Raw genomic sequence first — 72,089 nt, 5'->3', positions numbered from 1 at the left:
TCAGAAACCCTTCCAGTCTCTCAAACCCAGGAACACAACCATTTCCTCAAATATCTCCTTTACAGACAAACAGAAATGGCTCCCTCAAAGAAAATCATCATTGATCAGGAGGAAGAGTTAAACGAAAAGGCTGCTCGGACTTGGGGCATCAACATCGGTGCTCGCATTCATCTCGAATCCTCTATTCGTCGACCCCTTCTCCTTCGTTTTTCCGACCAGCAAACCGGATTAGGCCTAGCGCCACAAGGTGTTATCCCAGACGACGCTATCGCCCTATACGGCCTACCCATTCGTCGACCCATTCCAGTCCTCCGAAAGACTCCTGGAGATTTTAGTGGCTGGGGTGCCCAAAACCATCGAGCCAAAATAGGGAATTGGCCATCCTCTATTAGTGTATTAGAGACCTCCTGGTATCGCGAGACGCGGGCACGAGATCTAGGTTGTTGGAATGCGGCAGGTATCACCCACACTATCGACCTGTGTTTTCATCTTCCTCGTGGTGGCAACCGCTAGCCGCTCGCTGCTTTCCTCTGTTTCTGGAATACTGCAACCAACACATTTGACTTCAGATTTGGTCAAATGAGCATCACCCTGTTGGATATCCTCGCCATCACTGGCCTGCCTATCGATGGCGAACCTTACGTGCTTGGTCAATTTGATTCTGTCAACTTCACCTCGACCATGGCACAGCACGGCCGTAGCGCCCACAGTGGCTCCTACCCGCGATGGTTGGCGTACTACAGCCGGGAACACAATGCAACTGGCGGAATCGCTTTTCTTGAGTATTGGCTCTGTAAGTTCATATTCTGCACTTCTTCCTGTAAGCCCACGAGGACTTGGACCTCCTTAGCAACGGCCTTCTACAACGGCCGCAACGTCGGGCTCGGACAACAGGTACTAGGAGCCCTCTACCGCATGCTATACCAAGCAACGATGCATCCATTCGAGACCAGCATGTCCGGCCCCTTCTGGATTTTGGACTTCTGGATCCAGACTTACTTTCCATTCTTCGGCCGCGATGACATCCCGCTACTTCCGCCGGCTGATCAACTCTTAGGTCGATGGTTTAGCCGTGAGGCAAAGTATTCATCTCCTCCTTATTCTGAGTGTTTTTCTTATCTGTACCTACTGGATGAGATGCCATATTGCGACATAATTCTGGGCAGAAGATTCCCTTCTTTGCTTGAATATGGTTTTCTTCCTGGCGATCCTCGCTACCCCGACCGCGCTCGCTCGGCTTTTCGCCGAGCGATTTCCTGCTCAGACATCAGGATTGCCGCTGACGAACTCAGCTACGAGCTTTATGCACCCAACCACTTTGCCCGCCAGTTCGGTCTTGTCCAATTGGTACCATTCCCTCTATACGATGCCTGGAACTACAACACATCTTGGCTCCGATATGGGCCCCCTACCGGGCCCCCGTCGGCACAGAGCATGCTCGCGCTAGTTGATCTTCCTGATTGGGCTCAGATCATCGATGCTGTGGATGGAACCGAAGAAGGGTATGAGATTTGGTAGGCAGAAGTTTCCGTCAATTGCTGGACTCAACCAGACGACGAACTCTTTGCAACCCTCTTCGGAGAACTAAGGAACCCTTATCCTGCTGACATTGAGATGCTCGCTCGATTCTCTGAAGACACTACAAGACCCCAGCCTCTTCAGGTGGTACGACCGGCGCGAGCCCCTCGCCCAGCCCAGGCTGGTATCGTAATTCGCGAACCCCCGCCGGAGGTAAGCATCGTAACTTTACCCTCTGCAAGTTCCTTCATTGCTCTCCCTTCACTCATACTTCTTTGTATTAGGGGAGTGCGCCGCACCCTGACCGCCGCACAACCAGCGTTTCCCCGGCCGCCGGACAATCCGGAAAACAAAAAGCGGTGCTTGCTGAACCTGCAGCCGAAGATTCTTCTTCTTCTGATGACGACAATCCACAAACCGTAAGAATCCTCTATCCTCAGGATCATATTCTGTAGGTTAAGTTCTAACTTCTTGATTTTGACAGGTCGCAGCTGCTCTGGCTCGCAAGCGCAGCCGCTCGAACCCTCGCGCTGACCCCTGGGCAGGAGATGAACCACCGGCTGATCGATTGGTGAGAAGCAGGGAGTTCACACTAGAAATTATCTATGCTCTCGCCCAAACTCCAATAACCTTTTCCTTCACAAGTTCGTCGCCGGCCCTTTGGACATGCTGGGGAAGGCTCTTCAACTGCTAGTCAAGGAACATCTGCTTCATAAGCCCAAGCGCCCACGGGATTCGAAAACCTTCCACCTCCTGCCAGCACCGCCGGCGATGTACATTCGGCCTCGATTCCTGTACAGATCATAGAGGATAGTTCGCCCGAGCTGGAAAAAAGTACAGCCCTTCCGGATGCACCGCTTGAGGAACCAGTTGCTGTACAACCCTTAGCACAGGTATCGCCTGATCCCAATCCCAGCGAGGTAGTTCAAGAGCCTGCATCGATAGCAATTCCCGACGAGCTTCCGGTCGCTGAGGTACCCTCATTCCAAAACCCATGTCTCAGTCCTTGTGTATCTCTGCGCATCTGACAATCCTTCCTTAATTTCAGAGTACTGTTCCTGCTGAGGAAAACGTTGTCGCTGATCCCACTGAAGCCGTTGGTGAAGACATGGTGGCTCAAGAGCCTGCCCCCACGTTCTTGAAGTAGGGGCTTAGATAAATGTGGAACCGGCACCAGACGCGGCCCCCATCGTAGAACCTCAAGAATCCCCTGCTGCGGTCGCTGTTGAAATTAATGCTAACGCTAATGCTCCCCCGCCCGAGCCTCATAACAGGCTGGAAAGGCTGGTTCGCATTCTCGAAGTGGCTCCTCCAGGAGTTATAGATGAAGCGAGGGACGGGCTGCAGCGACTTCTGGGTCCTGACATTTTATTACCGGGCGCGCCTGCCAGAGCTCAAGAATATTTGATGGTGCTTCGCCGCGAACGAACTATCACCGAGGCTGAGTTTGTCGAGATATATGAGCTATTACAAAACCTCCCAGCGCGGATTAATGAAAGAACGAACTCGACCGCGCAAGTTAGGCAGGTTCAGGCTCACTATCGTGGCCTTGCACAACAGACAGAAGCATCCCGCGACTCCTTAGGCGACAGAGCTATTCTCGTCAGGGACCTGCGGATCTCGCAGAACCACCTTCGGACCCACATTCAAGAACTTCAAGCCCAATTGGTCGAAGCAAAGGCCCAGTTAGTTGCGGTGACGGCCCAACTTGAGCAAGAGGAGCCTCAGCTAGAGCAACCCTTAGCGGCCTTCGAAGCGATGTCTCAGAACTTAGCTTAAGCACGTGAAGCAGTCCGACAAGCAGAGCGAGCTGCTGCCGACGCTAGCTTTCTTCTAGATGAACATTTGCTTCCTTTAGGCCTCTTACTTCAGGCCCATTTTGCTTTGTATGAACAACATTAATATTTAATATTTAGCCCACCTTGCTTGGCCCAAATATCACTTAAACTCCCGTAGTTAATGACAGGCGAAACCGTTGAAAAGATAACCCCAATTTGGGCGGTTATCTCCTTGAAGACTACCCCGCTTCCCACGCGTTTTCAATATTTTCCATTTCCGAGATTATAGCATTTAACTGCATTGATTCTCTTATTGATGGCTTTGAAAATACTTCAACGGCCTATCGCGCGGCATAGGATTGGCCCTATAAATATCAGTACTCAGAGAACATAAGTAACCAAACCAACATGTCTTCCCCAGAGATAAACTCGCAAGACCTGCTGCTATTCCTTCAGTTTCTAAAATCTTCCTTTCATGATTTCGCCCTTAGCCACAAATTCATAGGCTTCATGGCTTAATCTCATGACCTGGGTAGGCCTCATGGCCTAATCTCAGGTCCGGCGGCATGTCTTTGGTTTCTGAAAATCTGGATGAACTTGCCAGTCTCAGTTAAACCGAAGAACATGCCGCGCTCCTAACGCGGCAGAACCAGATTCTGAGGAGCCTGTCTCTTTAGACTGCCCGCGAGGAGCATAGGGAAGAAGGGCGGAAGGCCACATTGAGGTCGACTGCTCTTCTTCCGCGGTCTACCTCCAGGGCCCGGTTACGAGACTTCTGTTTTTCCCCAGGAGGTAGATGTGGCTGTGAGTCGTGCTCACTCCGGACCCCAACTCCTGCCCGGAGGAAAGGCCCAAGGAGGGGATATGATGGGTTATTTCCTTCCATCTTCCTCCGGTGCCAATGACAGCAGCGGCGACTTAGATCGGAGGAGGATCTGAGTGAAGAGAGGAAGAATGCCAGTGGTAGCGCTCAGATCCTTCTCCCCGCAGCCAGATCCAGTCACTTAAGTTCCTTTCAGAACCACCTTTGGCCTTGTAATTGCATGTGTAATTGTATTGATCTGTTTTGTTGTATGCTCCTGGCCGCAAAGCCACTGAATGAAACTCTTGCTTTGAGCAGAAATCTGCAAAAATTTGTTAGTCTAAAACAAAGCCTCTTGTATAGGCTCTTACACTTATTCTTCACACACTTTGCCAAAATATGCAATTTGAAAAGTTGAAAAAGTAACTTGCCTAATGAATACAATAATAAAGCCTCATGTATAGGCTATTACATACATCTGGCCTCAAATAAGGCTCAAATAGATATTGAGTTGCCCCCCAATGTTCATCGGGGAAGCAAAGATATGAATCAGAGGCCACAAAGAAAAGGGCGGATGAGTAGAGATAAATGATGCGAGCCGATGAAGATTAGGTTTGCCCCCCAGCCTGGGCAAGGAATCAATCAGGGGGATCTTCAAACTCCCAAACACTAGGGTAGTATTTCTTCAAGAAACGGCCGTTAATAGGGTTGCGATGGATGTCGCCGTTGACGTCTCTGAGGTGAAAAGCCCCGCACTCTAAGATCCGGTGGACAACAAAAGGTCCCTCCCATCGCGGGGTCCATTTACCGCGACCTGTTAACTTTTCACCAAGGGGTAAAACAGCCTTCCAGACGAGGTCGCCTTCTTTGTAACTACGGCCACGAGTCCTCTTATCATAGGCGCGGGCGATACGCTGTTTTTCCATCACCAAATTGTCCAAAGCCGCCAAGCGCTGCTCGCTTAAATCTTCGTGGTCCTGCCACATCGCCTGAACATAATCCTCACCGATCAAATGATGTTGCTCTTGCACGCGTAGGGAGTGGACGTTAATTTCTAACGGTAAGACAACGTCATGACCAAACATGAGGGCGTATGGCGTTGTTGCGGTGGGATTCCGTTTAGAAGTGCGATAGGCCCAAAGTGTCTCATACAAAGTATCGTGCCATTGTCGAGGGTTCTCTACCAGCATCTTTTTCAGTAAGGTGATAATTGTCTTGTTGCTAGCCTCCGCTTGACCATTAGATTGAGTGTAATACGGAGTGCTGTGGATGAATTGGATGCCGAAATCATTGACAAGCTCCGTGACGGGGCCCCCTATGAACGCTGCCCCCCGGTCTGAAACCAACACCTCGGGGATTCCAAACCTGCAGAGAATGTTACGGAAAATAAACTGGCGAATGGTGGCACCGGAAGCCTCTTTTAAAGGCTCAGCTTCGACACATTTGGTGAAGTAGTCAGTGGCGACGATGATAAACTTATGTTGAAGGGAAGAATGGGGGTAGATCATCCCAATCAAGTCCAGTGCCCAGCCGTGCGCAGGCCAAGGCTTAATAATAGGCTGCATACGAATGTTTGGCACATGCTGGACTGGACCATGCGCTTGACAATCCTCACAGCCTTTGGCAAATGCGATACAATCCCTTAAAATGCTGGGCCAATAATAACCATGTCGTCGCAGAAGCCAGCGCATCTTAGGTCCCGCTTGATGGGCCCCACATATCCCCGTGTGTACTTCGCGCATTAATCGTTTAGCTTCACGGCTATAGACACATCGAAAGTCTATACCATCCTCCCCACGTCACCGCAACTCATCACCTCTAAGGAAGTAATTTAGCGCGAGAAAACGAATCTTCCTGTCAGCTCTTGGGTCTGGTTGTTTGAGGTACTCAATCAGCGGGATTCGCCAGTCCACATCAATGGGTTCAAGCGCCGCGACTACGGGATCATCTGGCGGATCAGGCCGTGCGAGCCATAAAGGTAATGTGCGACGCTCAACTTTCAAAATGCGCTTGCGCACTCCGTACTTCAATGTGATGTCGGTGGCAAGCTGAGCGAGCTCGTTAGCTGCAAAGTTGCGCTCGCGGGGAATATGCTCTAGATCGACGTCATTAAATTGGTCCAGAAGCTCGATGGCGCGATTCAAATATGGTACAAACGACCAACTTGCACATCGATACTTTTCCTGGAGCTGGTTTATAACGAGCTGAGAATCGCCGCGAATCTGAACGTCTCGTACGCCTATTTCCAATAAAACCTCGAGTCCAATAATAAGAGCTTCATATTCAGCCTGATTATTTGTGCATTTGAACTCTAGTTGGAAGGAATAAGAGAAGCGGTCACCGGCTGGGTTTTCCAAAACAATCCCTGCACCAGCCAGTGTGTCAGTTCTTGAGCCATCAAAGAACAATACCCAAGGCTGCAATGAGACTGTGGCTTGGTACCAAACCGCGTACTCGGGGATGCGCGCCAAATTTGGTCAAGTCGTAGTGGTGGACGCTATCTCTAATTCCTGCAGCACGGGTATCTCTAACGTAGGATGATGTGCGAGAAAGTCCGCGATGGCCTGCCCCTTAACCGCTTTCTGGGGTACATATTGGAGCGAAAATTCTGAGAGAGCCAATACCCATTTACCAATGCGGCGTCTCAAGATAGGTCGTGACAACATGTATTTGATCAAATCAGTTTGAGCGATGATGCAGGTGGTAAAGGATAACATGTAGTGCCGCAACTTGCACACTGAAAAATACAGAGTTAGGCAGAGCTTCTCCATAAGGGTGTATCTCGTCTCACAATCTGTCAGTGTCCGGCTGAGGTAGAATATAGCATGCTCGATACCGCCCTCATAATCCTGAGCGAGCAAGCTGCCAATGGAGGCCTCAGCTGCTGAAATGTATAGCTTTAATGGGATTCCAGCTCTGGGTGGAAACAGGACTGGCGGGCTAGCCAAGTAGGCCTTGATACTGTCGAAAGCCTCTTAATGTTTAGGCTCCCACACAAACTCATTCTGCCCTTGTAATCTCAGCAGCGGCGAGAAAGGTTGGATTTTACCTGCAGAGTTAGAGATGAAACGTCTTAGGAAATTGATCTTACCCAACAAACGCTGTAAGTCCTTCTTCGTTCGCGGGGGAGATGCGTTAATGACTGCGCTCGCCTTGTCTTCGGGGACCTCAATTCCTCGCTGTTGAACTATGAACCCCAGGAAGTCTCCTGCCTGGACCCCAAACACGCATTTGGCCAGGTTCATTTTGAGTCTATGGCGTCCCATGCGCTCAAACACTTGTCTGAGATCCGCAATGTGGTCCCCCTTCTTCTGAGACTTGACCACCACGTCATCGATGTACACTTCTAAAACCTTTCCCAGTATGTCGTGGAAGATCAAGTTCATGGCTCTCTGATACATCGCACTAGCGTTCTTTAGGCCAAATGGCATGACCACATATTCAAATACTCCCGCAAATCCAGGGCAGCGGAAAGCGGTCTTGCGTCTGTCCTCTTCAGCGACTGGAATCTGGTGATATCCTGTAGTGCCATCCATGAAGGATAACAACTCATGTCCCGCCACAGCATCCACCAACATATCCGCGACCAGCATGGGGTAAACATCCTTAGGTGTAGCAAGATTCAAGTCTCTATAATCTACGCAAACCCTCATCTTGCCGTTCTTTTTCCGGACAGGCACTATATTAGATAGCCACTGATTATACTTGGCAACCCTGATAATGCCTGACTTATGCATTTTCTCTACCTCCTCTTTTACGAGAATCTGGGTCTCCGAATTCATTCGTCAAGGTTCTTGCTTGACGGGCCTCTTGTCAAGAAGAGTTGGTAGTTGATGACAAACCAAATCTGGTGACAGGCCGGGCATGTCTTCATATTTTTCCGCAAAGCAATCCTTAAACTCTAATAACAATTCGGTGAGCCTCTGTTTCTCGCTAGGCTCTAAGTAAGCGCTGATAGATACCTCCATAGGCTCGCTCACTGTTCCCAGATTAACCTTCTCAGTAGGGTCTCTAACTTTAGGAGGTGTATCGTCCAGCGCTGCCGGGGCGAGTTGAATGCTGACTTCATCTTCGCCCTCCGGATCAGAAAGTTCTTCATTAACGACCTCTAAGGTCGCGAGGCGATCATAAGCCTCTTTTTCCACCATGTATGTCGATAACCGTTCGTGTATCGAGTGGAAGGCCTCTATCCCCTCTGCCGTGAGGTTGTAATCCATTAATCGGTTAAAGGTTTGGGCACAGCATGGCCAGGCCTTTCCAAGCCCTCTTTTACGAGCGTAAGCCCCCACTGTGCCAGTTCAGAGGCCGTCACCCCTATGGGGCGGCCCTTGTCATCAATGCCACTAACCTGTAATTGAGTGATAGGCTCCAAATAGTATCTGGCATCTACATAGTTTGCGGAGACCGGGAATGGACGAGGATCCGCCTTGATCACCTCCGCCTTATCTGTCTCCCTATTCCACATAACCAGCTCTTGATGAAGTGTTGAGGGTATGCAGTAACTTCTGTGGATCCAATCTCTGCCCAAAATGGCACTGTAGGCCGCATAGCAATCTGTCACGAAGAATGCATAAACCCCCTCTGCTGGTCCTACCTTAATGCGTAAGAACAATAATCCCAAGGTTTTTGTTACAGTGCCCGCGAAATTTTTGAGTGCGCGTGGACTGGATTTTCTCCCTATTAATCCCAAGCAAGTGCATGGTCCTGGTAGTGACGACATTAACAGCAGCTCCGGTGTCAATCATGATTTTACTAACTTTGATACCGCCGACATCTGCCGTGATATATAGCGGCCGCATGTGTTGGACCATAGCTGGCGTTGGCTTGGAGAAGTTCATGAGTGACCCCTTGCTCGGACCCTCTTCCGTTTCCTGAGGGATCATGTCTTCGACAGGCGTCGCGGCTGCTGACGTGACCTGCAATGGCTATACACTCTCTTCTTCTGCCCCCACACAGTCCTGAGCAGCGACTGGTAATGCATATCTCGCGGGGAGCACGTAGACCATATTGCAAGAAACGTCAGTTGTCTCTGTCTCCTCTATGTTATCGTCCAAGTCGAGCTTGGGCTCCTCGACCGGGATATCGGTTTGGAATTGCTTAGCCAAACAATCTACCAAAGATCCCTCTGTGAGGCCCTTTACATCGCAATGTTCAAGCTCTTGCGCCGCAGCAGCAGGCTTAGGGTTTTCCAGTTCCATGCGTTCCTCTGAGGCAGGGGTGACTACACTTTGGATTTTCTTGGGCCGCCACTATAAGGCGTCGCTAGCCCTGTCCTTGCCCCCCAGCCTGTCAAAGACCAAAGCTTTGACCACTGGCGCCTCACGGAAAAGCCTGCGCCTGACATGTGGCCGTCGAGTTGGCGAGTGCTCCATTCGTGTAAGATGAGGTGAGCGCTCTTCAGTAATCCTGCAAAACACACTGGGCTTTGAGGCCCCTATTAGTGAATCTGTTTGTTTGTTAGAACCACGGGGAGGTCTCAATGATTTAGCAGCCAGTGCCTCCATCTCTCTCTGGTATTGCTCGGGTGACTTGACCAGTTGTGAAGGCTTGATCAGGCCCTGATCTAGGGCCTCTAGTGTACGCTTGGCTTCACCAAACCTGCGCTGTAGCTTCCTTTTTCTGGACGAGCTAATCTCCACCGCCTTGCCCTTTTCCCTGGTGTACCATTTGTCCTCCTTGATAGGATTAGCTGAAGCAGGTGGTATGTAGGGCTTGGTCAGAATATCCTTGCAGTCGCTCCTGGTCTTCTCTTATTTCGGACCACCTGCGGCTGCTTTCAGTTTCATGAATAAGTTGGAGTCTATGGGGGACGGTGGTGATTCTGTCTTCTCCCTTTCTCTTGGACTGGAAGGTTGATAGTTCCGCGACGACGACGCCCACTTGATTGGTGGCAGGGATCCAAAGTGAAATGTCTGCTCGACCTCTTCGTGCGACACCTGGATACCGCATTCTTCTTTACATCGCGAACATAAGATCATGGGTGAGGCCTGATTGGTTGATTCAATTCTACCCTTGGCAGGTGCCTCATCCGCGATGGACTTCTCACTCCGCTCGCTTGAACCCAAATCCAGAGTTGGTTTCTGTCGCTGCTGTTTGGTCCAATCTACATTGACCATGTTGATCCCAGTATCTGGAAAGGGATCTACGTCAACTAGTGTCGCCGCTGTGACCGGAGTCTCTACCTGCAAACTACCGTTATTAAGCCATACCTGAATCTGGTCTTTGAGCTTCACACAGTCCGCGGTGTTGTGATTCCACAGATTATGGAATTTGCAATATTTGTTCCCTTTCAACTGCTCTGGCCGCGGAAAAGGTCCAAAATCAGTCTTCACCATCTTCGCAGCGATCATCTCGTCAAGGTTCTCGTGAGCCTTGTTGGCATCATAAGTATATGTTGCGAACTCCAGTTTGGTGAAGGCCATTGATTTGAGCTTAACAGGCTCCTTGGAAATTTTCAACTGCTTCAAGGATGGATTCTTCTTCCCGGTTAGCTCGTAGGCTGCTATATCATTATCCTCGTCCTCTTCATCTCCCTGGCCCACTTCTTCAGCGTTATGATGGTAATAAGGGTCATAAGTGGCCGGTTGGTAGCTCAGGGCCGCTACGGTACGATGTTTACCTGGCACGTATGTCCCTCTGGAAGCATTCTTCCTCGCATCTGTTTCTCTGAGGAGATGTTCGAAACTGCCCACCTCTGTGATGAGTTCTCCCATCGACTGAATCATGCTGCCAAGCTGCTTCTTTCGTTGACGGGGCTCTAAGCCCTTGACTGCCAACTTGACTAACTCCTTCTCGGGCAGGATGACATTAAGCTTGGCTTTCTGGATTTGAAAGCGCTGAAGATAGGCAACTGCTGATTCTATAGGCTGCTGTGCCATCTGAGTGAGCGAGGCTAGGTCTACTTCAGGCTCAATAGTTCCAAACGTCTCAATGAAAAGTAGTTCCATTGCCAGCCAATCCGCCACAGCTCCTGGTCTAAGTTTAGAAAACCATCTGAAGGCGGCGCCTGACAAAGAAGTGCCAAAGATCCTGCATTTGAGGACATCATCATTCTGGTATTGGCCACACTGTACCCTAAACCTGGCCAGATGTGTTGCCTCATCTTCAGTGTCTTCCCTTGAAAAAGTAGAAAAAAAATGATATTCTTATAACCTCGGGGAAAAGGTGCGAGCATGATGTGTGGCGGGAAAGGTCCTTCATAGACCCCATCCGGCTGGGCCCTAGGGTTGACCAATCTGATCATCTCCTATACTTCATCACGTCTTACGTAGTCTGCGCTCGGAGGAGGAGGAGGTGTCGCCGCAGCCTGGTGAGTAGCTTGCACAGGCACTGCCTGGTTCACCATTGCCGACCCTTCCCCGACATGCACGATGTGGGTAGTAGCCTGTTGCTGGAGCGTCACCGCTGGCGTAATCTCTTCCTTTGACAGAGCTGTTATCTTGATCGGGGTGCCGGTCTGGTCGAGCCCATAATAACTTCCCGGCAGTTCTTGATACACCATCTCTGCCCTGTCACTGTCGTACTGAACGAACGTAACGGGTTCGGACTAAGTCCCCGCACCCTTTGAGGCTTGGTGCCTTTGTCTGGTGGTGTGTCCGCTTTATGAAGCAGTCTTTTCCTTGCTGCCACTCATAACCAGTGCTTGTTCCTTATTCTTCGCCGGTGTAACAGTAACAATAGCTGAGGAAGAAACAGCATTGTTGTTAGTCTTCTCGCGCTGATTTGGCGGCACGTACTTGCCTGAACTAGATGGTTGGCCCAGAGAACCAAGGATAGCATTAGGATCTCCTAAGGCTTTGTTCAATACTTCTCTTGCTTGATTCAATTCTGCTCTCTGCATAGCCACCTCGGTTGCTAGCTTAGCCCCAACCTTGCGAAGACCCGCCATATCTGACGCGGTCTGCTTGGTGTGGCCTGCTATAGCCTCCAAAATTGCCTTTTGACGCTGATCTTGCTCGCTAGCGATACCTGCGGCGTGTGCCTTCACAGTATTTTCTGATCGTGCGATCTGCTGTCGGGTATCCTCTGTATGCCGAGTCATACGCTGATCCAATTCGCGTAAGAGCTTATCTGCCTTTGCGGTTTCCCTGGCAAAATCAGCGTCCATCTTCTTGCGATGGTTCTCGATATTTTCCATGATAATCGCACACCTTTCCTCGAAGGTCGCTCCTTCCGGAACAGGCTTCGCAACAAAAGCCTCTCCTTCTCCACCATCCACAGCAGTGTTGACAATGGTGGGGATAACATGCTCGCTGGCCTGGTTAACATTGACCCTCTGACCCTCAGTAGCGGTCGAGCGATTCTCATCTTGTCCAGTTGACATATCGGGTGATTGGGACTGATGAGAGAATCGACGCGTCACTTGTTCTTCAGAAAGACCACGACAGTCCGCGCGAGAATGCGGCCTGTAACTGGAGGTCTTATGTTTTGAGCAGTTAGCGTAGCCTTTTTTATAAGGGTTATCGCTAGACTTCCCAATGGTTGCGTTCACAAAGAAACACTATGAGGTCCCACTGGGCGTGCCAAAATGTTTGGCTACAAAACCAGTTGGCGTGCAAACTGTCTCTTTTGAGCGAGTGATTGGGCAGGCATGCTAGCACCGCGGGGTGCAGTCGTTGGGGTAGTCCCTTGACCTGACTTCTTCTTCAAGCGTTGTGGACGAGGAGAGCACCAACCTCGTCTCAGGGTTCTTCTCTTGCCTTTCGGAGAAGGACTTTTGCCTTACGGATAAGGACTTTGGGTGTGATCTCTTCGGTCACCAAAATCGATACTCAACGTTGTAGGTTGAGCAGAGCAATCACTGGGAAGTCTTGAGAAAGCACGGGGTTTGCTAAAGCGTATCTTTAGCTTCGCTGGGTTGCTAGGGCGTTACCCTTGCTTAGCTGGTTGTATCGGTGGTGGTAATACTGGCAGTCGGCTCGCGAGGAGACTAGGACTGGAAGCACGGTCGCCGGGTTGATCTGGTGATGCTGACAGTCGGCTCGAGAGGAGACTAGGACTGGCGGGCGGTCACCGGGTTTCAACGAGGTTGAAGGTTTGCTCCGGGGAGGCTTTGTAATCGCCGGGATCAATTTATTCGAGAGAGGTCCTTGATTTCGCCACTTAACCCTGTACTTATACCCTAGGGTTTCGATTGCTCCTTGCCTTAGAAGGATTCTTAATTGAAGTTTCCTGTTTAATCTCTACTACTCGACTTCAAGAAGGTTTCGTCTCCTTATGAGTCACGGAATGGGCGAAGCTACAATCCAGAGCCGAGTAGTTTTATTTTTGGGCCGCAGGTATCGGCCCACTAGCTGAAACCCACTAAAGGATCTTGCCAAAAATACTTTTGGGCTCAAACAGTAATGTTTTTTAGCATGTTGCTCTAACTCCGGTAACTCGAGATGTTAAAGTTCTTCCCTTATTGTTGGGGATCTTCTTGTTATTGATGGAAATGGTAATAGAAAAATTAATATTGTAAAGATTATTCGTTATGAGAAATTTTCCAATATATGCATCTATGACAAGCATACCTACGTTTATCTTTTAGGACTCATTTACTCAAACTAAAATCTATATACCTCCATTAAGAATCCTAGTAATCTTAAGTACACAGTATACTATCTTTTTCTGAACAACGTATATGAGAAACATGCCCGTGCCATGGCCATACTCTACTATTTTCTATATAACCCAAGTATCTCCCATGCTGAAATGACATGGAAACAAACATGGATACATGAACTAGAGAAAGAATGAGAGATTGATTACTAGCTTGTTGCGTGCTTAATTGGAGTCGATCGTCCGATCCAAGTGAAGCAAAGTCATGCCTTGTAATCGTCATGAAATCAAGTGTCGAGCCTTTGAAGACATTCCACTCAACAAGCAGGGTTGCTGCATGCAATGATGAAGATGATGCAGAACAAAACAAGTGCTAGCTAGCATTCTCAAATCTTTGCTCTAATTAAGCTATTGGCATGGGTGCTTTTAGCCTCGACATTTATAAACAGAGAGCTCGTGTGGGTGTAATTGCATGGGTAGGTGGAAAAGCTAGAAAGATAGTCTCTCAAATTAAGCTCCCCTAACGTGCCTGGATGGTGTTGACATTTGATTAGTCAGGTTGTACTGGATCATTCATCATCCCTCTTTGTTGTTTCTCTTAAGAAAAGTGCGTAGTTCTCTTTAAAAGTCATGAAGTCAATCTGTTATTGTTAGTTCTGTCTTTGCAAGTTTATTTTAGGATTTCCAAACCGACGTTAATTTGGGGTTTTGATTTAGGGGTGGAAGGTGCAAGATTATTAATTTAGAATCAACGCTTTCATTGGTGACTTGTACGGTTTAAGCTCCAGTAGGAGAAGGTCAGATGTTTTAGTTTTTTCTTTTCTTATAGCTAGAAGAAATAAATATACAAAACAAAGCCATGCTCACTGGCCAAGCTAGCAAAGTACATCAAAATGAGGAAGAAAATTCAGCAGGCAAAGAATATTAACTCCAAATTTTGCATGAGGTCGACTTGTCTATGGCTAGAGCAAGGAAATGTATCTCCAAATATTGTTTCTCTAATTAAGCACATGATGAAATGGATGGAGAGATGAAAGGTTGAACAAGAGGATAGTGAATCTCTCTGATGATTCAAAGCCTCCAATGAATCAATTAATAGCTTTGACTCAATCTCCATCAAGAGACTCCAAGATAACCAACTTACTTAGGATCACAGGAAGACCCTCACCTTAAGCTTGAAGCTTATTTTATTAAGACAAACCTAATATTTTAAGCACCAGCTCAACAAGTATTGGGGTTTAATCTTAATGACTAACAGGCATGCCTTTGTTAGGCTTCCTGCAATTAGTATGATCCTCCTTGTAGTAGTAATGCTTGCAAGAAGGTGGGTGTTATGACTTAAAGCTGCCTTAAGAGCTAGTCTTTGATCCCTTATTCTTATGAAAGGACACAGAAAACTGTATCTTCTTACTGTCTTCTGTTCTTCCCTGAGCAAGGGTTAGAGATCGATGCTGTGGCTGAAGAAACTTTAACACTGATCCTGTGCCATTTGTCATGACTTGTTTCGGACCGATGGGTACATCTTTCTATGGAGTTATTTTTAGCAAAGAGATTCAAGTAAATTACCGTATAGGGTGTTCCTTAACCTTATAAAAGCATCTCCGGTCCTCAAATCCTATATACCAAATTAGAATTTGGCAGTCAATGAGGTGACAAAAGTACTAGAGCAATCCTACTCTTGGCTTGAAAAATGAATGCTCTTATACTATTGACCTGGGGTACGATTTTTCTCTCAGTTTACCCAAGCCGCCCTAAGGTTCTGGGCATTTTTACACAGTTGGTCGACAATGTCGGCCTTCATTACCTGTTCACCTCATTTTCTCTCCTCTTCTCCGTTCTCCTTCTTCCGGTCTTGTTTTTGGAGGAGACATTTTTTTCTTTAATTTGATGGCTCAATTCCTTATTAGGTCTTGTTCCGGGTAACATATAAATGAATTTCAAGGCCCAGAACTAACCCGAATTTTATACATTGAAAAAAAAAAAATTAAAGTTTTTAGATAAAGACCAGACCGAACAGGCAAGGTTGAGCCAATCCTAGTTAATTTTCTAGATATTTCGTGTTCAAATGCCCAGACCTACTTGAAGGATCCTCAACTTTTCATCCTCATCCTCAACTTTTCATCCTCATCTTGTTTCGAGATCGATAAGCGAGACAACAAAGATAGGAGACATCACGTACATACCACATAGTCGTTCTCCTTTGTCACTCACAAAGAAATGAAAATTGCCAAGATATTGTTGGGAAACCCCTAGCAGGGAATATAATGGAAGCCTCTACAAAAGCAAGTAGTTCAATGAATAATGGATGCTCGTTTGTCTTAATTTGCCATCAAAGTTTCTTTGACATTTAATTCTATAATAAAAGGATCATTACATAGTCTAATCAAAGAAAAGAAAAATTAAAAAAATTTCTGCCTATTTATATTTCAGGAAAAATATAAAAATTTCGTAAAGTAATCATTCCCTACAATATTAACATTATGAGAATCTAACAAGCGCCTGCCTATACGCTAGTGCAGACGTCACAAAGTTCAATCATTTCAATGACCAGAATATTAAATTAAAGAACCATACTAGACAAACTAATAATTTGGATCCATTACAGATCTCCCATCTCCATCCTTTTTTTTTTTTTTTTTTTTTTTGGTCCTAAGATTGAAATGAATTAAATTTGATTTTGCAGGTACATGAACAGGTCCTGCTGGTCCATTTGATACTGAGGCTGAGCTTGAGCTTGATTGCCAAAAGGGTCACTAATATCTGCTAGTGAGAAGCCATCCATGTAATTGAACTCGTCATTGTTATCAAGGAAGTTCAAGTTCATCGACTTGTCCAATTCATTGAATTCAGGACTACTCCACTGGAACTCGCTCTGAACCTCCGGCGAGAATACATGATCCGAGCTGCTAGAACAGTCCGTTGTGTGCTGCAATCTCGGTGCTGAATAATCTCCGGACAACATATCTGTGTGCTGTGACACTGGTACTGCAGCTAATGGCGTTTGTTGACCTTGTGATGGTGCTACATTGAACTGTATGTTTTTCAATACTGGCTTCTGCTCATGGTCCATTATTTCCGAGTAAGTTGCCACTTTATTCCGGTCCATGGTAGCAGTATTATACTTCTCAATGCTACCCTTCTTGTTGTAAATTCGGCATAGCACCCAATCATCAAGCTGCAATATGAACATGAAATTCACAGTAAGGTAATGTGTCATAAATAAATATGCAAATGACTAATCTTGTGCGAGTTTGAAAAGTTTGCCGACCTATTATCTTAGCCCCTAAGGCAAATGCAATGACACATTGACATGGTCCACTATACAATTTTGGGTTTTTTTACACAAAGGTCAAACTTATATCGAGAGTCAAAACCTACCAAAACCATTGAAGTTGATTTTCTAAATCTCTAAGCTTGCGAAAGATAATGTTTTCTTGTCCGTCCATTACATCCACATTGATAGTCCGAAACCATGTACGCAACTAAATGCAAGTATACCAAAAATCGCAAACAGGGATTAAGGAAAGGTTAGGATTAAGTACCCTCAAGTTGTGGTTTTTCTTGGAAGCAGACCTATCAACATTTGCAAGTCGATACTCATGCATGATCCAATTGGTCTTGACTCCTTTAGGGGCTTTCCCGGCATAGAAAACAAGAGCCTTTTTGATCCCAAGTGCTTTCGGCTTTCCAATGTGCTTGTCTGCTCCGGTCGCCTTCCAGTACCCGGTTCCTGCCGCCCGGTTCGGCCTTGAACCGTTCGGATATTTTCTGTCCCTTGGGGAAAAGAAATACCATTCTTTCTCGCCATAAAGCGCCATTTCTGCATCAAAAAATCAAAATCAATCAGAAAAAAAAATGATAAAATAAAATTTTAACTGTGTAATATAATCGAAAGCTACAGTCATCCAAGAACAAATTTTGAGATTAAATCCAGGTGACCCAAATCCCCAATTATTGAAAACTCATCAATGGAATTAATTTTTTTTTTTTTAAATTAGAATTGATTTTAGAAATTGAAAATGAGTGGTTCAGAAAAAACTCATTCAAGAACAAAGTTTGAGATAAAATCTAAGTGACCCAAATCCCAAATATGAATCAGAAATCAACAAATCGAAAAAACCAATACATACCAGGTAACTGCCACGGATCGAACTTGTAAAGATCAATCTCTTTGATGATGGGAACCGAAATATTCTGGGAAGCACATTTCTTAATCAAGTAGTGGTTCACCAACTCCTCGTCGGTCGGGTGAAACCTGAACCCCGCCGGTAAATCCAACTCCGCCTTCATTTTCCGGTTAATCTTGAAATTTGCTTGCTCTGAAATCTTGTTCTTGTTCTTCTAGTTGTGGGTGTTTGCTCTCAAATATCTGAACGAATGAGCTAGAGAAGAGCAGAGGGGCTTTACATATATACCCGCGGACGCACAGAGAAAAGGGTTTTTTTTAGACACGTGGGTGTAGAGAGTGCCAGCGAGTCGTATATACGCGACGGAAAAATACGCAGGAAAAGTGGGAGAGGGAGTGAAAGGCGTGAAGCGCAGCCAGGTGGGTCATGGTAGGAGCTCGACGGTCTAGTATTTTAATGACACGTGTGGTTGGCCCCACCGTCCGGGCTTTAGTTCTGTCACTGCTTCCGTCACCTACTTTGGACGTTTATTAAATCTGTAAAGTTGGCCCAACTTGATCGTTGACGGTCGCGCCCCCAGTCAGCACCTTAATCACCTGCAAAGCAACTTGCGTTGCTTTGGGTGTCTGCCCAATCAACAAGAGCCACGTTGAGCTCCCACTAATCGACATTTTTGTCGACATTGCTCGACATAGGAGCGAGATAGGACGTGTTACAAAAGTATCTTTGGTCATTACTCATTACCCTATATTTAGTTATTTACTAAGTGTACAAATTTTATTCGAAACAATAGAAATAATTTATACGATATTTTAATAAATTTTCAAAACTAATTTTTATGTACCATTTTTGTTGACATCAATTGATATTTCATTCGCATAAATTGGAGTACTGATATTTATACTGAGATTGAATTTGCAAACGTGAGTATTAACTTATTTGTATGTCGTGAAATTTAATTTGCAATATCATCAAGTATGTTTTTGTAACTAAAATCAGAATTTTGTTAATTTAACACGTATTTAAACTTTTTACTTCAATTAAAATTATAAGCAGACTATAAATCTGCTTGTAGATCAAGTTCTTTTGGCCAGAAACTTGCTCAAATGACACCTCCCAACGAGTTTCAAGAAAGTCATTCTCATCTTTAAGCCCGATCATTCATTCATTCTTGATAACAATAATATTATGCTTTAAAGCGCAACATGTAACAACTTGAACGACTCAAAGATATTTGTACAATCTCCAAACCTTAACCGACACCTGCAAAGTCATTGCAGTAGGGCTCTTTCCTTCTATTCATTCATAGTCACCGTAGGAGGGGGGTTTTGGGGTCTGTTCATCCAAGTCGTCAAACTGAGGGCTAAGGGGTCTTTTTATCCCGGTCGTATTAAAACCAAGCGATCTGTACGAGGTGCTTGACCGCAGAGAATCGATCGGATAAGAAACAATTCAAAGGAAACTTGAATCCCACGTCAGTTTGGCTTGAAGACCACCGATGACGTACTGGAAATTTCGTCATGGCTGTGCTGGCGAACTCTGAAATCTGAATATTGAATTTTCTAGTACATAGAATCAAGGATATGGTCTTTTCAACCAACTGGTTCAACAGTACTAGTGTGAACCCTAAAACGTTGGACTTCCGATTCTCCGAGTCCATCCTCACGTTTGCATGCCCCACTGTTTAAGCTAAACTAAACAACATTTGTCCCTCTTTTGTCTCCCCCACAAACTATGTTAAGGTTCATGAATCGAAAAAAGACCATGTTAAGGTTCATCTTGTTGATTAGTTTAGAGGATGAGTTCCAATGGTAATGGGATTGTTGTAGACTTATGGACCATGAAATTTGAAGTAACCTAGCTAGTACGTGTGTGCCAATGCGCGCATTAGTTTTCAGCTTTCAATCATGTTGCAGCTAGTTGTCTACTATATGGATCTGTCTATTAATGATACACTGATTTACTTGAAATAGATAGAAGAACTTCATTAATATAACATTCAATTATTGACTTCTTATCCAAAAAAAAAAAATACAATTATTGACAAAAAATCAGAGTACACGGATGTCTATTTATTACTTTAAGGATTCAATTACGTAGTAAGAATTAACTTATCAAAGCCCTATATATCTTTAAAAATTTATTCAAATTCGTCCATGCATTCATCATATAATACAAGTAAGCAAGTTTCGAGTGACATTTGAATATCCATTCACCACTGCAATTTGGTGAACAATTAAATCCAACCGCATAAATCTTCCTTGTCCGTTGATCGATATTAAACATCCAACTCAAACATTGAGGTGGAAAGAAAAAATGGTCAAGTTAGCACAACTGCATAAGTTGAAGGCTAATATATATAAGAAATATAAAAGATAAATGCATGAGTAAAGCCAAAAAGTGGTCTTCATTTTTCTTGTTCTTTTTCTTGTTATAATTAAATTAAGGTGCATGCGAATATTCGACTGGAACGCAATTCACATACATAGATTAGCTAGCACCTCGATCGAGAACTATATAGTTTATAATTTTACATACGTATGAAGTATAGCGATCGATGTGATGCGGCACAAAGTTAGAAACGCTCCCTAGCTAGGACTATTATATAAAGTAATAATAGCATGTCAATACTTAATTATGAAAATAATCAAGAATCTTGGATGTTCACACTTCTCACAAATAATATATACCTAGAGAATTAATATGTAATGCAGGAAATTGTTTTTACAAATCCGATAGATCAAGTATGCATTTTTTGTTGAACTCAAACGTCAGCACGAACTGACTGAAACTATGGTTTATAATTCTTTTATGACAATGGAAGTATTAAATTGAAAATGGGAGCTTTCTATTCATACATCTAAAATTGATATTTAGACCTATCTCTTTTTCTAAGTTATAGTTGACTTTGTCAACTCATGTCAAATTACCAATAAGGACACAAAAAAGGGAAAAAAAATCTTTTTTTTTATAACCCTACGACTCCACCACTCCTTTTCCATGACGTCAGTGAGGTTTAAACCTGTGACTTCCACAATATCAGTTATATATCCTCAATAACCAACATGTCATAGCTCACTAAAAAAAAAAAATCTCTTCTTACCTCTACAAACAGTATGTTTTGATGAGGCAAATCGCAAAATTCTAAGCTGTGCATTACCTATTATATTGCTGCTTGCGCTTTTTACCCAACTCGAAACAATTAGTAAATATGTGTCTCTCTCCAAGCTAAAGAGTATTATGTTAGACCGACTTTGGAACACCATAACCACTTTAGTATAGGTACCTGTACGTAAACTATAATTAAGTGATGAAAACTTTGTATCAAAAAACTCAGTTTAATTAAAAAATTTGAGAATTGGGAGTAATATCTAAACATCTCAGATAGCAGCATACCAAATTGCTTCTATATTCAATTGATTTAATGAAAAAAAAAAACAACTATATTGACTACCAACTGGAGAATTTTTTTTTTTTTTTTTTGTGCAGGTTAATTGTATCAATGGTAAAATAGGATCGTGAAATCTTCAAAAATTGAATGAGGTTCAACTACCGATTTTGGAGGTATGAATAGAACGGTAAAAAAAAAAGTTTTTATTGATTTTATTGGACGATAGGTATTGTGGGAAAATTATGGAGGTTTAGATAGCAAATTGGTTATTTATAAAAGTAAGTTAGAAGTCTATTAAGTTAGGAGGTCCAAATGCCAATTTTGGAGGTATAAATAAAAACTCCCATTGAAAATATAAGTAAAACATTAATATCCGACCCTAATAGTGTGTGAACAAATATAATTTATAAGTGTATTGACGTGATTCTCCTTTGAATAAGAAGTTGAAAATGAGCATGTGGCTCCCGAAACCTAGCCACCTCTGTGTGGTGCTCCAATTGTGGAGATCAACACCGATCTCCTCTCTAAGTGGGGGTTCTCTCTCCACATCAGGTTGTTGGCCCGCAGCCCTCCAACATCGATGTCTCTCGATGACAACCCATAAAAGCCAATTACTGGTGGCTCACCGACTCGATCTGGGCGAGATCGAAAATAGGGGAGCTTGGAATTCTAGGATAAGGATCTGACTGAGGAGAGGGCGACTCAAACCTCCTGATGACTCGAAAACTCGATGGTCTGGGCTTGACGGTCTTCTGATAAACCCATGGCAGAGACTTGCTTCTAGTGACCAAAACAGAGCATCATGGCTCGCTGCACTTCCGATTGCAGATGTTGGGGTCGGGACCCGGATCCGATTGATGGTGGCGAGAATCTTTGCACTCCAATCTGTGGGAGTGGCGGAGATAGTCGTCGTGCGTCGTCTTGCAGATGCATTGATGGAAGAAAGTCAGGCCTTGGTGAATGCAGAGCATTCCGGCAAGGTGACTGGAGGTGAGAAGATGGCAGCGTCGGCTGCGTTTGGCAAGGGTGGAGCAAGTTGGGTGCCCAGATCATATTGGAAGCCCAGAAGGATTCGACGACCCAAATCAGTTTGGGGGCTAAATTCAAATGGGCTTGGGGCGCCCAAACTTGTTGTGTGTACCTGTTGGAATTGGGCTCTTTCGTATTTGAGATCCTGGAGGATCATTAATTCAACTAAGTGCAACTATGGTTATCTTAGATCTAAATGTAGCCTATTTACTATGTATTATTTTCATAGTGTATAGGTTCGCTTTTGAATATATGAATACTGATTGTCTAATGGGTGGTGCTAGCATGCCACGTCTTAGACTTGCCCATAGATAACATGGGAAGGTATGTATCCGTGCCATTTACGCTTTAGTTAAAAAAACAAAACAAAAAACTATCGATGGCACGAATGTCTCATAAATAAAATTCTTCATAATTTAATATCAATTAATAATGCTTCATTTTAATTATATTTGTCGTTTAAAAAGTCGTAATATAATAGATAAATAATTTATTGCGGAACTTGGTTTCGGGAAAACTTGGGGAGCAAGATGTCAGCTTTGTCATGCAATTAATTTATCACAAGATCCTACCAATTAATTAATCTCACACCATATTAATTATTAATTATTATGGTGCAGTGTGACGTGGTGCATGACCTTGCAACATGGATAGCGATGGAATCTAGGAAGCTGCTGGGAGATTGCCTCATGCCCTAGTTGATATTAGTTTTTCGAGAAAAGTCTGAACCCCAGCTAGCTTTCAGAAGGAGGATCAGAATCCCCATCAATATCATGGACTTACAATATTGATTAGTCAAAATGGATTGGATTACTTTTCCAACTGGTTGAGACTTCGTTGCACGTACATTAATAATCGAATCCATCTGGGTCAAAAGGAAAACCTAATTAATAAGTAATACGCATGTGTATTATGTCTCATGTACCAACTCCAACGAAAAGCTTTCAGATCAAGCAGAGAAATGTTCGAGACAACGGTAATTGTCAAGAATGGTCAAGAAAAGACTAATTTTATGTATATATTGTTAGAATTTTACTACGATTAGTAAATGAATCTTTAACTGTACGTGTGATATTCTATCACAAAAACGTGCGATATTTTTTAAATATGAGTTACTGAATTATTGATATGGTGAAATAATCATGTATTGTTTTCAATTACTTTTCTATTTTAGAACTTTTCTTATGTGCTATTATCTTTGTGGCATACGCATGTTTCTCACGTACACATGTTATTTTATGTATACAAGTCCAAATGAGTTTATCTCACTCATGACACATTTTTTTTTTCACTTATTGCATGGTATTAGTTTTGTATTTGGATAAGTTTAACGATAGAGTTGTATTTTTGAAATCATCCATTTTCTACGTAAATAACTCACTGAAAGAATATTTTCAAGCCAACGGTCAACTAAATCGGAGTTCATTAAATATTGAAAACTATTGAATAGATTGACAATGTTGTTCCTTAATAGTAATCAATCTCATGTTTGTCTAATACATTCGGTTAAATGAGTATAGAGTTTTTTATTTGATTGATTTTTCACACAGACGATTTTAGAAATTAAGCAGTTTCAATTATCTGACTACAGTTAAGATAAGAGTTCAAACAAGTGTGTCCTAAATTATATGGATAAAAATATTTTCAATATATTATATATGGTGATGTCAAGTCATACAATGCAAAGTTTGATTCAAATCATTTTAATAGGAAAAAGTCTAGCGACCTAGCGACCTAGCTCTGCTAGGGTTTGGGAAACGGCTTCCCCTCGTCGTCCTTGTACCTGCTCCATCTCATGGAGCCTCTCACGAGCCTCGGTCTGTTCCTTCTTCTTCTCGTTGCATCTCAAAGTGGCGGTGATGGTGTGCTTGGCGGTGGTGGCCGTCTACAAATTCAAGGAAGTTTGTCGAAGGAGATCTCATCTAGGGATTAGGCTTCGGCAGCTTCCTTCAATGGTTCTTTTCTTTGGTTTCCAACGAACATCTTGTGGATTTCGAAGGCGGGACAATGGAGCGCGTATGTTACTCCGGTTTTTGGACTTGATTGAACGGCGGCGCATTGGGGAGAGTGTTGGGGAATGAGGGATCCGGGCATCGTTTTTGTTTTGGATCCTCAAGGTGGTGGTTGTAGGGGTTCGCAATTTTGTGGGGTGTTTGTTGCTGGCCTAATGGTCCGTTTCCATGGCTTTGTGATCGGCGACCTCAACTGGTTTGCTCTAGGCTTCAGAAGGACCCGGAATTTGCCCAGATCATGGTGGAATTTGCAAAGGGATCCGGATCGGGGATCCAGGAGGGAGTTGGGCTCCAGATCCGGGTGGAATTTGCAAAGAGATCCGGATCTGGGATTTAGGAGGGACTTGGGCTTGGGCTGCGTCCCACTATTTTTGTTGGACTATTGCTCATTTGCCAACGGTTTAGGGCTCCTATGCGTTATTGGTATTGGATTCGGGACCCAAGTCTTTGGTATCTGTTCGTGAAAGATTGTCTGCCAACATGGCCATGTTCTGACACCCTTGGCCGGCTTCGATCTTTAGGTGGGAGAGTGCCTTCATTCCAAAGCCAAGTTGATTTTTGTCAATTTGTGCATTGGAGTTCGATGGGTAGTCAAACCACCGACTACTCAATTCACTACACGGCTGCAATCCGTAGTGTAAAATCAGCGCTGCGTCTCGACGTTGCTGCTCTTGCATTATTAAGTTTTTATATTTCATATGTATTTTTCTTTTCGTATCGTTTTATTCCCTTCTTGATGTCTTTTGACATCGTATCGTTGTAATCTTTCAATTTCAATAAATGGCTGACCTCCTTCGATTAAAAAAAAAGTCATACGTACAGTGCATTTATTATTATTATTATTATTATTATTATTATTATTATTATCATCAAATGAACAGCTCATATACAACAATTAGTCTATTATGAATCAAACTCACAACATTCCATTTATAAAGGAGAAACTTATGCCACTAAACCAAATGGTACTGGACAAAACAAATCTAAAAATTTGTAGCTCAAGATATATGAATTGTTTTTTTTTTTTTTCAAATGTCAATTAATGGTCAAGAACTAAACCTTGGATTCAAGCTCTAATAATATATATTTAATTCCAACGTTGAAACTTGCAGTCAATTAACAAAATTATTTAATTAAAAGTTTCAATAGCAAACAATCTGGTGTAGTAAGGTTGGTCTAGCGGCCTAGTATGAAAGTATTTAGCGCTTGAGTCTCAACTCCCACAAGTTTGTGACCAGTATGTCCCTCAGTTCATGCGTATGTGGTAGGGGATTAGTTTGGTTTTGTTGAAATAACTTCGTGGATCTCGGTTCGAATACTGACTAGGTAAGTGTGTTACTAACTCGCTAATCTAACCGAGGTGCCTTACTCTCTAACTCTCGATTAAAAAAAGTTTAAATTACAAGTTAATACTAGTGAGCATATAATCAAGGCATTGGAGTGCAGAATTTTTTTGTTTTTGTTTTTGTTTTATGACTTTGTTGGACTACAAAATAAATAGATCCTTAAAGATCCATTATGGTATTAGGATTATTAGTGCAAATATTAAGACATTAACGTACACCACATGTGGTGACAAAAACGACTATATTACTTCGAGTTGAAACTCACAAGATATATATGGCACCTATTAGAGAAGCAACCCTCCACCTAAAGAGATACTATTGATTAATGTTTAAAAACAATCACCATAGACTCGCGACTTAAATTAGTCGTGCCTAAGCCAGCCAAACTGAGTGTTTGGTCCAGGTTCAAAAATTGACTAATGTCTAGATACTCGGGTTCCAACCTTTTAAACAAATCCACCAGGTTCCAGATCCAAACCTCAGTAATTGCAGGACTAATAGCCCGATCAACCAAAAACAATAGTCACAAATAGTTTCAACCGCATATTCACCATTAAAGGTTGTTAAACTCATTTAGAGAAATTCTTGCATTCTCCAATCAGAAGGAAGAAATTTTTTTCATCTTTTTCAAAATTGCCCCTGATTTTAATATAAAATATCTAAAATACCTCCCTGCTTAAGCACTAATTAGGCCGCTGTATTGCCACGTGGTGCGGGTGCAGTGCAGTACAGAAGTATCTCTCACTCGTTCAACAGCCAATTATGATTGGCAGACCAGTGCACGAACACAAATGGGGATATTGATCCCTAGGATGCAATGTAGGATCGACTCGAGACCCGGGGACTGCCAAATAATATATTCTCGACTCATAAAAAACGTAGCCAACCTTATTCCACAAAAAAAAAAAAAAAAAAAACGTAGCCAACTAGTGATACCATCATTAGAAAATCATCGGCCACCAAAAGCACAGTAAACCCCCGTCATAGCCTATAAAGCTCAACGTGCAAAATCATAGGAATAGGATTTGCGAGGTCTGGTTGAGAAAAAACCGATCATGACATGCTCGAAGAACTAAAGTGGTGTTGAAGGATGCGTCACCACAAGCCTCAAGGTGTTCAGTCACCATCAAATTAGATGCTAGAAATCCCCGCCAGGTTCGGTGCTACAAACAAAACCTAAGAATTATGAATGTTGCAAAAAGATAGATAAGGCGTCCTTGCTAGCTCCAAGCAAGAACCACTAAAGATCTACAAAAAAAAGTACAATTTATTGTCAAAAGCCCTTAACACTACCATCAATAAGATGCTTGCGAAATATAATTCTAACATAATATAACGGGGAGATGATCCTCTTCTGAGTTATGTTTTTGCATGAGCTTCCTGAGCTTTAAATTAAATAAAGACACGTGACTCTCTCTAATCTAATGGTCTACACTTCCTCTTTTTCTTCAAAGCTATGTTTCTTTCCTTTCTCTCTCCTGTTCTTTCCTTCGCTGTTCTTCATTGTCCCATTCCAGTCCACTTGACCCAATTGCTATTCCCATCGCCATCCAATTGAAATTCTTACTACAAGACCTGGCCCTCCAACACTTCAATTGCCTTCCATTGTCAAATCGCAAATGTAAAGGGTGGGTTTGAGTTCATCTTCTCACTTGAACTTTGAAAACTCATATTCAAAGATGTACATAACACGCAGAAAATTATCTACCCGAAAAAAAAAATCAATAGACAAAATCAATTGAAAACCCATCTTCTCATCTTGTTGTAGATCATGACGGCGGTATTTGCACTACACACACTTTCTTTATGGTGCGTTTGGATGAGAAAATTATGAAATCCGTAGGAATTTATAAATGATGGAATCTTTTACTCCATCAATCTAAAATTTCAGTAATTGCAATTTCTATTGTTTGGTTTTATCTATTTAGGATTTGAAATGTGTAATAAATTAAGAAAGTTTTTATTTTTATTTGTCAATCACACGGTGTCCTCAAAAGTTTCCCAGGCCCAGAGACTAATCCGTGCTCAGGGGATCTTGTCAGAAACTCTTCCTCCCCCCTGGGCCACCAAGAATATATTGGGATTTAACTCCAATAAGTGTCGGCATGATTAGGGGGTTCCACATCTGGAGGCTCTTACCAACTCGACCACTTGTGGTGGTTTAATAAATTAAGAAAGTTTATAACAAATAAAAAAATAAAATAGAAAAAAAACCTTGTTTTGGAAATGAAAATTGAATACTGTAAAGGAATTCGTAAATGACACATTTTTTGATGGAATTTGAAGTGGGGAATTTAAATAATAAATTCCTTTGTTTTCTTTCCACAGAGAAATTTAAAATTTTCATTCTGATAATGCCAAACAAGGGAATTAGCTTTTAAGAATTATGAAATCCTCACTTTGAATTAAATTCCATCATTTTTTCTCTCATCCAAACACACTCTTAAAGAAGAACTAGAGAGAGAAATGGAAGGAGAAGAAGAACAGCGAAGGAAAGAAGAACATGAGAGAGAAAGGAAAAAAATATAGTGGTTTAGGGATCCAGATTTTGAACTTCTTCGAATCTTCGATGACCAACAAGGTGGGATCGATCTGTGTTTTGTGATGTGGTCTCTGATCACCATACCTCTTCTGCTTCTGTTTTTGACTTTTTCGAGATTGATAGATCTGTGATGTTCTATAGTTTTTGGGTTGATCTATATGTATTGAGTTTTGTATTGTTGTAAAACAAAGATTATGGATTAGTTTTGTAACGAGAAATTTTCGAATCAGCGTCGTCTTTCGGGATGAAGAAATCGGCGATATAGAACCGAAAACCCAGACAAACCGGACCGTTTAGTCTCGGTTTGGGTTTACGCCGGTCCCTGTTTTCAGCAAGTCGAAGCCTGGCCCGAAATTCCTCTGCCGGTCCCGGTCCCGGTCCCTATAAAAGCAGTGCCGGTCTGGGACCGTGCCCAGCCCTAGTGTAGACCATTAGATTAGAGAGAGCCACGTATCTTCATCTAATTCAAAACTTAGGAAGCTCAGGCAAAAACATAGCTCAGGAGAGGATCCTCTCCCAACATAATGAGTTAAACCACTAAAATATAATTTTAATTAATTTATCTAGCCCTACTAATTCAGCACTTTTAATACCGAACATGCACCAGAGATGATTGTATGCACCGACAGTGCAAGTGCACTTACGGTTATTTTAACCCTAAAAAAACAACAGCCACTCATCTAATCCACTCCTTTATATATTTTAACATCAAAAAAATTACATCTATTCATATTATAAGTACTCATACACTAACATTGCATGGAATACACTCCCTGCATGCACTTCCAAAACCCTTCCAAAAAAAAGACACTGACAACAAGGCTGGCCACCTTTGTCTGTCTTCTCTCCATGACATCATTAATTTCAATGCATGCATAATTATGGCCGTCGACATATAATTTTCTTTTATCAATCTGCTTTTGCGCTTTTAAAAAGCCCTCATCGATCAACAAATCATTCGTTTAACAGTTTCAATGTTTTATAATCGCCGTCGTCCTATAAAACTAATTAGTTAATTAATTTAACATCATTTAAAAAAAGGGACTAAAAGGCTAATAATGATGATGATTATGAACGTTGCTAAAAAACATCACTATCAGTGTGGCTACTACTGCTGGCCTGGATATATACAGTATCAGGTCCAGGTGAAATGAACATGTTCTTACTCAACTTGCAAGTTGCAAGGTTACTTGCTTGGAAGCTTCTTCATTTGTTTTCTCACATAAAGTTACAAACTAAATAAGCTGCAGCCATCCTTGACTAGTGCATAATTTTCATTTATATATCTTTGTAAATTTGTCTTTGTTACTTAATTTGTCAATTACATAATTTTTTATTTAATTAAGAATGAGATAGATATCATCTAGGGGAGTACTTTCTGGGCTGTGGTTGGACTGAAATCCAGTTACAACTTACAACCAGTGACAACTGCAGGTCAGCTACTTCTTCTTGAACAGTTGAGTTAGGTCATGCTATGGCCAGTGTTGGTCAAGTATATATGCATGCTTTGCAATTTGTCGACTGCTATTGCAAGTTGCAACCGCCCACTTTCATCCATCGATTGGGGCCATATATTAATATATACCTAATATTTCATTCAACGGAGAAGAAAGTTTTGGACCATTGATGAAAATTCCCCAGCATGCATCATCACTCGATAATAATGATATTTAAATTTCTTGCAATTTAGCAAAAATACCAAAATACTATTTATACGCTTTTGTTTATGCTATCACATAATCGATGGGTCAAACATGTCATGACTCATGAGATCCTATGTTTCTAAGCTCAATATACACAAAATTTAGAGAATACTTTGACAATAAAATGTATGATCTGTTGGACCTAATTCAATTGTCCATCTATCTTTTCAACAAGAGGTAATTAGAATAGAAAGTAGAACGAAGCAGTGCTGGCTCTTGGAATAGAAGTCAACTTCTAAATCACTAGAAACAAACCAATAATGAAGCTTCAGACTAGGCCATGGGTTTTGGCCCAACTTGGTTTTTTGGATTTGCTATAGGTTTCATAGCCTAGGCTTCCTTGAGCGTTGCATTCTGACCGTCCCACAATATAGCTACTATTAATTTGAAATCCTAACAGACTATCAGTGCCCCCGAATTTAGGCCTCATAGTCTTATTTTTACCCGAAAAATTTCCTCTCCAAACTTTGTAATGCAAATCGAAATTGGTGTCCACCAGAAAAGAATGAAGATAAATATCGGTCACACGATCACTGCCTTACAAATAACGCAATGTGTAAATTTAAGCTCACAGAGTTTGTAGAAATTGTATCGGTTGGTGTTTGAGTTTATAGCTCATCTCATTATCAATTGAATAAAACAATAGGAAAATACTTCAATACGTTAATGTACCGATATATCAAGTAGACTAGGTTCAATACAGAGATAGACTAGCTCGGTAAAATGGTAGACTAACTCCATACATGTCTAACCATGTACTGAGCTAGTCTACCCCTGTATTGAACCTAGTCTACTTAATGTATCGATACATTAATGTATTGTAGATTATCTCAAACAATTATATGACAGCTCTAATAGCTACTATTAATTTGAAATCCTAACAGACTATCAGTGCCCCAGAATTTAGGCCTTCATAGTCTTATTTCTTTGGGTGATAAGAAAAAATTTCCTCTCCAAACTTTGTAATCCCGAATCCAATTGGTGTCCACCAGAAAAGAATGAAGACAAATATCAGTAATTTAGGCTCACAGAGTCAGTAGAAATTAGATGAGCTGATATTTGAGTTTAAAGCTCATCTCTTTATCAATTGAATAAAACAATTATATGACAGCTCTAATATAACTACACGAGGAGTCATGCTTGAACGAGGCTACCTTATTTCATCCAAATTTCATTAGCCTCCTCATCTTGTTCAGGTGGAGCGCTTCTTCTTTCCCGTAAGGTAGCATGCCAAATGGTAGACGAGTGGTAGGCAGTTGCAAGTTTTCCTATGCCAAATGATATTTTAGTGTTTAGACAATGAGACAAATTAAATTGTTGGATATCAACATATACCATCGGAGGAGAATCGATCTCCCACAGGTTTGGGACAAGGATCCTAATTGAGCCCTGGGTGTAGTTAGAGGATTCTTCAGTGGATTTGTTTAGGCCTTTAGGGGTTCTTCATTTTCGACAACTAAACTCACCATTGTTGTTGCAAGGTATGTTTGTGGGTTAGGACGAGATGGGTGTTGGAGAAAGGATGAGAATAGTAGAAGAAGCATTTTGCCAGGTTTGTGATCGATCATGCTATACTTACAAGGCAGTCCGAGCAGTTGGCGAAACTTCTCTAGGGTTGGGGTTTCTTAGCATGGTTTTCAATGCTAAAAAATGGTCGGTACAATAATATATCGCAGATTCTTTCCTAGTTTCATGGTATTAATTTCAATAAATTGTGTTAGGATTGTTTCTCATAATTAAACAACTGTTTAAGTAAATCCAGAATATGTTTTTGGCCCAAACTCTAGATCACTCGACCTAGTTGTAAAAGGGTTTGAATTAGAGATATTCTCATAGATATTCATAGATATCCGATTAATTGTACGATTATCTTTCCTTATACAACTTTGATTCTATGTCTTGTAATCCTCTATATAAAAATGCCCCTATTATCAATGAAAGCACGACTCAATTCTCCCCCAATTCAGTTTCCTTAAACACGTTATCACCAAGAAACCCTAACCCTAAAACCCTAAATTTGTAGCTTTCAAACCTTACCCACCACCGCCACATATATTGAAGCCCTCAATCCCAGGATTTCGAGGCGGAACCACTTGAATCGGCCGGAAAACCAAGGAATCAGCCACCGGAAGTATCGAATCAACCTTCTAAGAAGAAAACAGGGGATCCCTGCACCGGTTCACCACCTTCCGGACCTCCGATTGCTACCAAATTTTTCCACCAGCAGCGTCTTGATCCCAGGATTCAAGAACTTGAAGCAGAACTCTAAAAATCGGTCTAAAAGTTGCTGAACCGACCTGCAGAAAAATAGGCAGAAGAAGAAAAAAAACAAAAAAAAAAAAAAGGAAGGAGAAGCCCAGAAGAAGTCAAAGCCCAGCCCAGTGCCACGTTAGCATCTTGGTGGTATGTCAGCAGTTCCAGTACCACGTCAACTCCGGCAACAGGCCACCGCCGGCGATTTTTTCTGGCCACCGTCGACAACTTTTCTGGCCATTTTCCGACGACCTATTTCAATGTATTTTTTAGGGTTATTATCACAAATGGTACCTGAACTGTACTTCAATCTTATCGATGGTACCTGAACTTCAATTTTGATCACAACCAATACCCGAACTTTTCGATTTCATTTTAAATGGTACCTAGAGCCACCTCCGGTCAATATTCTGACTAAAAACGGCATGTGAGGCGATCATAGTGATGATTTTTTTATGATTTCAAGGGTTGCGCGCGATCATATATAGTGATGATTTTTTGGTAATAGACTTGCCTTGAACTTGAATTTTTTTTTTTTTAGATTTGGCTTTTTTGGTCGGAATAGTGACTGAAGGTGGCCTTAGGTACCATTTAAAATGAAGTCGAAAAGTTCGGGTACTGGTTGTGATCAAAATTGAAGTTCAGGTACCATCGATAAAATAGAGGATAAGTTCAAGTACCATTTGTGATAAAAACCCTATTTTTTACTAAAAGTTCCCTTTTTTTGAGTTTTTATTCAATTTCTCTTCTTTTTCTCGGGGACTTGCAAACTCCCTTCTTCTACCCCCCCCCTTTCTTCATCATAGGGAGACATAATTAAGCCGAACTGTGGGGGTTCGTGCTCACTCCAAGCTTGGAGTTTTTTGAGATCTCCAAACTTAGAGTTTGTAGAGAATTTATGATCGACCACTTACGTCATTGTTTCGATCTAATCCAATAGTTTTTGGAATTGAATTTCTTGGAAGCGATTACGCTTAGAAATTTTATATGTTTTCGTGGTACCTTTTTCCGCTCTGAAACTAACCATTTTTCTTGTTCTCTTTCAGGATGAGTAACCTGAACAAATTGGACTTTGCTCCATTGGGAACAACTGGTTCTGGATATCATAGGTGGGTTCGTGATGTCCGCCAGCATCTCAAGGCCGATGGAATCCTGGATACGATTCTCGAGCTTAGCCAGGACGTGCTAACTATTGAACAAGCTCAAGCTTTGGAAGCAAATAGAGCAGCCTTAGAGGCAAATAAGGCGAAAGCCATCATCGTAATGACTCATCATATGGATGATTAGCTCCAGTACGAGTGTATGAATGAAGAAGACCCCAAAAGGTTATGGGTCTCACTCGAAGAAATATTTGGCAACGTCCGTGACTCCCTGCTTCCTGACCTAGAAGTGAGATGGCATAGCCTCTGCTCCTGTGATTTCAATTTGGTTCTTGACTACAACTCGGAAGCACTTCACATTAAATCCTTAATGGAATTCTGTGGTAAAGAGATCACAGATGTGTTGATGCTTTAAGGTACCTTCCCCGTCTCTGCATTGATGGTTGCTAAGAACTATCGAATCGATGTTACTGCAGGACGTATCACAAGGTTTCATGAGCTCATTGGAGCTATGAATATTGCTGAAAAGCATGACAACATCCTTGTGAAGAACTATAATTTGAGATCCGTGAAAACAGAGCATATTCCGGAATACAATTATAGTTGCGCCCCTAAGAGAGGGTGCTAAGAGTGAAACCCTAATCTTAGGGATACTTCTGGACGTTCTAGTCCATATAATCACTCTACTTGGGAAGGTAACTGCCAAAATAGGTAAACACGGAACTGAAGAGGTCAACGTGGAAAGAGAGAGGGAGGCAACGCCTCTGGCCATGTTGGTGGAGCCACCAACACTAAGAGCCATCTAAATGATGCTTCCAAAGTGTCTCAATCAATGGAGTGTGAGCAAACAGATATATGTTCTCGATGTGGAGTATCCGGTCATTGGGCACACATTTGTACAACTCGTGAAGAAATTGTCACCTCCTACAAAGCATATTGTGAAGCAAGAGAAGCTCACTATGTGGAACAAGAAGATCAAGAAGATGATCTAGAGTGAAGGGTTGAAGACTACAAATCTGGCTGGGATCAATAGATTGCAAATTCTGTTTAAGTCTTTATTTTTCCAAGAGATGTAATAGGCAATTGCCGTATATTTTGTAGTAAATGCCATTGGTTTAGTTTTTCTTTACATAGGCTCATCCAAAATGAGTATGATGTCTAGGAAGGTTTTGAGATAAGTGCTACTTAAGCGAGCTTTGCTCCACCAAAATCTCTCTACTCACCTAGTCATATTTATTTTGGAGTTACCGAAAGAAGTCAAACGACTACCTTTGTTTTGCATTAGCTAGCATTTGGATTAGATTCTCCTAATGGTTAAGAGACAATGATGTACTCCGTTGACTTATGAATAAAATTTTGAGTTGTTTTCATTATGACTCCATTTTGATTATGAGCATATTACTTTGTGACTACGATGGCTGGGCCATCAGTATTAATTCAAGTACATGGAATAGCCCAAGTTCCTCTAGCCAAATGACACCTTAATTACTGTCACTGAAGCTCTCTACGCTCCTAGGACAAATCGCACCTATGAATAGCCAACGGATTCTATGCGAAAACGCATGTAGAGAATGGAAATGAGTTCCTTTGCAATACCTCTAACGATTGCGAATAAAGGCGCATCTTAGAGAAGTTTATGTGTCTCTCTAGTGGTCTCTATGTCATTATTCGAGCTATTAAATCCAATAAAGTTATGAGAGAAGATCTCTTGGATTTAGACACATATTGGCTTTGTCACGACAGGATAGGTCATCCTAGTCATGGTATGATGATCCGTCTACTAAAGACTTCACATGGATATCATTTTTCTCGAGCAAAACGAAGCATGAATCAAAAGTTGATTCCTGGACTAAGTGTGACTGCCGCCGCTGCCTCTGGCACCGTTACCTAGGGCTGGCACAGTCCCTATCTATGACACCATGGATGGCGTCCATCATGGTGATGGCGCCCTAAGTGATGCTGAAATCACCGACTTTGCTTCAAATAGAGTTTCAGACGCTCAGGCCCAACCAAAATCCTCATTGGTTGCTTCTAAAGCCTCTCGCTCGTTTACAAAGCCTGTTCCTTAGGGAAATTAGGACTGAGACCATCCTATGCAAAGGATATGGAAATACTTATTCTGTTCTTACATAGAATCCATGGGGATTGATTATGTGGACGTGTAAATATCTCAAGATGTTGGTTGACACGCAAACACACTGGTCATGTGTTGTGCCATTGTCCACCTATAAATGCTGCTTATACTACACTCCTAACACATATCATATGACAACGGGCTCACTCACCTGATCATCATATTCAGTCAATTGGACTTAACAATGCTAGAGAGTTTACATCGAAAACTTTTGATGGTTATTGCAATGGGACTGATGTTGGACATCATATTCCCATCACTACAAAAAAGAATTGCAAAGGCTTCGGTAGTTTACATAGGCAAGCATTTGCCGTCGCCATTGATAATGATTTTGCATCGGCAAAAGTTGGCCGTCGCAAGAGTATACAAAGTTTGCAACCCGGTTGATGCGTCGTCGCACTGGCAATAGCCAAACACCAATGTTTACTTCGGCAAATGTTAGTGGTGGCAAAGGTACTTAAAATTTACAACTGCATCCACCTACCGTCGCGTTAGCCATCAAATTTTAGATGGAAAACAGTTTGTAAACCCTAGCCCCTCTTCAATTAGTAGAAGTAGAAGTTCTCTTCCTCCGTCATCTCGATTCGATTCACTGGCATACCATCCTTTGTAGATGTTGTACCTCTTCAATTCCATTTCTCCTCTCCTCGATCTATCTTTCTCTCCTATCCATTGGCCTAAATCCTAAATCTCAAGGCTCCCAGTAAGAGCGCTGTTCTTTGCTGGCTAAGATTGAACTTCTTCATCATATTTCTATAGAATCTGGCCACTTCAGTAGAAGATCTACCAACCAAAACGGTCCTCTAGAACGAAATTTGAGGAAACACAAAGGAAAAGGTGAGATCTACTAACATCTGAATGTGAGTGTTCGTCCATATCTTGTGTTAATTTTATTGGATTTATTTTTTTATTTTTTGGGTTCATTTGAGCTATTCATAGTGTTCTCCCTTTCTTTCGTGGGCTGGTTCATTCTTGTCTGTCTTGGTTGCAAAAATGAGTTCTGTAGCAGCGATCTTGAAGTTTGTGAGTTTAATTTTTTTTCTTTTTTAGCTTTGGATTTTATTGGATCTTGGAGCGAATGATTATCTTGGTTGCATAAAAATTAGCTCAATCATAACATCTAATTGGTTAAATTTGGGTCTGTTAGATAAGAATGCTTTGCAATTTGACGGGACATTGATTAATCTAGAGTTTTCTATTGCAATATGGTTTATATTGGATATCTCTCAATTCTCTCCATCATGGTTTCATAGAAGCCATTTATTTCCTTCTTGAAAAAAATTCATTTAAGCTTGCAATATGGTTTGGATTGGATATCTCTCCATCATGAATTTAGTAAATTGTTTTGCCTTTGCTTCTTTTCTCTTAATGCTTTTAAGCTTGCATGCCCTTTGTTTTTATATTGTGTTGTACATGCTTCTTTTATAATGAAGTTTGTTTGTTATCAAGAAGGAAAAAATAAAAGCCTATGAGCAAAGAGGAACCAATGACTGAATCATGTTGCATACATATTGTTGAATTTAATTCTAACATGGTAGATGTATTATTTGAAGAAAGTATCTAGTGTGACCTACTGGTTCTATGGCAATAAGTTGCCAGCTTGATATGTGGAGCTGTACTCTTAGAATACAGATATTACGATCAAGATAAATTGATGTAATAAGTTGCAGATACCAGTGAGAAAGTGGAACAGAGGTTAATTACAACAAAAACTGCATATGTCAAATATATCACATTTCTGTTCTAAAATCACAAGGGTATGTTCAAGGCAGTTCCAATGGTTGACGAAAATATTGAGTCATGTTTTAGTAGTTGATGAATGTTGTGCTCATCTGCCCTTGGATTTGAATTTAAAGGTGGAGAATAATGAGGCAAATAAACACATTGTGCGTCTTCAAGAACTCAAGTTTCCTTGCAGTGCAGAACGTGTTTATTATTATAATATTTAGATAGAAGTCCAGGTTTTATATTATCCAGTTTGGTTTGAGCATAGTGCACCAGTCTTTTCTGCGTTATTTTTTTTTGTTGGATAGCAAGATATATACAGGTGCAACTAACTGGTGTGGGCACGTTAGCTAGAACACCACCATTGACTTTGTGTCTACTTAATTTATATGCCTGGCCTATGTTTATGTCAAGTTGCAGACTTGCAGATGTTGATGTAGTAAAAAATAAAAGATATCTGGCTGTGCTTGATTTATAATAAAAGAAAATGGCTTTGCAGTAGTTGATTTATTAAATAAAGACTTGAAGTAGTACATAATGTGTGTGTGTGTGAGAGAGTGAGAGAGAGAGAGAGAGAGAGAGAGAGAGAGAGAGAGAGAGAGAAATAGCAGCAGCAGAGGAAACCAGTAAGTCATCTGAAGCTTTTCGAATGAAAGGTGGAGATGGACCCAACAGCTATGCCAAAAACTCCATACATCAGGTTCAGTTCATCTCTGTATTCTGATCTAGTATTGCAATTTAAGCCCAAAACATTTTTTCTGAATTGTAATCCGAAGTTGAAGTAACCAAGACCTCGGATCTATATGTGAAAACACTTCTAAAAGAAGGAAAAGAAATATAAAAAACATTGGCAACCTCAACAATGATTCCATCTTTTTCTTGTGTCCCTTAAGCTTTTGTCATTAGTGACTGCTATTTCTGCTTTAGTTTACTTACTAACATTCAATCATTTTACGTATTTACCATGGCCAAAAGAAAAATTGAATTTAAAGGAGTCTTTGTTGTTGGGACAACCACAAATTTACTGACGTTTTTATTATCCATTTCTTTTTTGTAAGAGGTTCATAATACTAAGAGAAAGGCTGATGATTTTGTAGGGGTGAGATCTGTATACTAAGGAAAAGGTTTTTTCCTTGAATTCTTTCTCTTTCTGCTTATGTAATTGCCTGTGGTTCAACCTAAATTGTGTATTGGAGTCACTTTGAGAAGAACTAGTAATTTGGTAATGAAGTGAAATGTAATTTCACAGTGACTGGGCAATTATATACTATATCTGATATTGAATGGAGATATTACATTTGTGTGTTATGATTAGGTGTTGGAGGAGGGTTCTTGAGCTCATGCTTAATTGCTGGCTGAGGATATACCCCTCAAGCAGATGTAAGTCAATCCTATGATATGGCTATAATTTTCAAGATAATTGTAAATCAGTTTGCTTATTGTGTTATTGTTCTCGTAAATTATAGTGAAGTAGTACATATTGTGAAGTATGTGCATAAATAAAGAGACTGAAGTAGTTCATATTTGGTCATTTTTTGTTTGATTTTCTAGCCTTTTGTTTTTTCAATGAATGCTTAAAGATTTCAGTTTTCAGTTTCCATTTGTTTGAGAAATGAATTCTGAATTGTTTTGTTTTTAATTATATTCAATTGGGTACTAATAAGATGTGGAATTTGTGTTTCAGGGATGGAAAAGGAAGGGAAGAGTAGTAAAAGTAGAGTCAAAGTTTGTGCTTCATATTTGCTAGCTATACATTAGTACCTCACGCACAAACATATGAGGTTAGTAGAGTCAAAGTTTGTGTTGCATATTCGCTGGCCTTTTACTATCATATAGTAACTAGTCTGTAGGTAAGCTAGTCATCAAATATAGCATATCCATAATTAAATGCAAACAAATTTTTAAAACTTTATGTAATGTCACTTTGGCTTGGCTTGTGTTGGTATACCTTTGGGTTGAGCATGAATTAAATGCAATCAATTTTTAAAGTTTCTGTATGGTCAGGTTTGCTTGGCTTGTGTTAGTTTGTTTTCCATTGTGATACTTGGTCTTTTTCATGTCACAAGCAATCGTTAAAGGAAAACTCTCTCTCTATCATTCAATACTTGGGTTGTTGTTGCATAAGAGGCAATTTCCAATAACACAAAGCAATTCATTAAATACTTAGTATATCATTGTCCTGTGTTAGTTCATGTATTTTACAGATTTTGATGTTTCAGTTTCAAACTCATTCTATGTGAAAACAAAATCTAGTCTTTCAGTATTCAGTCTGGTCTTTCTTAATAGAGATGTAGAAAAAGTTATATCCATTATATTTGGCCATTTTTGTTCGGTACAAGTGATTGGGTTGTTGATGATTTGGGCAGGCAGCATTATTTTATTTTATTTTATTTTTTGTTACAGAAGAGAATTTTTATTGAGTATCTAAACTGCTAAATGTTCCTTTTCATCATTTCGCCCTTTGAACTTTTTATACTCTTGAAGGTTTCAAGTAGTAACATTGCTTTTATATTCATCAGCATGTATTTTAGCCCTGGAGAGGCAGTAATTGTTGCTCAAGAAGTTATCAATACAATGGCTGCGAAGGGATATGATCTGGGACAAGATGCATTAATAAAGGCCAAAAGCTTCTGATGAGTCCTACCAAGTATCAGCTACTACAGCAGCCAAGGTTTACAGTTACTTCATAAAACTATATTTTTCTCTTTACAGATGGGAGAGTTATCAAGCTAACACCTCCATTGATCTGAGCAAGCACCATATGCCCATAATGTAGTTGAGATAGAGAAAAAAAAGCTTTCCAATCACCAAGTTTGTATTTCAATTTATATTTTTCATATCATACATGAGCTTTTTGTATTTTAGAATTTTGAACATTGCTCAGATGTATGACCTTCATTTCTTTAAAACTTAATTATCTTGTAAACTTTCGTATAACCTTCATTTCTTTTGTAACATTCATGAATGTATCATTCCCTTTTGTATAAGTTGCATTCCTTTTTGTATAGCTTTTATCTATAAAAAAAATAAATTATATTCATAAATAACACTTTTGCGATTGCATTTTTACTGTTGCAAATGAATTTTGGAGACTGCAAAAAACTTCAGTAGCTGTTGGTGGCGTCGCCATTGGTATTTGCGACGGCTTTTTTCGGTAGCAAAATTCTTGCGACGGCAAATGGTTTGCCGTCACTAATAGTCTTGCGACGGCGCATTGCTGTTGTAAATACCATTGGAGAAGCCACCAACGGCGTCGGAAGCATTGCCGTCGCAGGGTCGTCCCCAATAGTCTTTTGCGACGGCAAAATAGCCTTTGGAGACGGGGACGCGTCGTGGCTATTCCAATTTTTTTTTGTAGTGTGTACACTCGGAAATGGTCTCTTGAAAACGACTACGATGGTAGTTCGGACATTGGTAATGCGTACTAATCTCCTTATATCCGCTTGGGGTGATGCAATATTGCATTCAGCTATGCTAATTATTCTACGACTCACCGCCACTCAATCTACCTCTGCATTACAGCTATTGACTGGGCACCAGTATCGTACTTACGCATATTTGAGTGTGCCATTTATGTGTCAATTGCGCCGCCACATCACACTATGATGGGTCCTTACAGATGAATGGGCAACTACGTTGGATTTGAGACTCCAACAATTGTCCGCCACTTAATGCCCTTGCAAGGCGATCTCTTTACTACTAGATTTGCGGATTGTCACTTTAATGAGATAGTCTTCCCGTCGTTAGGGGGAGATAGTCTTCCCGTCGTTAGGGGGAGATAAGAACACGAATGTTCAGTAGGAACGACATAAATTGTCATGGTTGTCCCCACTATGTCTCATCTCGATCCCTGTTAAAGTGACGAGATCACACATCTGCTGCAAATATTCCTGCAAGGAAGGATGTCCTTACGAGAAGACATAGAGCCACCCGACACGGAGGTAGGCATGGCGCCAATGCCAAAGAGAATGGTACTCTGGCGTTATAGGCCATGACCCCAGTTAGAATGCGTGGGAGGCCCGTGAGTTTAAAGGATACCTTGGCATAACCTATTTTTTGATCATCGACACTCAAAATCCGTTTCATGAGAATTTCTAGATTAAGGTTATCGTTAGGGGACGCCCCAACGTCAGAACCTATTCCTGAGAATATAGAGCTCTATGAAAATTACACTATTGTACATGAGACGTGGGATAGAAACTCCATCATAATAGATGATGTAGTCACACATTTTGTTGCGCATGAGTTTGTTGATTCCAATGATATCAAACCACGCTCCGTTGATGAATAAATGTCAACGTAGAGAAAATTGGCCTAAATGGAAAGATGTGATCCAAGTTAAGATGGATTCCCTAACGAAGATGAAAGTTTTCGAGCCAGTGATGCTAACTCCTCCTAACATAAAACCTGCTGACTAATGGGTCTTCGTTAGAAAGCGTGATGAGAAAAAGAGATGGTAATCTTGCCTTACAGCGCAAGGTTTCTCATAAAACTCCCTAGAATCGACTACGATGAGACATATTCTCTCATAATGGATGTCACTACACTCCACTACCTTGTCAGTTTGGTAGTTTCCGAATAACTGATCATGCAGCTTACGAATGTGGTCACTATGTATCTCTATGGGGATCTAGATATGAAATATACATGAAGGTTCATGGTGGACTTCATTTACCCAAGTCAAGTGGCTCTAGACCACAGAGCACGTTTGCAATAAGGTTGAAACGCTCACTAAAGTGACTACTTGATTGGGAAGGGATATGCCCATGTATTTCCATAACAAGTTTCGGATTCTATTGCGGTACATGTTGGACATGATCTTCATTAGAAGTCCTTAAAGAGTGAAGACAAACCGCTGAACACTTGAAATCAGATTTTGAGATGAAGGATTTTGGGATAACACGATTATGTCTCAGTTTGGAACTTGAGAATCGTGTTGATAGATGCTTAGGCCTTTTGACAAGGTCAAGCCTTCAAGCACCCCCTTGATCGTCCGAAGTCTTGATCATGAAAATGATCCTCTTCATCCGAAGGATGATGGCGAAGATGTGCTAGGGGCGAAAGTGCCCTACATAAGTACAATATGCGTATTATTATATTTAGCTTAATGCACAAGACCAGACATCTCATATGTTGTGAACTTATTAGCTAGTTATAGCTTTGTGCCAACGCGACGCCATTGGATTGGTGTAAAAGATATATTTTCGGTACTTGAGATGTACGATTGATATGGGCTTGTTCTATCCCTACAGAGAGACGATGGATTTGGACCCATCACACACCAGGGTCGCCGCCAACACTGGCATGCATCCTCTATCCCCATCCCAAAATGACATGTGTTTTGGAAGGTTTAGCTGATATTAGGTATCTCTCTGACCCACACAAAGATCATTCCCAAACTAATTAAGTGTTCACCATGGGTAAGACTGCGATATTTTGGAGGTCTACAGAACAGACCCTAGTTGCTATATCTTCGAACAATGCAGAGATTGTTGCTCTTCACGGAGTGGTTCGTGAATGTATATGGATTGGATCCATAATTATGCATGTTCAAACAATTGTGGTTTGAAGTCCACCACAGATGAGCCTACAAGCATTTAGAATAATGCTGCTTGTTTTGAACAAATAAAGCAAGGCTATATTAAAGCAACAACACCAAGGATAATCAGCAACAATAGACTCTCCTCAAGATCAAAGTGAACTAAGTTCAATTTGAGGACAGTGTGACAAACTTGCTCACTAAGTCATTGCCTAAATTTCACTTTCAAGAAACATGTTGGTAGCATCGTTTGGGGAAGTTATCCAAACTCCCATGACCGTAGTTATCAAGGGGAGATGTCTACATGTATGGTCTCGAAACGTGAAGGGTGTGTTGTGCTCTTTTTCCCCTTCGACTAAGAGCAACTCCAATAGATTCCCTATTTTTTAATTTTCTCTACTTTAGGGAAAAATAAGTCTCTTTTTCTCCAACAGATTCCCTATAACTATCCTTATTTTAGGAAAAATGAGGAAAGAGAAAACCAAATTCCCTATATTTATAGCAAACTCTAAAATTTTAAGAAAGAATATGGAGATTTTAGAGATTGTTGAAAAATAGGGAATTTGTTGGAGTTGGAAAAGAAATAGAGGCTAAAGTTTTGACTTTTGCTTCCCTATAATACAGAAATTATAGGGAAGTTGTTGGAGTTGCTCTAAGGTTATTTTTGTCCCACATGGTTTTTGTTACTCGGCAAGGTTTTTTTAATGAGGCAACGAGAGGAGCACCACATTTGAGCGACACAAGGGGGAGTGTTCAAGTAAATCCAGAATATGTGTCTGACCCAAATTCTAGATTACCTGATCTAGTTGTAATAAGATTTTGAATTAGAGATATTCTCGAAGATATTCATAGATATCCGATTAATTGTATGATTATGTTTCCTTGTACAACTCTGATTCTATGTCTTATAATTCTCTATATAAAGAGGCCCTTATTATCAATGAAAGCACGACTCAATTCTCTCAAAATTCAGTTTTCTTTAAACAACAACCTAGAAAGGTTTTTTGTTGTTTTTTTTGTTTTGTTTTTTTCTTTTTTCTTTTTGAGGAGGAAAAAAAAAACAGACTCCTGCTTGTTTCTTTAGGAATGTGCACACAATCTTATCATGACATTCGATTCGTATTATGAAGTTGGAAAGACACTTTATGAGTTCTGAGTCGGGAAACTAAGGGTACACCGTACGCCTAGCAAGCTCTAGCTAGCCTCAGACTAGGCGTAGTGGTTGGGCTGCTTTTTGTCACGCATTCACGCCATTTAACCCTAACTTTACATTCGAGGCACGCCATGGGGCACACGTCACTGCAACCACAGTTCAACAAATAAGCCATCATTCCGTCCAAAGTGTTTTAGTGATGTTAGAAGGGTTTTTGTTAAATGATCAAATAGGAAAAATATTGTTAAATTAATCACAATTTTATGTATCACTTAAAAAGTGCCTTATATAATGACTGACATAACATAAGTACATAACTATAATATTTAATAAATGCATCTTTCTAGGTCATATTTGTTGCTGGTTGCTACATATATAATGTAATTTTTACATGATACTTAATAAACCAAGTATTATTCAGTAATTAGAAATGATCAAATAAATGACAAACAGTTTTCATGGTGGTGGTTAAACACCTGACTAAAACTTAAAAGATGGCATATGCAACTTTATTGGTGTCTTGGCCTTTTCAGAGACAATGAGATACATATATCACATAACAAAACTAAACTAGTGCATCTATGAGTCATGGAATGAGTCGTGACAAGCAACCTAAGCTAGCGTTGCTTTGCATTCCAGGCACGCCATGATCGACTTAGATGTGTACATATATATATACAGCTGCAAAAACAAAACTAACCAATAATCACACAATCTTGTGCACTATCTATCTTAGCAAAACTGAAATATACAAACGGTGCATGTGACACTTCGAGATCTCATCACCAAGATAACCCCCTATATCCTCTGTTTGGTAGTGATGAAATATATTTGAGTGGTGTACGTAAGAATCAGAAGGTTTCCTTTTACATTAATACAATCCCATATATACATTCCCAAGTACTCCACCTTTCAGTTACCAAACTTTAACGAGTATATATGTCTTTAACGTCCCCATAAAGACGAAGTTAAGTGTACCAGCTGCTGCTTCAGCTTCCTTGCTTATCTTAGTGGGGAGAGAGAGAGAGAGAGAGAGATGGAATGGCGCTGGCTACAGTTTTGGGTTATGGTGGTGGTGGTTCTGATTACTGATGAGAGGGTTTCTGTTAGTGGAGGAAATGTGACCTACGACGGAAGATCTCTCATCATCGACGGCCAAAGAAAGATTCTTTTTTCAGGTTCTATTCACTATCCTCGGAGTACACCTGAGGTAATGAATTTTCTGGTTCTGTTAAGACTATACATGATCAGCTAGCATGTAATGCGTTGTGCAACTGTTCTTTTGTTCTCTTTAATATATATATATATATATATATATATATATTTTTTTTTTTTCAGTTTTTTTCGTCTTTTTTTTTCCTCAGAATGTGAGATCCTTTTCTCTCCCAAATTCCCAATAATGTGTGATTTTAGTGATAATTGTTTTTACCAAATACCAACAATTAATAGATCACGGGTAGCAGCAATAAGGAGGCTAGCTAGGTCCTTATCTCTTTGTCACATGTAATTCCTTGATTGATATTGACTTTTGCCCATTTTCTGTGAACGTACTGTAAGAATGTGAACTTTGAAAAGTATATACCACTGCTGGCTGGTGGAGTGAATGAAATGAACTACAAAGAAACAAAAAAAGCTTTACCTTTCTAGACTATTGTCAAAGACATCAAGCTCGTCGAGGCTCAATTTCAAGCGATGTCCTCAACCCATGTATATCGAGAAGCACATTCATCTCCTTGCCGACGCAATTGTTAGCCTGGGTTGTTCTACAAAGAGTCTAGAAGTTTATCTTATTGTCTTCCCCTGTCTTGCATTCAGTTTTGATCGGCTGAGTCAGGATTATTGTAGATATTTTTCCTTGTTAGAAAGTGAAAGAGAATAAAATGATTGGTGTAGATGTGGCCATCTCTGATCGGAAAAGCCAAGGAAGGAGGACTTGATGTGATTCAAACCTATGTGTTTTGGAACCTTCACGAGCCTCAACCGGGTCAGGTACTAAGGAAATGTCATATCAATCTCATATTAATCCATTGCTCTCATATTTCTCATAACTATTAACAGAAATGAAATATTTCACAGTACGATTTCAGTGGAAGATATGATCTAGTAAAGTTCATAAAGGAAATCCAAGCACAAGGGCTTTATGCTTGCCTTAGGATTGGACCATTCATTGAGAGTGAATGGACATATGGGTACGTACTATACTACTATGCATGCATGTGTTATATATATATATGTGTGTGTGTGTGTAACATAGCTATTGTACTAATTAATATAATTGGTTCTTTGTGGAATATAATTAATTCGTAGTTTCTATTGGCTTTTCATTTTATTTTAATTTTCTCAGGGGTTTTCCATTTTGGCTGCATGATGTCCCAGGCATAGTTTACCGCACAGATAATGAGCCCTTTAAGGCATGCACTCTTCCTATAACTAATTATATAGTGATGATTCCATAATTTTTTTTTAATTAATTAGGTTTTCTTACGTAGTTATATATGTAATTATATGTAAGTCCAAATATAAAGTCCCAAGATCACTTCACAATTCAATAGATACTAAATATATAAGCATAGTGATTAAGAATAAGAATATGAATCAAAATAAACAAGTACGTAGATAATTAACCTAAAGAGAGCATCAATCACAAACCTAAGTCTTCTACATTGCTCTCAATCGGTGTATTCTCTCTGTATATCGAGATTTTGAATTATTTGAATTTGCTGGAGAGAGTAGAGAACCAAAATTTCCTGCCCCCCAATGACAATGTGACATTCCAACTAATCATCTGTTCGATTAGACTTTCATAATTATTCGTCAAGTTATTATTAGGTTCTTACACTTAAACAATATTTCAGAAACACCATAGATAATTAAGATCATAATAAGGGTTAGAGTTTCAATACATCTCCAAATGTTTGTTCTGTATGTGTAATAACGTACAAGTACATAAAATTTCTAATCATAAAATTTTAGATGTGAACTAAACTAATCATAACGTTGTTGTTTGGTAGATGTGAACTAATCATAAAATTTCTAACAAGTTATTGTTTCTTGGTTTATGTAGTTTTACATGCAAAATTTTACTACAAAAATTGTGAACTTGATGAAATCAGAGGGATTATATGCTTCACAAGGAGGTCCAATCATACTCTCGCAGGTACCTAATTAATCTTGTATGATTATTTTTAACAAATATTCGACCATTAACTTTAGTAAATTTGTATTTTTTTTTTTACTTGAAAATATATTGTAACGTGCTAATCAAATAAACTAAACTCATAGATTGAAAATGAATATCAAAATGTGGAAGCAGCATTCCACGAGAAAGGACCTGCCTACGTTCGATGGGCTGCAAAAATGGCAGTCGACCTCCAAACTGGTGTGCCATGGGTGATGTGCAAGCAAACTGATGCTCCTGATCCAGTGGTAAGTAAGTGCATTTCTATTACTGAGTTTCCCCAAACCCTAATCATTTGCAGTATATGACTGCGAGTTTTTTAATTTTTTTGGTTGGTTTGATTCTACACAGATCAATACCTGCAATGGAATGCAATGTGGGAAGACTTTTGGAGGACCAAACTCACCTAATAAACCCTCTATGTGGACAGAGAATTGGACGTCATTGTATGCTTCTTCGTTTCTCCTTGAATTAATATATCTACTTTAATTCCATTATAAGTAAATAATCTATAAGGTTAATTATTAGTTGGTAGCTATGAAAAGCAGTTAAGTTCCTTCATCCCGCTAGTTAATAGCAAAAGGAGCTTGCTCTCTCTGATAGTTCATTATTTCCCTTCATTTTAATATGTAGCTATCAAGTGTATGGCGGAGAACCATACATAAGATCTGCTGAAAATATTGCATTTCACGTTGCGCTTTTTATAGCTCGGCTGAATGGAAGCTATGTAAACTACTACATGGTATGTATGGGTTTCGATCCTATATTCTTTTTTTTTTTTTTTTTGAAAGGGGTTTGGAACCCAGCCTAGCTGGGAGGCTCAGCCCCACGCCCGGTTTCATTTATTATATTAATAAATATACCTTAATTTATATATTCATGTTATTATATATACCTTAATTTAATTAATATAACTTAATTTACACCGTAATTGATATAGTATCATGGTGGAACTAACTTTGGAAGAACAAGCTCTGCATATGTCATAACAGGTTATTATGATCAAGCTCCGCTAGATGAATATGGTGAGTACTTTCATAATCATCAATTTACATCCTATGAATTATTTGCTCCGATCCTCAACTTCATTGTATAGATTAACAAAATAACCACTTACTCGCGCTCTAAAATTAGGTTTGTTAAGGCAACCCAAATGGGGTCATCTTAAGCAATTGCATGCTGCATTTAGAAACTGCTCGACAACTTTACTGCAGGGAATGAGAACTAATTTTTCTTTAGGTCAACTTCAAGAGGTGATTATCGATCTCGATCAAATTCTATGTTTTGAGTATGATATATACAAACACTGATAATTACAATTATTTATCAATTGTATTTATAGGCCTATGTCTTTCAAGAAGAAAGTGCTGGAAGATGTGTTGCATTTCTAGTAAATAACGATGAAAAAACTAATGCTACTGTTCAATTTCGAAATATATCATACGACCTGATGCCAATGTCAATCAGCATTCTACCAGACTGTGAAAATGTGATTTTCAACACTGCAAAGGTAAGTTATAGTTTTGCCCCATTTATTACTATTTAACATGAAGTATGTACATTCCTCATCCAATCATAAGGTCAATCTTATAATACGAAAAGTGCACTTACGTACTCTTACGTTTTACTTACGTACACAATACACTCCAGTAATTAGAACCCTTCAAGTATTAGCTGTGCAAAAACTAGTTATGTCGGAAGTCATGTAGTTACCTTAACTATGCAGACTAACATGACCGATCTATCACATAAATCTAAAATGAAAATGATGGTAATCAAATGATTTGTAATTATAAACCATTTATTTTTTTGAAAGGGTGATTATAAACCATTTATCATTACAAATACTTTCAATGATTTTGAATGAGCACCTTAAAACTTTATGGTTCCGGTCTTTAAATCGTTTAAGTTAATGAGACGGGAATAAAATTTCTATAATAATTAAGGTTAAACTAAATAGAGAAGGGAATCCATCGATGTCTATATATATATAGAGAAGCTTAACCTATATATGTCTTTAATATAGCCATTTTTCTGTAATGTTTTCTACTGCTCATCGAGTTGATTCTAGCTACTGTAAAAGCTCGTGTTTTGTGTACAATTAATTATACATATATATCTGTATGGATAGGTGAATACAAGCTCTAACAAAAGAATTACAAGATCAGCTCAAATCTTTGATTCAGTGGATAGTTGGGAGGGGTCTAAAGATGTCATCCAAAATTTTGAACCTACAATATCTCTACAATCGGATACACTACTTGAGCACATGAACGTGACCAAAGACAAATCTGATTATCTTTGGTATACTATGAGGTATATTCATCCTCATATATCTATATGAAACTTCATTTCCTTTACATAAAATCATCACATATAATGTAATAATGGATTTTTATGGAATAACAGATTTCAGCACAACATTTCTTGCACTGAACCAGTACTTCGTGTAGAGTCCTTCGGACATGTAACACATGCTTTCGTGAATGGCATAAACACAGGTAATTATACTAGTGTGTGTACTTTTTTTTGATCAAATAGTGTGTATACTTGGCCATATTCTCATTCGAGCAAAAAACAACGAGTTTTACAGATTCCCTTTTTTTCTTTTTCTTTTTTCAAAGCCAAACAAAGATCGACAGTGAATATAGTCGTCTAGTTAGCTATGACGTGCATACATAAGTAGCTAGGGTTGATCTGACGTCCGATAAGAGAATCTTTTATTGACTTTCTCATTTCGGCCATGTTATCAAGCGGTTGCATATTCAGAATCACATGTTTCTCTGCAAGGATCATTTTTGCAAAAAACAAAAGGAGCACTCAATTTCGAAATGGTATTTTGATAATGTTGGTAGTCAAATGATCAATAATTTCTAATTTCATTTTATTCCCTCAACTATTCAGGAAATGCACATGGCAGTCATGATACCAAACAATTCATTATGGAGATTCCAGTTCTGTTAAACGATGGAAGTAACAATATTTCTTTGCTAAGCGTTATGGTTGGACTACCGGTTCGTAGATCATCTCCTCTTGGTTATTTCTTCGCTGGAAATTTCACTATACATATAATGATTTTCTAAGATTTCATGTGCTTTTTAAAGGACTCGGGTGCTTTTCTTGAAAGCAAATTTGCTGGCTTGAAAAGAGTTGAAATTCACTGCAACGAAACCGATCAATTTTACAATTTTACTAACTATGCATGGGGATACCAGGTAAAACCCTATCAGATCATGAATATTATAGAAATTCATTTATATGTCATTTATGAATAAAATTATTATTTGACAGGTTGGGTTACTTGGAGAAAAGTTGCAAATATATAGAGAAGAAAATCTGGACAACATTGAATGGAACAATATTGAAGGCTATTTTAATCAATCACTGACTTGGTACATGGTATGCTGCAGAAACTTCTGAACAAATAACAAATATAGAAAATCTAAGCACTTTCCTTCAATCATTTGCATTACTTTGATTAACAAGACCTTGATAAAAAAATTTCAGACATTTTTCGATGCACCTGTGGGAAATGATCCAGTCGGCTTAAACCTTAGCTCAATGGCAAAGGGCGAAGCTTGGATTAATGGACAAAGTATTGGTCGATATTGGGTTTCATTCCTTACTTCGAAAGGCCAACCTTCACAATCGATGTAAGTTGTCAGCACTAGTAATTTCATGATCAAAACAATTATATTCTGGATAATCTTTCAAAACTAATTTCTACAAGAAAGGAATCCAATTGAAGATCTTTAGCCACCTTCTATGACATTATCTTGTTAAGCTAGTGAGAACTTATTACCATATTCCTTACTTTTAGTTAAGCTAATCTTATCTCACGAGTGTTTATATGTTTCTCAGGTACCACGTTCCTCGATCATTCTTAAAAGATTCTGAAAACCTTTTAGTTTTGCTCGAAGAAGTTGGTGGAAACCCTCTTCACATTTCTTTAGATACTATTTCACTTTCCTCTCTATCTGAAAGTACTTCTTATCATCAGATCCCATCAATAAGTTTAGAGTGATCACTTATTTAAATAGTCAAGAAATTTATAGAGTATAACCACATAAATGTCATCATCCTCATTTGCCAAGAAAATTTCTTTACAGTTGTACATACTTATATTAGTGTGGCTATTCATGTAAATGGTCATAGGGATATACTTGTGATGGTTTGGTACTTGTAACTCTAGTAACCCTACCTCTCTCTATAAAAAAGTGGATTTTTCAGATGAATAATACACACAATTCCTTTGTCTCCAAACACTCTCTTACTTTTATATTTCACAACATGTTATTATCATGAATAGCTCTGAGATTCGGATTGTCAACTAGAAGAGACTAATAACTCTTGGGTTGGATTGCCAAAAAGAAGAGGTGAATCATCATTCAATCAACATGACCCTACTAGCTCTACAACAAAGTAGGCTTTCTAAATCTGAATTTTTATTAATGTTTATCAAGCCTTTGATTGAATATGACAAATCACCATGAAGCATGAACCCTAGCTATTTTGTTTCAAATCTTAAATCTACATGCTTATTAAACCATGATAGTATGTAAAGATCCCCTATGAGGCTATAATGCATGAACCCAAAATATGTCTAATTAATTATTTTATTTGGAATATTTTTGTTCATGCTTTGGATTGATTGATTGAAAAAAGAAAAGGGAGAAATTAGGGTTTTTAGGATTGCAGCTGGCAGCCCAAGCCACTTATCCAAACCGGTACGTAGCTCAGCCCAAGCCGCAAGGCCCGCTACCACGTCAGCCCAAAGCAAATCCACGCCAGGCATATTGTTACTAAAGCAACCCCTTTGCCTGAAGCAAATGTTGTTGATCATCGCGAACCTAATTGTGAAAGAAGAAATTGGGGCCATGGAAGGGACAGAAGGTTCGATCGTCCGAAACGAGGAAGAAGATGTGGCCCATATATATGGCCATCAGCCGTGTGGCTAAAGCTCACGTAATCTGGGCCCATGTCGCCAAGGCCCACATGGTGGGAACCGTGGTGCCCCAGCTAAACAAGCTCGAGTTGAAAGGAACACTATTTCAGCCTTTCGCCACCAGAATCAGTAGGATATTTGATATCAGTGTAGATAAATTGATCACTGGTCTCGCACTTGCCGTGCGGAAGCAGATTTTGTAAATGAGTATCACACCGGTCGTGGAACTCGAGTGGCCAACTTTTCAAAGGGCCAATTCCTATGGATACCACACTAGAGATCACATATTTCCAGGCAGGTACTGGACATACCAAGGATTGAAACTCGAAGATATGGATATGATTGTCCCCTTGTGCCATATTTATTTCAACTTTATTGATAATGTTTAATTTTTTTTCGGATTATATTTGGTGATTTATGTTTTAGATTATAAATTTTGAGATTTTTGATATATTTTCATTATATTCGGTGATTTATTTCAACCTTATATTCTCCAAGTTCTAGAAGAATGTAGCTGAGTTTTAAGAATCTTCGAGCCAATGGATTTATCACATTGAAACCATTGAGGAAAAATTAAGTGGAATATATTTAATTGCATAACCCTCGAACTATATGGTCGGAAGCATACATTGGAGAAGTTTAAATGCCTTTCAAATGGTCTCTACATAACCATAATTAGATGGGTTGAGTTAAATCACTCAGTTAGTCAGAAGCTAACTGATTCGAGCAACTACTTGCTACGACATGACTGTTTGGGACACCCAAGTCAAAGTATGATGTGCCATACCCTCAACTCATCACACGGGTCTTTGTTAGCCAAATAGACATCCTTAAGTATAAGGGTCAAGTTATAGTGTAGGGGGATTATGAGTAGGGGATATTGTGCCGAAGAGATTAGAAAACCCAGTCTAGCTAGGGAAACCTAAAGAATGCTAGATAAATATGCAATTGTACAAATCACAAACAAGGACTCACAAGTGAACCAAAGTTCATGGTGATTTATGCAAGATAGAGTAGTGGTTTGATTTTCGTTTTGGAGATGATTAGATTCGGAAATAACTAAATGAGTATTTGAAATGTAAGTTTGCATGGTTAAGTTAAATTAGATGTAATGAAATGGATGAGAATTAGGACTTAAGGTTTCCACCTCTAGCATATCTTGCAAACAATGATACTTATATAGTGAATGATGCCATTTTAATTGGCCTATTTCCCTCCTTGCATCCATTTTGGATATGACAAGAGACATACTTCTTTGATGATATCAAGCAACCCCTCTCGGGTGTAGTACTTAACTACTTAACTCATGCACTCAATCCAGGTAGGTATCTAGTGCATTACCCTAAGTGCATAAACCTTGGAGATGAAGAAATTATGCAAACCAACCATATGCTTATCTCTAAGTGATTGTAGTTTACAACCCTAACATGCACATATGTACAAGGTTAATCATGCCCTAATTGTTTCTCATGTCATGACAAATATTCATACCCAAGTTGGTTAAGTCTAGGCATAAATATTAAACTCTTAAACTAGCATGTTAAGGCGCTAATGAAAAATGCATCAAACATAATATTTACATCAATGTCCTACAAGATTGGCTAGGGCTTTCAACCCTAGCCCCAATAAACTAACTACTCACTATGCCAAAAAGGCCATTAGACGACAAGCATCAGAAGACATAAGACTAATTTTCTGTCGTCTAAGTTTTTCAGACGACAGATAAATTAAATGTGTTGTCTGAATACACAGAAAAACCATACTTTGAATTTTTTGAAAATATGGTCTGATTCAGACAACAGTTATATGTTGTTGTAAAATACAGAGATTCTCTACATTGAACCCTAGCAAAAATTTTAAAATCCCCCCCCCCAAGAAATTTAAGTCTTTCCCTCTCAAGTGCCCAAACTCTGTAGCCGACTAGTTAATGGGTGATATTCAGACTACACAATTGTGTTGTCTGAATATGATGAGTTTGACGTTAATTGTTTCAAGTCTCGACATAACACAGATCACCCAATATCACGGTCTAAAACTCAAACTCTTGAAAAAACTATCTAGAACTCTATCTTCTCTCTCAACAACCAAAGACTCAACCGAATAGTGCATTCTCACTCGATCAATTAGCTCTCTCATCTCGACCTAGAACCTGCGAAAACTCAAATACCATCCTCACTCTCTCCTTTTCACTTAGCTCTCTCAGATCTCAGTTCTCTCTCAGCTGATTTCGATTCGGTTATTTTCTACTTGGGGATGGGGTGCCTTTTATCCTCATCAAAATAACAAACATCGTTCGGTGTTCCGGTTACTGAAAACCCAGACCTCTCTCTCTCTCTGTCTCTCTCTCTCTCTCTCTCTCTCTCAGCCTCCTTGATAGTCAACGATGGCGAAACGACAGCATTCAGTGACTTTGCTTGGTGTCTCCTTGAATCCGAAGTCAATCACTCAGTGAGTCGTCGTATTCTCTCTCTCAATCTCTCCTGGACGGTTGCCGGCAATAGACCTCTCCTTCTGTCCTCGAAGCTCGACTGCACTAACCCTCTCTCCTCGAATTAGATTGTGTGCTAGTTCAATTTGGTCGTTTAAGCTTTGTTTTTGAGAAAGGTGTTGGCTTTAGTGAATTTTTTTGGGATTTATATGATATGGGTTTCGTTTAGTTTGATTTTTATTGGGATTTTAATGCATGTGTTTTGTTTCTCAATAGATGAAATTGGTAAGTTTAAATGAAACACGGTTGTCTTGCAGATCTATACCTTCAGATTCTTCACCCTGAAGTTGACTGGTTTTGACTAGGATTTTGCAAAATCTTGCTACACTTGGTTCACATCTTTTGTTGTTTCTTCTGTTGTAGGATAGTGAACCTGATATAATTGATGGTGTGGTTGTTGAAACAGGACATGTAATACGCACAACTATTGGCAGTCGAGGTGGTCAATCTAGACAGGTCGGAAGAAAGTCTATTTGTATGGAAATTTAATTAAGTAATGTCATTGTAACTTGGAAATGGTGGTTTCTTACGTTTTTCATGATGTGCATTTTTTTTTTCTCTTGTGTGGATTGATAGACAGTGAGTTATATTTCAGAACATGTGGTTGGAACTGGCTCTTTTGGGGTTGTTTTCCAGGTTGGTAAACAATATTTTTCTCTATTGAATCTATTCTCATTCAATCTTCCAATAGATTACAGAGTTGAACAGACTTGAACTTTTGTGCATAGGCGAAATGTAGAGAAACTGGAGAGATTGTTGCTATTAAGAAGGTTCTCCAAGACAAGCGTTACAAGAACCGGGAGTTACAGATTATGCAAATTTTGGATCATCTAAACATTGTTTCCCTAAAACATTGCTTCTTTTCAACTACAGATAAAGAAGAGGTTTACTTGAATCTCGTACTTAAATTTGTTCCTGAAACTGTTTACGGTATCGCAAGGAACTATAGCAGGATCAACCAGCGGATGACTTTAGTATATGTTAAACTTTATACCTACTAGGTATGAAGTTATTTGATTATATAGTTTTCTCTTTTGCTGTGTGTTGTTTATCAAAATTTTCTATTGCATGAATCTTGCCTCCATAGATGAGCATATAACCTACGGCCACCAAGTATATTTGGTTCTATGTTCATAATTTCTAATGTTTCTTTGCTTTCATTATTTATACTTGTTTATAGCCCAACTTCTTTTTGGTACAGATCTGTCGGGCACTTGCGCGCTTATATACATAATGGCATTGGCATCTGTCACCGTGACATCAAGCCTCAAAATTTACTTGTAAGATTATTTTTCCATATGGATGGTTGCTTTTGTATGACTTTGGATATCCTGTCTGATACCGATTCACTGGGTTCCTTATCAGAGCCATTAGACACATGACCTATATAAGACTTCTACTGGTTTTACAAAAATTAATCAACTACATATAAAATTTTTTATATTAAATTTAATCCCAAAAACACTCGGGAAATTTTATATTTAAATCAAGATATGCAAATGATAATACTTCAGTTAGTGCAATGTAATTCTGAGAATAACATGCTAGCTTTAAAATGATATTTTGGATCATTGGACCTGTATGCATTCTATATCTCATGTATATCTGTGTGTTTGTGTGAAACATTTCTATTACCTGATGCTTCTACATATCAATTTCAAGTGTCCATTTCGCAGAAATTCCATGAATTATGATGATATACATTCAGCTTTAGCTTCATATGATATCCTTCTATTTCTTTACCTAATAGCTCTAGTCTAGTTTGTTACTTTGGTGGCTTGAGATTTTACAGTTTCTTTTTCCTCTTTGAGGAATTGATATCTGAATTCTCTTGGAGCCAAATAATTTTGACATTTTATGCCAAATGCTTGATTTGTCTTACTGAAAGCTGTCAATAAGAATTTAAAATATTTAACAAAGTTTCTTATCAGTAGAGAGAATCTGAGCAAACTGGGGTATCTACTAGCTTGCTACATACCATGACGGATAAGTTCAAAAAAAGAATTCACATACTCTGACTAAGTTGCATCTGATGACCATCTTTTTTATATATTTGTTCTTTCATTGATCTTTTATTGGTCATGCTCAAATCCTACATGTGCATATTCAAGTAAATCCACAAACACATCAGCTGAAACTTTCTGATTTTGAGAGTGCAAAAGTCTTGAGTGAGCCAGACAGAATTGTTGGGGAGCTATTGCAGCCTAGGGGATATCTCAAATTGATTGAGTTGGGTCTTAAAGGTAAGCAATCACCTAATCTAGAATTGTGTGCATTGTGAAATTGTTTAATTTAACTTCATACTTCTGCTGAAGTTGAATGATTATTACTAAATTAGTACCTAAATTTTGATGAATATTGAGCAATATCTATTCCTGACCACAGATTGTGCAAATGAGTCGATTGATGCCCAGAAAGTGTTTGGTTATGCTCTTTACAAAGATGGGAAGGATACAACATTGTCTTATCCCTTGGAGGCTTGGAGGCATCTTCTCAAACGGACCAGTTTCTCTTATCTCTGTTCTTAACCCTCATCCATTATACTTGTTTCTCCATTTCTTTGTAGCTGCCATCTATGGTGTTGGCCGCTTAATGCTTCCGTTCCCTTCACCTAAACGCATGTGGCTTGGGTTTCTATTGATCTTGGTATGTCAAAGAAATTATTTACACTTCTTTCTTGGGAACACTTTTGTCAATTATGTATAAATTTCCATGTAAACATAACTGGCTGCTTATAAATATCTCTCTGGTGTTCTATTTTCAGAGTGCATCACACATCATATTCAGTCTCTTAAGGTAAGTTCTAAGTTTGAATTGGATGTTTGAATTGGTTAATGACTTAATGGGTAGTTGGGTACTGAATCTATTTCAGTATTTTGCGATTGGATTGAACAATTGGAGTATTGGACAGTTTGAACTTTGAAGAGAAGAATTTGTTCTTCAGTTGTTCACTTCTTCGTATATGTTTGAATGAGTTTGCTACTTCTAATTTTGGTACTAAGTCTTGATTTGGATGAGTTAGCTACTTCTAATTTTGCTTATTTTCGTGAGTTTTTCTATTTGGATGAGATTGATTTTGTTTTGTGTTTTCCTTTTGTAAATCATAGTGATTTTCATTGTTGGTAGTCTGGTACATATGATATGCTGCTTTCCTTTTTGTATTGAATGATGACGAGTTAAGTACAAGGTTAGTACAGGTCCAAAATACAAGTAATTGTGATGATGCTTATTATATATGAAGCTTGTCGCCTCCATTGCTTAACGTCTAAAATAAGAGATCCCAGGTCTGTTAGTGTTAGTTAATGCTCTGTTGGTTCATTTTTTTATTTTTGTAAGCTGCCGTTTCAATTGGTTAATGCTCTATTGCTCTACTATTTCAAAATTTCAATTCTTTGGTGCTTTGTGTGTTTTGTCTTCTTCGCTCTTGGTGTGTTTTGTCTTCGTCTTTTTTTTTTTTTTTTTACTTCTTGTTTTGGGTACAAAGGAAGCCTAAGGCCTGGGAAGGGAAGGGGAGGGCCTAAGCTGGCCTTGGGTTTTGAGTAAATGTTCTAAATGGGGTGCTCTGGTCCCAAAGTGAGTCACTAATTTACAGGATACTAGGATCAGTAATAAAGCAGCTAGCAGCAATGTACTTTTCAGGACACCATGACATTATGATCTAACAGTCTGTACTTATGTGTACTTTTCAGCAATCAAATGAAGCACTATGTCATGCTAAATAAAGTTTAGGGTCAACCACTGATTTAATCATATGGTATATCACTCCTACATGTAACTAAAACGTAAGGAATAATTGAGCTTATGGTAACTGGATTGTTCATTGGAAGATACTGGACTATTTATGCTAATGGTAACTGCAGCGCGTGCAGTTATTTTGGTATATTCAGGATTAACAAGTGCCAATTTGGTTGTCTCCAACCGACTCAACAATGGTATGTATAAACTTGTTTACCACTAGATCAGGAAAAAGCATTAAGTACCTATTTACTAATTTCCTATATTCTATCTATGTTTCAGGTATCATGTTCCTCGGTCTTGGCTCAAGCCATCCCAAAATCTGTTGGTGGTATTTGAGGAGCTTGCTGGCAATGTTACAAAGATTGATCTTCTGAAAGTCACCCACGTGTTGAGAAATGGCAAACCAAGAACCGAGGCAAACTGAAGGGGCAAAAGAAGCCTAAACTTCGCCTAGAGTGTACAAACGGGCAATCCATTTCTACTATTAAATTTTCAAGCTTCGGTACTCCACCTGGAAGCTATGGGAACTGTAACCATGGTATCTGTCATGCTCCAAACTCTACCAATGTGATAAATAAGGTACCCTCATAGTAGTGTCACGCTGCTACTGCTTTGCATCAGTTCAGGGTCAAAGTTTTTCCATTTACCCAAGTTCAAGATCAATAAAACCTTGGACAAACTTGCAGTATTGCCATGTTGTTTACTTGGTTGCCCGGATTGTGTAGTGCTTCTAGTTTATTAGCTTGCAGTACTGCATGCATATATTTTGTTGGCTGCCTAGATTATTAGATATGGGCCATTTTGAACTAATGTTCAGGATTAGGCTTGTGTACACGAGACGATGATGGATTATTTCCATAATGATTTTGGATGTGGATTTTATGGTTTCATGAATGGCAATTCTAATTTCCAAATGCATGCATGCCAATCGCAATAGGGGACTACTAATATGTGTTATCTCAAATTGCAAACTACAACAAAAGCACACCAAAATGTGTGGTTGCAGCTGCATAAAAACAACATAGAAATCAATTAGAAGTCTATTGTCATTTTGGCATTGGGACAATAGAAAATTGTAGCCTAAATGGAAAAACAACAACATAAATTAGATGAAAGTGTTGGCTAAAGCGTATAACAACAAATAAGTGTGGTTGGACTTAATCACAGACAATATAAAAGACCTAATATTTGTGGTCCCTTTTATATTCAGAAGACAAATATTTGTCGTGTTAATAATCTCAAGTGACAGTAAATTGTTGTTGTAATGAAACTGACATAACAGAAAGAATATGCTATCTATTGTCTTAACCATTTACCAACATCACATACGTACAGTTTCAAAACCTTTCACACAACACTTAAATGTCATATGAATGTACCCTAGACCGACACTTAATTGTAGTCTGAAACAGTTTAAGACCACAGATATATGTCTTGCAAATATGCTTCACACAATAGAATTTACAAAAGGCTGTGATTGTATTGTTTCTTAGACAACACAAAACTGTTGTGTTACCGCTTTTAAAGATACATATCATATTAGTCCCGAAATGCAAAACTCATCAGACAACACATGACTTTTATTTTTTTATGTCGTATGATACCCCCAAGACATGACACCATACTAGACGACATATTTTGGTTTATTCAAATGACAGAACAGTTCTGTCATCTGAAGGCCTTTTTGGCATAGTGGTACTCACTCATAATCAAATAAATAAGCTTCAACATGTTTATTAACATCAAACTAAAGAGTAGGGTTAGATAAGTGAATAGTGATGATCAAGTTGAGGATAATGTAGATGAATTCATGGAGGTATTGACATGGGGTAAATGCTGATGGTGATGATGTGTCATGCCCTGATCCAGTTAATAAATAAATAAACAAACATTAATACTCCGGGCATGATGGTTCATACATCAATACAAAATACTTGGAAATTTTTTTGTTAAAGAACAAGTAAACAAAGATGCCCTGAACCCACAATGCATGTCAATACAAACTTATTCTTTAGAGTCATATATTACATTACACTATGTTTACAAATTAAACTGAATCTACAATTCGATAAGTAAATAAACTCAACACACTCTTTTCAAAAAAAAAAAAAAAAAAGTAAACAAACTCACCACATTCATTACATAGTGGAAGACTAACAAGTTCCTAAACATATGCCTGTAACAGCAAGATACCTCTCAGCTCCAATCACGTTCACCCTAACCTGCAGGATAAATCCTTACACCATTGCATAGTGCACCATGTTGCAAACAATAAACCCAGTAAGCTCATGAAAGCTCGTGTGAGTGTCCAAACAACCAACATAGCACATGCTTAAACCATCTCAACCTAGCAAAATCGATATGCAATTATCACAACAAAAACATCAAGTTCATATCCTACAATATCATTCTCACGTAAGTTAACTAAAAACTAAAACCCACATGCTCTGACTCTTAACTCATGCATCTAATTTCACAAAACTTAAACTAAACAATTAAACTCCAATAACGTTTTAAACATTTTAAACACAACAATGTACAAAACCATCCTTCATTTGTCTCAACGAAAATAATTGTCACCTCAGTGATGTTTTAAATTATTTTTAGTCTCAATGACAGAACTACAAAATTACACTCATTTCCTCTCAACATCAAACATTTGTCAAAATTATGACTTCACAACTCATTTCACACTCACTACAAATCTCAACCCACAACTACACTCAAAACTCATTCGTCTCCGTCTCCGTCTCCTCTTGGTCTGGGTGCTAGCTTCAACAAGATCGGCAACGTCAAGCCAAGAATTTCAACGACTTCAACTATTTTTTTTTTTTATCTTTTATTGATATTTCTATCAATAAAAAATAAAAAATCGATTAATTCAGCCATTTGGGTAAAAAGGCATGTTTGCCCTTTTTTTATCCTCCACGTGCATGCCACGTCAGCATTTTAACGGAGACGTCACGGAAATTTGACGGAGGTACGCCGTTGATAGCAATATAGGTATCACATTGATAGCTTTGTGAGTCTGGGTATCAAACTGGCCGGTGCACAAGAGTTGAGGGACTGTTGGTGCATTTTTCTCTAAAACAAATAATTCAAAAAGCAGTAATCCCTATGTATAATTTAGTTCAGGAGATTACATTAAAAAAATCAATTCAAAAAGTAGTAATCCCCGCTTTTAATTTAGTTCAGAAGATTACTTTAAACATTCCATTTAAAATCATAGTAATCCCTATGTAAAGTTTAGTTCAAGAGATTATATTAAAATCAAGCAATTCAATACCAGAAATAATCTAGAATACACATTCATCTATTGATCACACCAATCATCCCATCAACAATCTCAACATCAATCACTCAACAACAACACACATTATTTACACAAAATCATGACGCAGATCATCACATAGATCACCACACAGATTGTCGCATAATACTGTTTCCTCATCTCCAACAGTCTCAAAACAATAAAGAAATAATTTCCCAAATATTATTTTCTCGTCTTCAACAACCTTAAAACAATAACGATATCATTTCCCAAATATTTTTTCCTCATCTCCAACAACCTCAAAACAATAACGAAATCATTTCCCGAATATTGTTTTCCTAACTCAAAACCATCACCAAAATCATACCTACTTCATTCAAAACTTAAAGCCGACAAAACCATATTTTCTTTCCAAAAACATTTATTTTTCTCAACATTACATTGCATAAAGATAGTAAACTATGCACTCAATTCCACACACACAAACACACACACACGTTGTCATCCACTCAGGGATGCCACTAATACCAACTTTAGTTTTACAAATTATTATACTCGAAAATCATTTTATAACAAACACATTGTTTTAACTTACCCATGAACCGTTGACGATCAAGTTCAAATATTTCAAAACAAATATTTATTTGATAAATATGATTTTACATGCTAACAATTAAATATACTAAATTAAAACATAACTAATTCAACAACCGAAACACCATGAGATTTACTCACCTCCATATCTTATAGCGTCTTCACACACAAACCGAGGTAAGCACAAAATCAAGACAATGCTCCCAAATCAACATCGTCAAATACCTAATCACATCAATGTCATACTCAATACAACACAAAGCACATAATCATTTTAAATTTTGAAACACGTGAACTATAAACCGAATGATACGTTAATCGAGACAAGACTTCATCGGAGAACACTAAAGGCCTCCGAAACACTTCTAGGATCAAACCGCCCAAACAATAGCCGACTTCAAAACCATGAAGATCAACTCCACCTAACTTGAAGATCACAATATGAGGAACAACTTTCAAAACTGGCACCAAGGCCGATTCAGCCTAGATTGAGTTAGATCAAGCCCAAAAAATCTCTACCGTTGAACTTCAAACCGCGATTTCTCACTCCACACTTCGAATCGATCTTCTAGACTTGCATAAATCGAACGAGGATAAAGAGAGCTTCAAAACATGATTGGTTTCAGCCGCCGCCGTGGCCTGAAGAGGGAGATCACTCTGGGTCCGTCTCCACTATCTTCAGTGTATCTGGGAGCAAGCCAGTGGTTGGGGGAAGAAGAGGAGGAAGATTTGAGCTGATTGGTGCCGGTCCCGTTGCCGGAGGACGTCGGAAATGGTATTTGGAACCTGGTGGGGTCAACTGGTTTCTTGGCGGGTCAAGAATTTGGGAGGGAGAGAAATTTCAGAAATTTTCCGAAAAGTTTCTGAAAAAGGAAACTTTTGAATTTTTTTTGGGATTTTTTCTATTTATACAAAAATTTCTGAAAATGGAAATAACTTCAGCATATCATAACATCTTCATACGATCTCCAATTTTCGCGTGCTGCGTGTCCACGAACTCGTATCAACGCGCTCTATGACTTTCATGAAGGAAGTTTTCAGAGAAACTCAATGGATAAAAAGTTTACCCTTTGATCCCTCGACGTTTCGAGTAATTATTCGTCTGAAACACTTTTGCTCCACCCTCGGACTACGAAATCTTATTAACGGACACTTTATTAATTTCAAGAAATTCGAGGAAATTAATAACGAATTTCCGGGATATTACATGATGATTCCTCAAGTGATGCTAGATTTCTTCCTTCTCCTTGCTTGGTGATGGAGTATGAGATATAGAGATGATCAAATAGTAAAACTTTATGTATATGAAATGGAATAGGTAGATGGAAAAGATGATGAATTTGGTGGTAGTGGTAATGGAGGTTATGGATTGAAGTTGGTGGTGATGGAGGTTTGTGGAGGAGATGCTAATGAATTTTGTAAAGAACATAGAGAAAAAAAATGTAATGGCTAAGTGTAGGTAATGCATTCTTTAATAGGAGAAGGGATGCTTAAATAGATGAAGAGATGAGTGTGAAATGATTATGAGATGCAAAGGAAGCAGCTAGGTTCTTGAATTGGAGAAAAGTTGGAGTATAAGAGTAGTAATAGATCCCAAATTAAGGAAAGGGAGTATAAGAGTAGTAATAGATGGAAAGGGAGCACCTTAGGAGGTATGTGCATACCAACAAGTTTCCCAAGTCCCCGGTCAAGAGTTCTCTTGGGTGGGGAGTTTGTCGTTGGTAAAAGTATCGGAAGTTCAAGGCGAGTTTATACCACGTGGCTTTCGTACAGCCATTACCCCAGTCCCCAAGTCCCCACTTAAGAGGATTCTTGGCTGGGGTGAGTAGGTCGTGTTGGCATTCGACGTTGTGTAGCTATCGTGAATCTGTGGTGGGGTCGCATGAGTCTTTTGGCGCATAAGCTGTGCCCCTGTGACATGTGTGGTGATCTTATTTGTTTTCGTGTGCTGGAGTCCGGGACGGGTAATAATGGCATAGTGGTGAGGAGCTGAGGCGACGACGCATGACCTCTCTAACGTTCAGGGATGTTGGACACGTGGTGAGATTTGGGGTCGTCGTCCTTGCACGTCCAATGGTCCTGGTGTTCTCGAGGTCCCTATATAAGGACAGAGGAGAGATATGGAGATGGTTACTGTTCCTGTGTTCGTGTTGGTGGTTGAGACAAGAACTGGGTGAAGTTGGGGATGTCGGTGTGCTGAGGGCTTGAAACTTTTCGTGAGGTGGTCGTCGTTGTCTCTGTGTGTCAATCGGATGAGTGAAGAGGTATGCCATCTCTTGACCTTTCTGGGTTCATCTGGGGCCGTTGGTGTGCTTGGGTTTGATTAGGAGGGTCATATTCGAGGAGTGAGATTTACCGGCGGGTTCTGGGTTGCGTTAGGTCTAGTGAAGTTTGGAGGAGTTGAATTTCGGGTCGAGCCGAGCCTCTTGTGGTTGCTCCTGGTAGGTTTTAAAGATTTGAAATTTTGCAGGGGAGTCTTGTGGAAGGCGATATAAAAATGATTGACCGGTTATCTGTATCGCTTGTACTATGGCGAGGGAGAACCGTAGTCGTGGTAGGCTAGAGGGTTCCTCTCGTGGAGGGGAAGGAACCTCTCTTGGTGGCTCAGTGCTTCTCGTGGTGGAGGAGAGGGCGCTTCTCGCAATTGTAGTGACCTGTTCCTCGCCGGTGGTTCCCGAGGAGGTGGTGGGGGAGTACCTCGTGGGAGTATCGCAGGGAGTTCCCGAGGAGGCGGCGAGGGTATTTCCTGAGGAAGTGGCGAGGGTTCGTCCCATGGAGTTCCAAGTAGGGTTAGGCAACCCGTGGTGTCTGACGTACCTGATGCGGAGGATGTCGAAGTATTGGAGATCCCGCGTTCGCCACAGGGCTGTTACTCCTTGGCGATACACCTATTGATCAACCTGATTCGAGTATGACGGAGGAGCAGATCGCCGAGATGAGGACCAGTTAGGCGATTTCGGACAATATCTTGTTGCGCCCTTTGAGGGATAATGAAACTTTTAGCCACCCTGAGTTGGGGTGGGCGTGCTTTTACGAATATCAGCTTAGGTGTGGGTTGACGTTCCCGATACCGGAGGAGTTGTAGTATCTGTTGTCCTGCCTGAATATATCGGTAGGCAGCTATCGCCCAATGCATTGAGGCAAATAATGAGAGTGTTACTGCTATGGAAGCTTAGCACCTTGTTATGTCTTAGTATCGGCGAGTTTAATGCCATGTTCAAGATGCAGTACTCGACCAAAGCCGGCGATAGTGGATGTGTAAATTTTAGGGTGCGCGGCCGCGCTGTTATCAAGGATTTGCCGTCAAACATTTATGCGTACTGGCGGGGGAGGCCTTGCTTGGTAGGAGGCCGGTGGCAGAATTCGGATATGGTGCATCGGGCTCCGACCCATTTCCAACCCATCTGTGAGTGTCGTGATTGCATTTTTTGGTGGGTTTTTGCCTTTGGAGTATACTAATAGCGTGTTTTTGCATCGTAGTGAGGCAAGAGGATGATTTGACCACCCTGGAGCGGAAGCTTGCGACAAGGGTGATGGGTGCGTTTCCCAAGGGGACGAGGGGGTTATATCATCTGTGTAGGCTCCCAATATACGAGAAGTTTGAGTTGGGGAGGTTTCCGGGTGAGGGGTTCTCTTTTTATTTGGTGTTTGGTCTTATGTTGTGTTGTATCCTCGCTGACATTGTATGTTTGTTTTGCAGCAGATATGCTGAACGAGGCTCCGAGCAACAGCGACGCCCCGTACGCCAATGTCGATCCCGCTACCATTATTGAGGGGTTGTTACGAGAATCGAATACAGCGAGGTGAGTGGACGTTGACTTGCCGGATAATGTACGTGTAATTGATCATCGGGTGAGCATCCTGCTGCCTGACGAGGTGTATATGAGTTTTCACGATACCATGCTGGAGTATCTCAACCAGCGAGCTGAGGAAGAAGCCGATGTCGAGGGGCATGAGGCGCAGGATGTTAGGGGACATGCGCAAAATCCCCAGGGGCCGCCAGTGCAGGTGGGTGAAGTGGGCGAGCGTCTTCAAATGCATGTTGGTGAGCGTCAGTCCCCCAATACTCGGTAAGTGGCGAGATAGTCCCCCCGGGTCTCGGCAAGAGGGGTGGATCTTGGTGACGCGGCTCGGGCCTCGGGGCCAACAGTGGAGGTGGAGATCTCCGTCGAGGAGTTTCTGGAGGAGGTGGAGCGGCGTTAGATCGATACCAGTGCTCGTGCTCGCTTGGTGCAAGATGCGGCTTTGAAACTGCTGGAAATCGTTTTTGGTGATGAGATTGGCGATCTCGTCTCGCAGGAGGTCATTACCGTGGACAGTGGGGAGGCGGAGGTGACCAGCCAAGCCGTTGGCGAGACAAGTCTGATAGTTGAGGCTCCTGAGGTGCAACCCGGGTCCGAAGAAGGTATTGTTGGGGGTGCCCAGGATACCGAGACAGGAGCCCATGGCTAGGATGGCGAAGGGAATGGGGTCTGCGTGTTGGACACGTACGCCTGGACGAATGGGGTTGGATCGAAGAAGAGGACCGCCTCGCAGCTACATCTAGGGAGTCCCCCAGTTGGTGTCGCCATCGATACTCGTGGTAGCAAGAACTCTCGGGTTGATAATGTATTGCGCTCGAGATCTACGAGTGGGGGCTCGCGATGAGGTTGTCGGCGGTCTCGCGCGCACCCTGGGCGAGATTGGAATTACTGATGGAATCATTCTGCATATGGTTGCCGATCTGCGAAACTGTCATCGCGACCGCAGTCGCGTGAATACAGAAGATCCGTTCCTGGGGTATCGGGAGGCTCAGGAGAGGTTGAGGAGGGTATGTATCATTATGGGTTTGCTAGTTCCTTATTTCTTTCATGTAGGTATATTGGCATTGGTGTGCGATGCAGGCTGTGAACATGAATTACCATGCCTCTGGCGAGTTGGTAGCTCACTTTGATCGGGAGATAGCCCAGTTGCAGGGGGAGCTGAATGTCGAGAGGGAGCGGGTCCATGAGCTTCAGAATGCGTTAGACCAGGGCTAGGTGGAATGCGAGGATATGAGGCGAGCAATTAATGATGAGATCATGAGAAGGATGGAGTTGGAGCGATCACTCGCAGTGGAGGAGGCGCGCAGCCAAGAGGCCGAGGGTGCCATTGCCCCGCTGAGGGAAGCGAACTTGGATCTTATTGGGAAGTTGCAATAGGCGGATGATGGCCTGAGGTTGGTGGATCAAGTTAGGGCCTGGGTTAGCGAGGCTGAAGAGCGTCTGTAGGACTTGGAAAGGCAGGTCTGAGAACTCGATATAGAGTTGGAGCTTCGTGCTGCTGCCTTGGAGAGTTTGGCTCCTTATCCCAACAGCGTGGTGGATTTGGAGGGGCAAGTTGGTAATTTTCAAAGGGAGGTTGACCGTTTACGGGATGTTGAGCTTGAAGCAGGCGAGAGGGAGGCAGAGATGGAGCGGCTCAGGAAGGAGTTAGTAGAGCAACAGGCTCGGTCGAGTAGCTTTGCCAAGGAGTGCATTCGCTTGCGCGCTGCTGCCGAGACACATCAGGACAAGCTCGCCAATGCTAGGCGGGATGATGCTGATAAGGCGGTGGATCTCTATCTCCGGTCAGCCCACTTTCAAGAGAAGATGAACAAAGCCTTCTCGGATGGGGCCTTGCACTCGATTTGAGATGGTATTGCTGCCGGTTGGGCTGATCAGGAGAAGATGGTTCGGGATATGCAGGCCAAGAAGGCAGCGAGATCGCAAGCCAGTGCTGGAAGTGGTGGTCGAGGTACTGGGATTGTGATCCGGGAGCATGTTGTACCAGAGTACGCATCGGGACAAGCTGGCGATCGCGAGGCGGAGGGTGCTACTGGCTAGCGGGAGGCCCGCGTGGATATCGAGGGCTAGGTACGAGGCGAGAATGTTGGAGAGCGAGACGGGGTGGAGGAGTGAGATCGAGTAGAGGAGCAGACACGTAGTGCCGAGGGCGAGACTTAGCTTATGTATTTCTTCGTTTTGTGCTAGCACTAGTGTTTCCCTTTCTTGTAAATGCTTTGGATATTGTTGAGACAATTGACCGAGTGGTCTGACTTTTTGGTATCGTATTCTGCCTGTGCAAAGGTGGTAGCGGCATCGAGAAGCTCATCATATGTGGCGGGGGGATTGGTGTTTATATGTAGCAGGAAGTAACCTGACTGGAGTGCTTTCTTGAATGCTGATGCTGCTAGGGCCGGGTCAAGGGAATGGTACTGCGTAGCCTGTTTCTGCCAGCGGCAAACAAAGTCTCGTAATCACTTATTTGGCCGCTGTTTGACCGGAATAGGTCAGGTGTCGTGCGATACCCGATGCCTCACAGGATGAATCTGCGGAGAAATTTATCCCCGAGCTCCTGGAAGCTATCAATGGAGTTGGGAGGAAGATTAAGGAACCAATGTAGGGCCTCATCATTTAGGGTTTCCTCGAACGCGTGACATGCCAGGTGTGGGGCCCGTGGGGCTTCCTGATGTGGGGCCTGGAGGCACGAAGGTGCCAGTGAGGCCAGTGCCTGGGTCTGTGGTGAGGACTACTCCTGGTGTCGGGACACTACCGATAGTTGGTATCGGGGTCTCTTGCTGATGGGCTCTGTCCAGTGCTTCATTATGGGCGACTCGCCGCTGGAGTGCCTCTCGGAGGATGCGATTATGGTTTGTCATATTTTCGACCTCCCAGTGAGGCGCCATGGCTGCTGCGTGCTCGGCCTCGGCCTGTGCGCATGTCTCCATGAGGTCCCGCATCGCTATCTCTAGCGCGGTGGTTGGATCGGTGGTCATGACTAATCTGACCTCGGTGTTTGGGCTCTGAAACTCGAGAGTGCGTTGGACCTCGCGGATCGTCGTTGTTGGTATCGAGATTGCTGGTAGCCATTAATGTGTTGTTCTGCCAACAAGGAGCGAGGGGAGTCCTTCTAGCGCCAAATGTTTCAGTTGTCTCGAGAGGAGTTCGATCTAGCTGAACAAGTGATGTGTCGGTCTGTTACCACCATTATCGGTCTAGCTTATCTGCAAAAAAGACTAATGTCAGAGGGAAGACCGGGTGTGCTGGTGTGCTGGCCTTCAACGCTCTGATGCCTAAGTCAGTATCGTGTACGATACTGATAATGGAAAGCGATAGTAAACAATTACCTCTTTAGGTTGTTGGAGATGACCATAATGTAGCAAGTTTGTGGGCGCTTGATTATGTTTCTTTCTGTGTGGGATGCTCGGGATCCTGATATCAGCCCGAGGAGTATCGGAACCCTCAGCTGGGAGCTTACTTTTCTTGCTTTGTTTCCGATACTTGTGCTTAGGAGGTATGTGCATACCAACAGAAAGTACATGGCACCATTGTGAGTGGTGGTGTGCCGCCAAAAGTTGTGGTGCATGGAAATTTTGCTAGAAATTCACTTTTTTTCTCCTCTTCTCAAGAATTTCTACAAAACATGAAATTTGATTAGTCAATAATAAATAGACTTTAGAACAAGTAATTTCCATGATTTATAACACAAATACATATGTGAATGATGATCCAACAGTATTCCCTTCTTAATAAGGGTCTTGTGTATAATGACACACTATACCAAGTTTTCTTATTTGGAAAGTTTAAAATTAGACCATTATATGCAAAGACTAGTACATACACCACCATTTTTCTGCACAGAATGTAAGGAAAATTTTTGGACATATATAGCCACCATACGGACCAGTTAAATAATAATGGTTTTGGTTGATGCATCAACAAAGTGATCACATGTTACACTATTGTCCACAAGAAAATCCTGCTTTTGCTAAACGCTCGCCTAGATCACAAAATTGAGGGTTCACAATCGGATTATCCCATCAAGTCCATAAGACTTGATAATGTTGATAATGCCAAAGATCAGTTTACATTGAAGTTTTTTGATGACTATTGCATTTCTCTTGTGATTGATGTTGAACATATAGTTCCCTATGTTCACACCCAAGATGGTCTCGTAGATAGAATCTTGGTAATGCACACCAAGCATTCAATTTCTACGTAGGGCTATGAAATCTTGCATGCAACCATGTTGGTCCAATTGCGGCCCACTCCCATCCAACCTTATTTCACATTACAACTGGTGACTGGGTATGAACCTGACGTTTGGCATTTACGCACATTTTAGTGTGCAGTCCTTGTGCTAATTATGCCGCCACAACGTATAAAATTGAGTTAAGGAGTTTTTCGCATGAGATTGATTATGAGGAGACATTATTCTCCCATAATTGATGTCATAATGTTCTGCTATCTGATCAGTTTGGTAGTTCCCAAAAAAACTTATCGAGTTTGTTTGTTGCAAACCGGGGTTTATCCTGCATGTTAGGCAGCATGTGGTTGAAGCTAAGGTCTCTTGTTGTTGCAGTCATAGGTTTAGAAACTTAATCGCTTGTTTCGCACTTGTGAGTCTTCCGCTGTGTAGTGAGCATGGTGGGTGCGTTTACTTATTGAATTGTTGTTTAAGTTTAACTTGGTGTAATATGTTGCGCCTTTGGGAAGCGCATAATTTAACCCTGAAATATCGTTAGTAGTATAAGCAAATAGGGATCGTTCTATTCCGGGGATTGAGGGTACACCTGTCATTGTGAAACAAATAAAGAAAAGTATTATTTACAAAAATAAAATAAAGAATATAAATATATACAATTGTATAAACAAATAAAGAATTAAAATAATAAAGTATTATTTACAAAAATAAAATAAAGAATAGAAATATATACAAGTAACAAAATAAAAAGGGAGGGGGGTTTAAGAATTATAGAATTGAAAATTAAGATAAATAAAATAAAGAAAATGTAAAAACATATATACAAGGGTGGATCGCAAGGAACAAAGATCAAAACCACATTGATATGTAAGAAATCCAATTACAATTCCTATAGTTGATTTTAAATGTCATGAGAGAGGAGTTGATCATGTGAAACATTCGAAAGCAAATGATTTCCCATATTTTACTTTTCAATGCTAATTAACCTAAGCGAAAGCACCTAGATTAATCCTATCAAACATGCAATCAAGCCCTAGAAAGCTAGTCAATCATGACATGTTCAACGCATTAGACATAGAGAAAGGCTATCAACTCAAGTGTACAACTTAGTATGGAAAAGTCCACCTAATTGCAATCCTCTTTAATTAAATTCGGTCTTTGCACAAAACCTTTACTACTTTGATTCAAGTTTACACAAAACGAAAAGTCGATTTCATGTTCTTAAACCTAGCACCAATTATATCAAAACCCTAAGTGTTTGCAACCACATAAGATTAAAATACAAAAGTTTTCTATCATGCAAATTTAATTAAACAAACCCACATAAGCAACATAAAAATCAACATATAGAAATCACAACTTTATCTCAAAACATATAAACGGGCTTTAAACTTTACCCTTAACATTATTTGTTAACTAGAATTCATAGTTCTACAAATCTAAACAAAGAAAACCAAAAGAAATTACAAGGAAAAAGATAGAATTACACCATGAAGGGAGTGGATGATGAAGAGTTTGAGACGTTGATCTTGAATCTTTAAAGCAAGACTTCACTATCACGGCACAAGGTGGATGATGACGGCTAGGAGGCTTCATGGCTTCTTCTTCTCTTCTTCTCTTTGCTTAAAAATGCAGAAACTTAAAACTAGAGAATGGAGAGAAAAATGGAAAGGAAATGGAGAGACAAAGAAGATGAGATGGATGAAGGAAGATGTGATTGAGAGTGAGAGGAGAATGTGTTTAAATAGGGAAGAAAAAGAAGAGTGAAATGATGAGATGAAGAAAAATAATGAAAGTGGAGTATGAAAGTGGTTTGTAAAATATGTAAAAGATGAGGTAATGATGAAAGCAAAGCATGAAGGTGAAGAAATGTGGAAGTGATGATGATGTTTTAGAGTAGAAAAAATGTATCCAAGGAAAAAGAAATGCTTTCTTCATATGGGTGGGAAACATGAATATGTGGTGTTGAGCTGTTTTCAGGTCAGTTTCTTCCCCTTTATTCCTTCAATTATTTCTCCATCAAAACTTCAGAATGAGCCTTCGACTTCTTCATAAAAAATGTTCCACTATGAGTGTAGATCATCCTGACAAATTTTCAGAGCTTTATTCCATGTGGTTGGGCCGGAAATGCTGCTGGACCTCTTACAGGTCCAGTTTTCCGGTTTTGCTTCTGTAGAAAATTGGGCTGATTGTTTGAATG

The 72,089-nt window shown here is 40.4% G+C and overlaps 3 protein-coding genes and 2 long non-coding RNA genes across 5 annotated transcripts; 4 read left to right on the top strand and 1 right to left on the bottom strand.

The window, feature by feature from the left end:
• Positions 1-16,037: 16,037 nt before the first annotated feature.
• On the bottom strand, positions 16,038-18,112 carry LOC112187362 (NAC domain-containing protein 2). Its single transcript, XM_024326122.2, has 3 exons — positions 17,769-18,112; positions 17,181-17,458; positions 16,038-16,813 (listed from the first exon to the last, which is right to left on the bottom strand). Exons 1-3 carry the CDS (start codon positions 17,926-17,928, stop codon positions 16,304-16,306), a joined length of 948 nt encoding a protein of 315 aa, XP_024181890.1. The 5' UTR covers positions 17,929-18,112; the 3' UTR covers positions 16,038-16,303.
• An 18,357-nt stretch (positions 18,113-36,469) lies between these two features.
• Positions 36,470-39,983, top strand: LOC112183848. The gene is made up of 5 exons (XR_002929978.2): positions 36,470-37,700; positions 38,098-38,124; positions 38,316-38,380; positions 38,685-38,781; positions 39,520-39,983. It is a non-coding gene; the product is annotated as an uncharacterized LOC112183848 (long non-coding RNA).
• A 4,420-nt stretch (positions 39,984-44,403) lies between these two features.
• Positions 44,404-52,159, top strand: LOC112186850 (beta-galactosidase 6). The gene is made up of 18 exons (XM_024325386.2): positions 44,404-44,902; positions 45,586-45,681; positions 45,769-45,881; positions 46,037-46,103; positions 46,757-46,849; positions 46,975-47,118; positions 47,222-47,316; positions 47,504-47,612; positions 47,811-47,895; positions 48,005-48,123; positions 48,213-48,380; positions 49,002-49,186; positions 49,280-49,371; positions 49,775-49,884; positions 49,975-50,085; positions 50,162-50,269; positions 50,378-50,523; positions 50,732-52,159. Exons 1-18 carry the CDS (start codon positions 44,729-44,731, stop codon positions 50,892-50,894), a joined length of 2,178 nt encoding a protein of 725 aa, XP_024181154.1. The 5' UTR covers positions 44,404-44,728; the 3' UTR covers positions 50,895-52,159.
• A 2,039-nt stretch (positions 52,160-54,198) lies between these two features.
• Positions 54,199-55,304, top strand: LOC112184217 (shaggy-related protein kinase kappa-like). The gene is made up of 5 exons (XM_024322484.1): positions 54,199-54,219; positions 54,520-54,528; positions 54,667-54,759; positions 54,880-54,939; positions 55,032-55,304. The coding sequence occupies exons 1-5, from the start codon at positions 54,199-54,201 to the stop codon at positions 55,302-55,304; spliced, it is 456 nt and encodes a 151-aa protein (XP_024178252.1).
• Positions 55,305-56,871: 1,567 nt separating this feature from the next.
• On the top strand, positions 56,872-58,070 carry LOC112186851. Its single transcript, XR_002930919.2, has 3 exons — positions 56,872-56,949; positions 57,068-57,099; positions 57,993-58,070. It is a non-coding gene; the product is annotated as an uncharacterized LOC112186851 (long non-coding RNA).
• Positions 58,071-72,089: the final 14,019 nt, after the last annotated feature.

Source organism: Rosa chinensis, chromosome 2, assembly GCF_002994745.2.
Source record: "Rosa chinensis cultivar Old Blush chromosome 2, RchiOBHm-V2, whole genome shotgun sequence".
NCBI lineage: Eukaryota > Viridiplantae > Streptophyta > Magnoliopsida > Rosales > Rosaceae > Rosa > Rosa chinensis.
Note: the sequence above shows the minus strand (reverse complement) of the source record. Positions and strands in the feature narration are given on the sequence as shown.

Excerpts from the sequence above, each read along its gene's own strand:
- LOC112186850 (XM_024325386.2), top strand. The coding sequence starts at position 44,729 with ATGGAATGGCGCTGGCTACAGTTTTGGGTTATGGTGGTGGTGGTTCTG. Across the intron at positions 50,086-50,161 it reads ACTATGCATGGGGATACCAG|GTTGGGTTACTTGGAGAAAA; the intron begins GTAAAACCCTAT and ends ATTATTTGACAG. Across the intron at positions 50,270-50,377 it reads AATCACTGACTTGGTACATG|ACATTTTTCGATGCACCTGT; the intron begins GTATGCTGCAGA and ends AAAAAATTTCAG.
- LOC112187362 (XM_024326122.2), bottom strand. The coding sequence starts at position 17,928 with ATGAAGGCGGAGTTGGATTTACCGGCGGGGTTCAGGTTTCACCCGACC. Across the intron at positions 17,459-17,768 it reads CGATCCGTGGCAGTTACCTG|AAATGGCGCTTTATGGCGAG; the intron begins GTATGTATTGGT and ends TTTTTGATGCAG. Across the intron at positions 16,814-17,180 it reads AGAAAAACCACAACTTGAGG|CTTGATGATTGGGTGCTATG; the intron begins GTACTTAATCCT and ends TTCATATTGCAG.
- LOC112184217 (XM_024322484.1), top strand. The coding sequence starts at position 54,199 with ATGGCGAAACGACAGCATTCA. Across the intron at positions 54,760-54,879 it reads GAGGTGGTCAATCTAGACAG|ACAGTGAGTTATATTTCAGA; the intron begins GTCGGAAGAAAG and ends GTGGATTGATAG. Across the intron at positions 54,940-55,031 it reads CTTTTGGGGTTGTTTTCCAG|GCGAAATGTAGAGAAACTGG; the intron begins GTTGGTAAACAA and ends TTTTGTGCATAG.